This window comes from Amphiura filiformis, chromosome 5, assembly GCF_039555335.1.
Source record: "Amphiura filiformis chromosome 5, Afil_fr2py, whole genome shotgun sequence".
In the NCBI taxonomy this organism is placed as follows: Eukaryota; Metazoa; Echinodermata; class Ophiuroidea; order Amphilepidida; family Amphiuridae; genus Amphiura; species Amphiura filiformis.
The window spans coordinates 78865487-78926434 of NC_092632.1; the positions used below are offsets into that span (position 1 = coordinate 78865487).

The 60948-nt window shown below is 36.2% G+C and overlaps 3 protein-coding genes across 4 annotated transcripts; 2 read left to right on the plus strand and 1 right to left on the minus strand.

Moving 5' to 3' along the window:
- Positions 1–14746: 14746 nt before the first annotated feature.
- LOC140153785 (tubulinyl-Tyr carboxypeptidase 2-like) lies at positions 14747–23374 on the plus strand. 2 transcript variants are annotated; one of them, XM_072176639.1, is made up of 9 exons: positions 14748–15097; positions 16397–16485; positions 17015–17071; positions 18434–18508; positions 19940–20111; positions 21073–21118; positions 21491–21570; positions 22150–22233; positions 22889–23374. In XM_072176639.1, exons 1-9 carry the CDS (start codon positions 14843–14845, stop codon positions 23147–23149), a joined length of 1119 nt encoding a protein of 372 aa, XP_072032740.1. In that variant the 5' UTR covers positions 14748–14842; the 3' UTR covers positions 23150–23374. The 2 variants fall into 2 exon arrangements, with proteins under 2 accessions (XP_072032741.1, XP_072032740.1); XM_072176640.1 differs by lacking the exon at positions 18434–18508 and having other exon boundaries at positions 14747–15097.
- Positions 23375–44599: 21225 nt separating this feature from the next.
- LOC140153786 (large ribosomal subunit protein mL48-like) lies at positions 44600–52350 on the minus strand. The gene is made up of 6 exons (XM_072176641.1): positions 52192–52350; positions 48977–49082; positions 48123–48289; positions 46709–46817; positions 45693–45782; positions 44600–44863 (listed from the first exon to the last, which is right to left on the minus strand). The coding sequence occupies exons 1-6, from the start codon at positions 52257–52259 to the stop codon at positions 44798–44800; spliced, it is 606 nt and encodes a 201-aa protein (XP_072032742.1). The 5' UTR covers positions 52260–52350; the 3' UTR covers positions 44600–44797.
- Positions 52351–52563: 213 nt separating this feature from the next.
- Positions 52564–59834, plus strand: LOC140151979 (ergosterol biosynthetic protein 28 homolog). Its single transcript, XM_072174281.1, has 5 exons — positions 52564–52681; positions 56897–57056; positions 57408–57498; positions 58058–58176; positions 59302–59834. The coding sequence occupies exons 2-5, from the start codon at positions 56909–56911 to the stop codon at positions 59379–59381; spliced, it is 438 nt and encodes a 145-aa protein (XP_072030382.1). The 5' UTR covers positions 52564–52681; positions 56897–56908; the 3' UTR covers positions 59382–59834.
- Positions 59835–60948: the final 1114 nt, after the last annotated feature.

The window sequence follows — 60948 nt, forward strand, 5'->3', positions numbered from 1 at the left end:
TATCGCGTAGTGCGCGGAGTACCGACGGGCGCAGTGCGAGCATCGGAAAGCATTACAGTGACTAACAGGTGCATCTCATCGGACCAATAGGCCTATTTTAAAGACATGATTAACATAAAAATCATCAGTTATGGTAAGGCCTATGTAACCCGTTTGCGTTCACATTTCTCCCGATTGAATTGACGGCCTACATCCAGACACTATTCAGATTATAGGTTCCGAAGTAAGCGTCACAGCTACAAAACAGAGTTGATAGTTGTGTCTTAATCATTGAGAGACGTATATCGTATAGTAGTTTGAAAGGTCAGGACAAGTATTGCAGGTAACGGGTGTTGGGTAATTAGAGATAGGCCTATCACGAGAACCGCCCAACCCGAGAACCGCGAAATCTAGTGGAATAATAATATTAAAGCAACATTGTACATTATACAGAAAATTTAAAAAAAAATCCGAAGTAATTTCAAAATCTTTTTTCCATACAAAATAATGTGAAACGTAACAAATGAAAAATTTGCGAAGTGATGAAAAAATCCTCACTTTTGTCATCACAAAATGATAGAAAACATTAAAAATCAAAAATATAAAAGTAGTAAAAATCCTCACTTTTTTCACCAGAAAAATATAAGAAACATAATAAATAAAAAATTTGCAAAGTTATGACAAAATTCTCACTTTTTTCCTCACAAAATATTAAAAGACATAAAAATTCAAAATGTGCAAAGTGATGAAAAACTATCACTTTTCCTCACAAACTATAAATAAGAAACATAACAAATGAAAAATTACAAAGTGATGAAAAATCCTCCCTTTTGTCATTACAAAATAATAGAAAACATTAAAAATCAAAAATATAAAAGTAGTAAAAAATCCTCACTTTTTTTCACCAGAAAAAATATAACAAACATAATAAATAAAAAATTTGCAAAGTTATGACAAAATTCTCACTTTTTTCTTCACAAAATATTAAAAGACATAAAAAATTCAAAATGTGCAAAGTGATGAAAAACTATCACTTTTCCTCACAAACTATAAATAAGAAACATAACAAATGAAAAATTTACAAAGTGATAAAAAATCCTCACTTTTTTCCTCAAAAAATATTAATAAGAAACATACCAAATGAAAATATTACAAAGTGATAAAAATTTCGGGTTGGTACAATTTGTGACCCTAACTTCTCATACCCGACTTTTCAACCTAAAAATTTCAGCCAATATGGTACATATTTTCTAATGATTTAAGCAAAATATTTTTTTTAATTCTCAAAACCCAACTTAACTAAATAACAAAAACTGATGCTAAACTTAAAATGTGTATCCATTATTTAAATTCAATCAATCCCGGAAATTAAGCATGTTATTAAAACCCTAAGCCACGATGGGTAGATTTGTTTTTGATTACCCAGATCAGCTATAATGCGTATAATAAAGGCTACTGCATGGATGTGAGGTTTATGACCAAGAAATGTAAATATTGACTTTCCCTCTGTGTGTGTCATCACATGAACAATTACGTAATCGTATTGACTTTTGTTGAACCATGGTTGAACTTGTTAAAAGGTCAGTGAACTCATCATCACTCCTGCCAGAGACCATTTTCTCGGGGGGGTGCCCTGTGCAAGGCAACATGATTCAGCTTTGGCCCTTCAAATCTGTAACCTAACTTTTCCAAGCTGTCCCAAAAATCTCTTTTCCCGTGAAAATTTGCTATCAATGCTAAAATGCGAAGGGGGATACCGGAGCCAGGGGCCAAAATTTCCACATCGCATCGTTCAACTAAAAAACATTAATTACCAGGACAAATGCGCGCGAAAAAATTGCAATGAACAAAATAATCATGTGCCATAAAATCGTGCCAAAGCCCACCCCTATAGCCAAAGTCTACTAAAGGGTTCACAAAAATAACTCCCCCCTAAAATTACAAAACATTTCTTTGCCTAATTTAACATTCATTTCGTTGATTGGAAAAATTTAAAAACCTGCGAATAAAGGAATCGTTTTTCTACCCTCCCAACGTTCTTTCGTCTAAAAATATTTTTGTTTTGGCCAAAAAAAATCACATTTTCTAAAAATGATGCTTTCAAAAAAAGTTGCACTTTTCAACATCCTCATTTATGTCCAAATTAGGTTCAACAAATCGTTATTTTGCACTACGTGATGGTTGCATGGGTGACTAAGAGTTCAGAGACAAAAAGGTGAAGGAAAACAAAACAATTAAATCAATCGTAACATTAATACCGAAAAAGTTTTTTTACATTACATGTATGGGATGTTGAAAAGTGCAAAAATTTTTAAAGCATCATTTTTGAAAAATGTGATTATTTTTGACCAAAACAAAAAATTTTTAAGAAGGGATAACTTTGTTAGTGAAGCAAAAAGATGCCTCTATTCACAGGTTTTTAAATTTTTCAAATCAACAAAATGAATGTTAAGTTATGCAAAGAAATGTTTTGTAACTCCTAAATTGATTTTACCATTTTGAAACACCGGTGCAATAAAATCTTCTAGAAAGACCCACACATGTCAATGAATCATTGTTTTATACTGCAAGATGATTGCATGGGTGACAGGGTAATCGTATACATAAAAATTAAAGAAAACAAAAACACCATTAAATGAATCAAAACATTGATAACGAGAATGTTTTGTACATTAAATGTATAGGATGTGGAAAAGTGCAACTTTTTCTGAAAGCATCATTTTTGGAAAATGTGATTATTTTTGGCCAAAACAAAAAGATTTTTTAAAGAAAGAACTTAGGGACGGTAGGAAAATGATTCTTCTATTCACTGGTTTTAGATTTTTCAAATCAACGAAATGTATGTCAAGTTATGCAAAGAAATGCCTTGTAATTTTATGGGGGGAGTTATTTTTTGTGAACCCTTTACTACTACTACTATGCAAGCATTTATATAGCGCTCTTACAAAGAAAACCATGTATCACAGCGCTTTACAAGAGAAAATAAAGAAGAAAAAACATACAAGAACAAACAACAAATCAAATATCAAATAAATGAGTCTTTAGATTAGACCGGAAGCTTGCCAGCGTTGGAGAGTGGCGGATATGGCGAGGGAGTTTGTTCCAAAGAAAAGGTCCTGCAACAAAGAAGGCTTTATCGCCAGTTAGAGTGCGTGTATGTGGAACAATGAGAAGCCTGGTGTCCTGCGCAGAGCGTAAACCACTTCTACTGGGAATGTAAAGCTGAATTAGTTCAGTGATGTATGATGGAGATGTTGTTGAGTCCATGAAACATTTGTAGACAATGGTTAACAGTTTGAAATGGATGCGACTAGGTATTGGTAACCAGTGGAGTTCGCGAAGGAGAGGTGTGGCATGATCATACTTTTTTGCCTTGAAGATGAGCTTGGCAGCACGGTTCTGTAGACGTTGGAGTCTGTTTGAGTCTTTCGATGTAATACCATAAAGCAGGGAGTTGGCATAATCAAGCCTAGATGTTATAATGGCTCGAACTGCATCTTGACAGGCAGCTTGGTCTAGAAACATTCGGATACGCGCTAAGTTGCGAAGGTGGAAGCTTATTGAACTGCATATCGAAGAGACCTGGTTTGACATTGATAACGTTTTGTCAAACACAACACCAAGGTTCTTTATGGTAGTAGATGGAACAATAACATCAGGTCCAATATTCAGCCTCACCTCTGATATAGAGTGCTCGAATCGTGGGCTGGATATGACAAAGAACTCAGTTTTTGTTTCATTTAATTGAAGCATGTTGCGGTCCATCCAAAGTTTGATATCCATGATGCAATTAGTGAGAGTGCTCAGTGCATTGTCCAGTTCAGATTTATTGCGTGGACTGAATGGAATGTACAGTTGTATGTCGTCGGCATAGAAGTGGTATTTTACATCCTTATGAACGCTGATGATGTTGGCAATGGGATGAGTGTAGAACGAGAATGACTGTGGGCCGATTACAGAGCCTTGTGGCAGGCCGAAGTTCAAAGTTTGCGAATCAGATAGTACACCGGCAACCTTCACTCTGTTTGTGCGATTACTCAGGTATGACTTAAACCAGTCACAAACATTACCACAAATACCAAAAACACTAGTCAACCTGTTTAACAGAACATCATGATCAATGGTGTCAAAAGCCGCCGACAGGTCGAGCAACACCAGGAAGACAGCCTGTTGATTGTCAATATAACTCATGATGTCGCTCTTGACTCTCAGCAAGGCTGTCTCCGTGCTGTGGCCCGGCCTGTAGGCGGACTGATACATTTGGGCAAGGTTATTGTTACAAACATGATTATTGACACTACACAAAGCAGATTTTTCTATAAGTTTAGATAGAAAGGCTGTATTTGAGACAGGCCTAAAGTTCTTAAGATTGTTACAATCCATGCCTTGTTTCTTAAGGACAGGGGTGACAATAGCTTCTTTCAAAGAAGAAGGAAAAGATCCACTAGACAAAGATGTATTCACAATGGAAACCAACACAGGCAACATGATGTCATCCTTAAAGAACTAATATCACTTTCAAAACATACTGAATCTTCAATTATTAGGGGTGGGGGGGGGGGCTGAAAAATATGTAGGGGGGGTTATAAAATTTTGGAGTTCTGAATATAGGGGGGATTCAAAAGTTTTGGGTGTATGAAGAGGGAGGTTAAAAAGTTTTTGTGCACTTAGAGGGGGGGGGGGCTGTAAAAACTTTAGCAACATTAGTCCTGAAGCAAAAAATAAAGAATAGCCTGCAATATTTTCGTAAATGTTCCAGTATTAAAAACCAAAACAAAAGTTCATTCCAGATAAGGGTATTTATTTGATACAGTTAACATAATTTAACTACGTCCACGCCTAAACGCAAAACCTGCTATTTTTGAACTACGTCTGCGCCGACTGCGCCGACAAAAAACCAAGACCTACGGTCCAAACACTGCATGTAGCAGCAAAACACTCAAACACTTCTGGTATCAAACACAAAACAACATACCATCCCAATTCAACTTCAACGGGGACAAATCCCCTCCAACACTGCGTCCATGCCCCATTTATAAAATCACCCATTTTAATTACGACCACACCCAAAGCCCAAACATGCTAAATTTCGACTACGTCTGCGCCGACATTAAACCAGGACCTATACTTTGTCCAATTTACATGTACCAACAACAAATTCAAACACTATCAAACACAAAACAACATCTTGTAGGCCTACTCCTTCAACGCCATTGGGGGACAAATCCCCCCGCAATACTGCGTCCACGCTCCATTTTTAAAATCACCACTTTTAACTACGTCCACGCCCAAACGCAAAATCTGCCATTTTCAACTACGGCTGCGCCGACTGCGCCGACTTAAAAACCAAGACCTATGTCCAACATACTGTTCATGTAGGCTACTGCCAGTCTGCCACCACATTCACACACAATTTAACATATACTAATTCAACATCATGGGCACAAATCCCCCAAACACTATGTCCCATTCATAAAATCACCAATTTTATCCACGTCCAAGCCCAAAGCCCAAACCTGTTAATTTTCAGCTACGTCTGCGCCGACTACGCCGACATAAAAACTAGACATAGAATTTGTCCTAGTAGGCCTATACATGTACCAACAACTAATTCAAATACAATCACACAAAAAAATACCACATCTTGAACTCCTTCAACGGTATAACGGGGACAAATCCCCCCGCAATACTACGTCCACGCCCCATTTTTAAAAACCTGCCAATTTTCAACTACGTCTGCGCCTTGTTAAAAACCGACACCTAGGGCCTATAGGCCTACTCCCGAGTAGTACCAGCAAACATACTTCCTTTGTTTCATCTGCAACTTAAATAATGCATCTACGCTGCATTGATCAACCCGCCAATTTAAACTGCGTCCACGTCAAACGCCAACTCTGTCGGTTTTTCGACTACGTCTGCGCCAACTGCGCACACAAAAAAACCAAGACCTATACTTAGTCTCCAGAATAACACACTCACAACATTACCATACACAAATCATTAAAACAGAATACCCCACTCAAGCACAAAACACCCTATTCCAATACATACAAACATGTTACAACTTTATACAACTATACCCCCGAGAGGGGTATTCTGTAGTTACTCCATATAGCATCATCATATGGTCAGCAGAAGAAAATCTGACCATGGAGGTAGTCACCTATGATGTCATATCAGTGTCCTTGACCAGGGTCCTTACTCCTTGACCACTGAACAGCGTGATATCATGTTGATAACAGATCTATAGAATCAAAATCTTCATCATATCCTGGATCATATCACAGATTCTCAACAATCTGTGATCATATGGACCATATTGATGTGAAAGTAGTTATCTATCATATCCTGTGTCGTTTTATGGATAAAAATGACTCACAATGTTATTGATGAAATGGTTGCTATCATAAACATCAGTTTTGTCTTTTCAACGGGAAAAATCCGATGCAAAATAAAGTTTTTAGGGCCTAGCTATTATATGGGCATAATTTATGCATGTAGGCCTATAGTATTGAACAATGTACCCCATTTGACATGCACTTATAGATAAATAAATAGTCTTACTTTATTAATTTAATAACTTCTTTATTATAAATAAAATGACACATAACTATTTGATTCATAAAATTACATTCAACAAAATGATTGAAGAGAAAACACACAAGGCACTATAGGCAGACTGTTATAGAATGGAGTATGTAAGATGCCATGTCCATAGCTTCGCAGGAGTTTCCGACTAGCAATCAACATGATCAGCACATTCAGAAAAACACAGTTTAAGAGTGAAGATTGTAGTGAGTAACCAGTCCTTTATAAATGTGCTGGCCACTATCTATTATAATATAGTAGGCTTAAACTATACATTGCGAATTAATTAAGTTATTTTAAAATAAAATGTACATGTAAGTTAACTCAAACCGGCAGTGTATTTGTGAAGTGGTATATCGAAAGCAGTGAAATCGGACATTCCTAAGCGAAGATATTGAGTTCGTAAGTTCTGGTATTACTAAATTGGAAATTGAGATATCGTGGGTAAAAAGCTGAAAAGACAAAAAAACAACAACAACAACAACAACAACAACAACAACAACAAAAACAAACAGACCAGAACAATTTGGAGTAATGAATTAAAAGAGTTGACATGAGATTAGGAATTAATGTTTTCTGCTGTTTCAGTGTGCATGTTCTCATCGTTGATGGTTTGGTGGACTGTCATGTAGATGTAAGCGTGATCCTAAAAATGCCTTTCACATTGACCAAAACTAATTACAAGACCTCTTCTACATTGAGGCTGGCTTTCCTTTTAAAGGGAATTTTTATTACATACAAGTTAGTATTCCAATTAAGGTTGCTGATGAATATAAACTGCTTGGTGTTGTTTTCAATTCTTCCCTATCGTTCTCTTCACATGTTGATAAAATCTGTAAAAAGGTTTCTCGCCTAACTGGTTTTGTCATAAGAATTTCTCGCCATATGCACTTCAGTGCTCTTCTGCATCTATTCAAAGCATTGATACTCCCTCATCTTACATACTGTGCTGTTATTTGGAATCCTTGTCAGACTGGCCTGCTTTAGAAATATTTCTAAAGTTTTGATGTATAGAAAGAAGTGTCCTTCTGATCTTTCATACGAGTCCAGATTAGATGAATTTGGATTACTTAAGGGGTTGTTTGGAATGACAGGTGAGTCAGGGGTCAAAAACAAATTTTTTATCTTTTTGACCTCAGCACATGTGTATGTATGATCTGCCATACAAAAATTAAAAAAACAATACCTCACAGTATCATTTTTTAATGTTTTTTGTCATAATCACGCTTTTCTACAAATTTCATCTGTTTGTACCGGGGGCGTGTCTGTTGCCAGGTAGGCCTACATGACAGCATAGACACACGTTACAACCTTGAATAATAATACAGAATTGTGACGTTATATTCTTCTTAACCTATCTTAGAACTGCCTATTATTTCAATTGTTATTCTGTTCTGGTTGGTTTATTGCATATACTGTATAGAAATTATGCAATATGACGTCGAGCATGACAGAGTCATCTTCATTCAAATAAAATTCAGGTACCCGTAAGGTACCACGGAGCAATTCGCACGATAATACAATAAAACAGATGAAAGGTATGAATGGTTGTGGAATCGAATTGCAGACCTGTCCCTCTGTCACCTTAGAACTGCATCTCGTAGGCAATGGCCCGGGCAATGGTAGGTAATAAACCAACCGGAACGGTATAACAATTGAAATAACAGCATGTCTTGGTCTCAATTCAAGATGTGCAATTTGGACACACATGGGTGACCGGACAGCGTTAATCTGCATTTTTGGGAAATCATTTATTGGGGAGTTGTGAGTTAGTTTGCAGAGTTTTGCACGTTTTTAGACGTAACATGATGATGCATGTATGGGTGGGGGCTTGTGTTAGGATGTGGTTACCTCATCATTTCGGCTTAAAATGTTCGGAGTGATGTGTGCTTTGTGTGATAGCACCTGTGCGAAGTTGAGGACTTACATTTCATTTATTATTAATGTTCTAGCAGAAACAGTTTCACCTTAATTTACTGGTCTTCCACATGATAGTTATTTATAACAGGAATGTACAACATTTAACACCATAATGTGAAATTCTTGTCAAATTTTAATCTTGAAAGATGATGAAATAATATACGTAATAACATTTAAAGCCGAAATGATGAGGTAAATGAAATAAATAATTAATTAATTAATTAATTAATTAATTAATTAATTAATTGCTTAATTAATTAATTAATTAATTAATTAATTAATAAATAATAAATAAATAAATAAATAAATAGATAAATAAATAAATAAATAAATAAATAAATAAATAAACAAATAAATAAATAAAAATTCATCCGTTATCCTCTATAAAAACAGCAACTTTATTTGAGTCCAATAAGGTGCCATGGGGCACGTGTAAAATTCACAAATATGTAAAAAAAAAAAGGTTTGGGAAATATCAACGTTAAAATTTCACGTTCAAACGTCGTCACTTTATGCCTTCCAAATAATGTATATACATTTTCCTGATTTTTGCCCTTAACTGGTGGCATTATTTTCATCAAGTCATTGAGGTTAAATGTTTCAGTTAATTAAACATTCATGCAATATGAAGGTCTTTCTTTTTGTTCACACTTAGGATAAAACTTAATTAATATTCAAGACAGTGGTAAGTTATGGGTTACACGCCGATATTCTTGAGGTCATTAGTCCAAAACCCAGTAATTTTGTTCTATACCCTAAACTTCACTAACTTATAACCTAAGCTTTAATCCTAAACCTAAACCTAGCCCTATAACCCCAAACCTTAACCCATGACTCTCTGAATCCTAACTCTCACTTCTAACTCCTCACCACGCAACCCTTAATACACACACACACTCCCACCCCACCCACACCTCACACACCGCGTAGCACCCACATCCACACACCCACACGCCATCGACCATGTCGACTTCAAACATATCCCCATATCCCAAAGACCTCACTCTGCTCTAACTCATATTCTACCATATAATAACTCGTCATTAAAAAACTCAAAAAAAATTTACATGCTGCTGGAATATGATTTTTAGCTGTTGTTTTGTTGCTCCTCCTACTCGTTGGCTGATTTATACTTCAAGTGACAGAAGTCGTGAATTATGGAGGGTTTCATTGAACTTCTACCAGCAAAATATGGAATAATACTAACACAAGACACCAATCGAGATGATGATACCAGCCATAATGGAAGGCTTGTATTTGACCTTCTTATGAATCCAATTTCGTGGCGAGAAGTTTTTTTTTTTTTATCTTTCAATATTTATTGATTTTTATTCAGAAACAAGACGGAATTAAGACAATTAACAACAAATCACACACAAAAAAAACAGAAAAAAAAAAAAAAAAAAGTAGCAAAAATGGTTAGTAATTGGTTACACAAATTATGCAGTCACTTCTACCCAGTCACAATAAATATAACATGTACCATGCATGTACATACATGTATGCACAAGGTCACAAAGTAATCTAGAGACCTAGTCTACAAACTAGTTTTATAAATAAAACAAAAATACCACAATCTAGATGTCAAATCTCCATTTACGAAAATGGCAAGAGAGTTTGTTTTTCTTTTTAGCAATGAAGTATTCAGAATCTCTGTTTATTTTAATAAAAGCCTTAAGACCAATTGTGTTGGGAGTTTTATTTTGAAATTTACACACATAGATATAGTATTTGACACTCAAGAACAAGTATGTCAAAAACATATCATCAGGCACCCCAAAAATTTTATCAAAGGTTGAAATATCAAAATCAATATCATCTTTATTTTTAATAGTTTTAACAATATCTTCCCAAAGGGGTTTGATTTTCTCACACTCACAAAAAACATGGGAAATTGTTTCAGGCATTTAATTGCAAAATGCACAATCTGGAGAATCCCTCCTTTTAATTTTGAACAAAAAATCGTTAAATGCAATGGCTTTGTGGAAGATTTTGAAATAAAATGAGCGAAATCGAGAGTCAATTGAACATTTAAAATTACGAAGATGAATGTGATCCCATTCCAAGTCCTCAGGGTCATCCGCAAACTCATTCCAAAAACAAATACGTTTTTTCAGGAACACATTTCTCAATCATAATAGAATAGGCATGTCGAGGAATCTTTGGAGCTTGGATAAGGTTATCAACAAGTTTATCAAAAATCTCCGCACTAGAAATTTCAATGTTTGGACCATCGATCCATGAAGCAGGAACATTTTCATTAAAAAATTAAATTTCTTCCTGTCATGTTTCGAAATATCAAAATCAAGAATTAATTCTTCAAATAATTTACTACCTGGGAGGGGAGGGTTGAGTAAATCATCAACATACACAATACCTTTATCACACCAGTCTTCATAGTAAAAGTACTGTTTAGATTTTGAACGAATGTTTCTATTAAACCAAAGAGATTGGCAGGCACCAAGCTCAGAGAAGGGAGAGCCAAAGTTGAAATTAACCGCACTTTCACGGTAAATATACCAAGTTCTAAGGGAATCAGCTAATTGGGTACAATTAATCTTATTTAAAACACTTTCAGGAGCATATGATTTCCATAAAATATCACCATACATGCGATCTAATGCAGATAACTCAATTGCTTTCCACAGACTGTTAAAATTATTATCAAGCAGTAATTTAACCCAATACATTTTTTGAGCCAAGGCAAAAGTGTAAGGGTCTATCATACGAAGGCCACACAGAGAAAAATCATTGCACACACATTTTCTTCTGACTCTATCATTTCCACCATTCCAAATGAATTTAAAAAACAATTTGTTAAGGTCTTTAAAAAAGAATTGGGAATTTTAATACTCAGAACTGAAAAAGATAGAGCAGCTGAGGCAAAAAGAAGTGTTTTAATAACGCAAACTTTTCCTATCAAAGAAAGGTTTCTAGCGCGCCAGCAATTTAAGGTTCCTCGATCTGTTTAAGCTTAACCTTATAGTTGAGATCAAACATTGACTTAAAATTCAAGGAAAAATTAATACCCAAAGTTTTAAAATCTCTAGTTTTCCAAAGAAGACCTTGCCCAGAAAAGGGACGATTTAAAGAGCCTTTCATTGAGCCAATCCAAATAGCTTCAGATTTAGTGAGATTGATCTTACAGCCAGAACAAGTCGCGAATCTTTGTAAAGTTTCAAAAGGTTGTTAAAGGAACTAGGCGAGCCATCCAGAAAACAAGTTGAGTCATCTGCTAACAAAGACATTTTTAACTCTCTCTCTTTAACAGGAATACCTTTAATATTAACATTCTGGCGAATGGCAAGAGCCATTGTTTCAATAACCATCAAGAAAAAATAAGGAGAAATAGGACAGCCCTGAAAAATTCCTTTATCCATTGTGATGGGTTTTGTGAAAACCCATTATTGACCACATAACTTGTCCTTTGAGAATAGAGAGTTTTTATCCAGTGAATAAATTTTTCACCAAAATTAAAATGTTTTAAAACTTGAAGCAAAAATTCATGACTGACACTGTCAAATGCCTTTTCAATGTCTAAAAGAAGGATTGCCCCTGGAATTTCATTGACATCAGTATATTCAATTATGTCCATAATTAAGCGAATATTATTACCAATATTTCTTCCTTTAAGAAAGCCAGATTGATCAGGATTAATAAGCTGGCTCAAGTACTTTTTTAACCGATTTGCCAAAGTTTTCGCAAAGATTTTATAATCAACTGTCAACAGTGAAATGGGCCTATAGTTTTTAATATAAAGGGGGTCTTTTTCTTTCTTTGAAAGTAAGGTAATAATACCATTTCTTTGAGACTGAGACATGACACCATTCTCCATAGAGAAATTAAAAGAATTAAACAAGATATCAGAAATATCAGGCCAAAACACAATATAAAATTCAGTTGGTAAACCATCATAACCTGGAGTCTTGTTTTGATTCATTGAAACAAGCGTATTATACAATTCCTGCTTTGAAATTGGCTGATCAAGGAGTTGTTTATAATCATCATCTAATTTAGGAATATCAATATTTTCAAGGAACTCCTCAATGTTACCACTGACAGTTTGCCCATTGTTTTGATTGGAGTAAAGTGTCTGAAAAAAGCTGTGAATTTCATTCATAACTTCAGATGTGTTAGAAATTAAAGAATCACAATCATTCTTTATCCTCTGAATGTTTTTCCTCTCAGAAGATCTTTTCTCCAAGTTACAGAAATACTTTGAACTTTTCTCACCGTCTTTCGTGGCGAGAAGTTGAAAAGGTAATGTATATTTCAAGAAATTTGGGTTCAAAAATTCCGTATCAGCTCGTATCATCAATTCCGTAAATATGGCGTATAGAGGCACAACTTGACAATAAACTGAACTATTTAAACGTAAAGGACGCACTGGATACACATAAATTTGTGTTTCCTTGCTGGCGGAATAGTTGCAAAACTCTTTTTTGTCAATAAAGTTGGACAATTTATGACTTATGATTGGCAAAATAGCGAAAGGAAATAGACTTTTCCAACCATGTAAAACTACACTGGGTTGTTGACATGGTCGACATACATTAAGGCATATGCATGTTCCTAAAGTAGGAGGTAAGTACTATAATTAATTGTTTAAAGTACTCAACATACCAGCAAAAAGTCATAGGGTCATCAGAGTACAGGGACTTTGTGAAATACTGGGTACAAAAAAAGTGCGTGAGCCGATATGCAACATCAAATATAAAAGCCGATTTACATAATTTCCCATGACCTTACAGAAGTGATCATGCTCAAATATAAAACCATAGAGTTTGGTCCTTGATATGCACCATCAATTGTGTACTTATGATCAATATTGCTAGGCAAACAATCACAGCAAACATGCCAAAATCCTCCCATTTCTCCTCCATTTACAAACAAATAAGCCCATCCCTTAAAACATGTGACTTATTTGATTTGTTGAGGTTGATCTTCTGCTTTAAATTGGCTAATGGAATTGGTACTTCTTCTTCTTTTTGCCAATTTTTTAAACGTTCTAAGGTTAAGGAGTTTAGGTATCTCCATGTAGTTCTCATACCAATGCCTTTTTCAACTCTGTTTTTGTTTCCTTTCCACGTTTGTGGAATGAACTTCCCAATGATGTCCGCTCTGCGCCCTCCCTTGCCTTGTTTAAGGCCAGGTGTAAAGAACATTTGATGATGTAAATTATGTTTTCCATATTCATAGGCCCACTCTAAGGCAATAACTTTGTTCACATGTATTTTAAATTTTGTTGCTGTCTGCCTATCTTGTGCACTGTGACGCATCCTGTGTGCAAAAGTTATGTAATAGAGTGAGTCACTCATTTATATATATATTTTTTTTTTTCATTCAAATGTTTATCTTGTATTTATATTATTATTGTTATTTTATGTAGGCCTACTTTAATATATTAATCAGGAAAGAAGAACACATTGTGCTTGGACTGTTTAGTCTACTTCTTCTTTCCTGGATTGTCATTTAAATTGCTTTTAATGTTTTTTTTTTTCATGTTTGTAATTTATGGCAATTGAAATAAATATTATTATATTATTATTATTAACTATAACTCCAACTACAACTACAACTATAACGATAAACTCAACTCTAACTCTAACTACAACTATAAACTCAACTATAATTCCAACTATAACTACAACTGCAACTACAACTACAACTACAACTATAAACTACAACAATAACTATAAACTATAAAAAGTTTAAACTCTATACCAAGAGGTAGGCCCTAAATGGTGTTGACAATGAAGACACACCTGACTGGGATGCATTTCTGTAATGCCCCCTTCCAGTGGCGGCGCCAGGAAATTTTTTCGGGGGGCAAAATGAATTTCAGGGGGGGCAAAATCAACCAAGTTTTCGCAAAATTACCGCCAAAAGTGGAAATTTTCGTAATTTTGGGTTTTTCTGGGGAAACAGGGGGCAAGAGTTCTGACTGGGGCATTTGCCCCCCCCCGTGGCGCCGCCACTGCCCCCTCCACGTTTCACTCTACCCCGGCCCAATGAACCTGGGGCAAAGCGGAACGACCTTTTTCAAGTTCACACCAATAAAGCTGCATTTTTGATCAACTTCATTTTAAATGTCATTTGTTAGTAAGTTTTGCCTTGCCTTGCTTCGTAATCCTGTTTGGGCTGGACAAAAAAAATTTGGTCCACTTTGCCCCGGTCTCCCCTACACAGTAATGGTAGGATAAGTACTGTGCGGTCACAAATGTACGGTTGCAAGTGCTTCTGCAATTACTTTACATTTGCTTAGGCTATTTGCTTCCACGACAACCATAAACAATATGGCGGCGACCATTGAGTGAAGAAAACATGAAAAGTGCAGTGCAGGAAAACAACTCTCATGCGATTTCTGTATGAAATGTCAAAAATTACAAGTAAAGATGAGAAACATAGGAAGAATCGGCGTACAGAGAAGCAAGAGGAGGATAAGGAAGAGGAAGAACAAGAGGATAGTGGGGTTTTATTCTACGTGAATAAGGACGGATTCCCAATCACAAATCATGTTTGGGATAGAATGTGGAATCACGTTAAGAAAATACACCCTGATGGTGACAAGATGGTGCAAACCATACGGGAGGCTAAGGAATTACCTAAGGTAATTTAGGGCGGTCCGGACTTTTAGACCACCCGAGCTTTAAGGTTAAATTACTTAATTTATTTTATCAAATTAAATTTCTGCAACAACATGAACAGTCAACAACTTCAGTGAACAAGGAAAGTTTGTGGGCACACCTAGACTGCGGAACTCAATGATAGTCAGTCACTTATCTTTTGGTCGTTATATGACTATGCTTCAGTGCCAGTGGTCATGAAAGAATTCAAAAGATAACTTCTGCCCCAATAATCCCAAGCTATTGTCTGAAACGGAAGATGTATGGTAAGAACTCAGTCCTCAAATGATAGTCATATAACGACCAAAAGATAAGTGACTGACTATCATGTCAGAAATTAATATTTTGTTCTGGGTCTGATTATTCGGACTAAGTCATAGCATAGTCAAGCCTGTCAAGGACACTCAGCGTGAATTGAAAGACCATGTCACTCGCCACAAAAGAATGTCAAAGGTCATAAACACCAATTTGGTGTACTTCCGCGCCTCGGAAAATGATGTTTAAGGTTTAGGACTAGTCACACCTGGCGTTGAAATCACGTTGAAATCAGGTTGCAATCACGTTGTATTTGCAAATGGACTTCAAATAGTCCAGAACAAAATATTAATTTCTGACATGATCGTGTTCTGGGTCTGAACTGTTTCCATATGAAATCTTGATGGCAAATTGGACAAAAGAAGCACATGGTTCTACTTGACAGCTTTTTAATCCCGGCTATTCATGTTCCGTGAATCACACTATTGTGGACCATCCTTCTGATACTTCAGTGTTTGGACAAGCAGAACGGTCTTTTGTCTACCTCTCTGTTTGTAAACAGACGAGGAGGTCAAAATTGTCATCCTCGCCGAATAGGAAAGATAGCGTAATAGTACGGCACTAGACTTCAACCTGACTTCAACCTCCTTAATTTTTGCATTGAAAGTTGGTTGAAATCAGGTTGTATCAACGTTGAAATTTCAACCTGATTTCAACTAACCTCTAGGTTGAAATCAGGTTGAAATACATTTTGCAAAAAAAAAAAATTGAAATTGAACATTTAGTTCCAAAGGTATAAACAGTTGCAGTGTTTGGAAAACAAAATGCAACAAGAAATTATTGTCTTTGTTTGGCTATATCTGAAAATCAATATCCGACTTCCGACTGATATTGCTTGATCACATCACGTACCAGGTATGTAAAATTGTGTTTGGAAAAAAAAATTCTACCATGATAAATAAAAATCGACATATACCTTCCATTAAATTGGCTCACCATAATTTTGTGTTTCTTGTTTTTTTCATCAGGCCCCAGTTCATCCAGCACCAACATTTCAAGTGAATAGCTCTGTGCCATATAGACTGGAAGCTGTGCAGGACTACATGAATGATTTACAGTATCCTTTAGAAGTTGAGCTTCACAAATTGCCATTCAAGTTTCACATACGTAACTAGAGATTTTCAATACCCTGAACAGGATTTGCCCTTTCGAGCAAAATACACTCCTAAACAGGAATTAAGTGCGGTTTTGCAACAAATTTTACCTAAAAGATACCCCATAGCAGGATTTTATCTGAAAGGTACCCTTACAGATTTTTGATCAAATAAACCCTTATTAATAGACTTGCATGCTTTTGTTTATAATTTTCTAATATAATGTTTGGGTGATGTTCCTGATGCAAAACTTGACTGGAAAACATGATGTCAAAAAATGGCTTGTTCCCCCAATCAGGCCCGGTAGCGGGTACTCACACTATGCCACTGTGTGACAGTGATTGCACTTGTAAATAAAATTCTGAAATAGCTGATAACCACACTTTATTTGTACGTGTAAGCAAAACATGTACAAGAAATACAGCGAGTTTAAAAACTTGGTATTAATCTTTAAGTTTCAGGGCATTTTTAAATTTCCTTGATTTCTACCAGATATAATCACACTGGAACACAATTCTTTGAAATAAGAAAAAACAGACCTTTTACAGGGTAAGTCATTCACTCGGTTGTCTCTTTGCTGTTCTCTTGCCCCCTTCTCTTTTAAGAAATTCTTAACAATTCCATAACTTTTGTATAGTTTTATATTATATCTGCCTCCAGTTAGCCGCACTAGCTTTGAAGTTCAGTGTGTTCTATGTTAGCTTAGCTTTTACTTTTATGTGCGCGATAGTGGCGCATATACACGCAAGAAACAACGCTATTTAAGCCCAGACCTTTATTTTTGAGCTGCTCGATTGCACCAGAGCTCCTACAGCTCTCCTTAACAACATTCCAGGAGAATGATTTACTGAGCTCCTCACTACTTGAATCCCTATGTCTTAATACAGATATTATACATGTAAGATTGAGCTCCTTGTTGAGCACCTTAGTAAACTCAGGAGAGTGATTAACAGAGCTCCTGCAATTTTCAGAAATTTTCAGAAATAAGCCAACACAGCACATGCTGAACTTCAAAGCTAGTGATAGTGCCACTGACTGGAGGTAGATATATAGCCTTAATATAGACTACTAGATTTCGCGGTTCTCAGGTCGGGCGCTTCTCGTGATAGGCCTATTTCTAATTACCCAAACCCGTTACCCATATACCTGCCCTGACTTTTTAAACTACTATGAAATGCGTCTCTCAATGATCAAGACCAAACTTGACACAACTTAATCAACTCTGTTTGTTTTATAGGTGTGATGCTTACTTCGGTAGTTCGGTAGGCCTACCCATAATCTGGAAACCCATCATTCGCCTCTTCCAAGCCCTGCCCTGTTACTTTAGAGAAACCGAAATTAGTATCTGGACGTGGATATAGGCCGTTACTAAAGTAATGAAATCAATCATGAGAAAGCGTGAACGCATAAAAAACGGTTATAGGCCTTACCACAACGGATAATTTTTATGTTAACCATTCTGGAGGATTCCGGAAATAGTCATGTTCTGCTGAAATAGGCCTATATGCACGTGTTTGGTGTGTGCACATGTTCGGTAGTGAAATATGTGTTGAAAATAAGGCCTATAATTATTGGTCCGATGAGATGCACCTGTTAGTCACACTGTAATGCTTTTCCGATGCGCGCACTGTACTCCACGCACACTTCCGTTGATACTCCGTGATAGCGCACCGCAAGCACGCGATAGTGCACCGCGTGAACGTGATCCGTGCGGACGCGAACGCGATAGCGCGCGGACGGACGGACACGCCGTTATTAGTGTTAAGATGTTTTCAATTTGTTGTACTGTACATACATTACCATTTTTGTTGTATCTTTTGATATCACTTCAGTTCTGAATACATGTAGTCTACTGACATTGAATGCTTATAGATTTAATTGATGAGTTTGTCTTTCCTTGCACCCTTTCAGGTTGATGGATTGTGCCAAGGAGATGATCCGTGAATCTTTACCAATTAAGTGTCTTGAAGCTGTCATCTTGGCTCTGTATCCTTTCAATTAAGATACTTTGCACTCTGATTTAAAGATTGTTAAATTGCGACAGTTAGCTACTGTAACAGTAAAATCAACATTTCAACTTCTTAAAAATGTGACACAATCACATAATAATCAAAACATCCCATAATCATATACCAAAGGGTTGTGATGTATAACAACAGGCTGTTGCAATCTGTTGGCGGCATATCGGCAAGCAAAAACAAGTTCCCGACTCTGAAAGCCTATGTTGCTGAAAAATCATATTCTGTTCTTACAACTTGATACTTCTCATATCGTCAGAACGGCAATGCTCCAGACTTGACTGGAATTCAACTCCTAGCAATCTGCCACTTACGGCAAAGCCAAAGTGGAGTGATTGATACATTGGTCACTGCTGGTGTTGCTAGGCCGATTGCATGACGCAAAATCATTGTCAGATAGCAAAGTCAGCAGGCTTTGCTGTTTGAGGAGAGCTTGAGCGATTGCTCCCCATCACTCCCCTCAAATAAAGCTGAGGAGAGCTTTTTATTGCTCGCCTACCTTTGGTGTAACAATAATAACCATATATTATACAGTATAGTAAAAATGCTCTCCTGCAGCACTCAAGGAGAGCGTTTTAAAAAGCTCCCCTGCAAATTTCAAACTGCAAAGCCTAGAAGTGGCCTGACAGTGTGAAACCAACATTAGGGACGTGCCCCCTTTGCCCCTATATCACTAGTGGAAATTTAGAATAAGAATTCTTTCAAAAACTATGAGATGGAACATTTTCTCATTTCTATGAAACATTTCACCCTAATGGGCATTTTTCTTCATTCAAATGAATAAGAAATACTAATTACAGTGTAAACATCCTGTCTTATTGTTTTAAATGAGAACATTTTAACATGATAATTAGTATAGCGTGCCCCTACCAGTCCCACAGGGTGTAAAGTTTCATAGAAATGAGAACATTTTCAATTCTCATAGTTTTGTCCAATTCTCATCACTTTTCTCATTTTAAATTTCCACTAGTGCTATGATGCTATATCACTGTTCTGATAGTATACCCTAATCAGGGTCTTAGCTAGAAATTGATGGTTGCCCGTCATTTGAATAAAATTGCCTGTCCTAATTTGACCTTTAAAACATTTCCCAGACATCTATAGCCCATTTGGGGGTTCAAAGAGTTCAAATATGTGCTGATATGGCCTTGTACTACAAATTTGGTCTACTAAAAAGGTCAATTAGCTTCTCAAAACAAACAATTTATAATATAGCATCTGTCAAAGGCATTAATTTTGCCCGTCCCAGGGGCAAACTGGCCGTGGTGACGGCGCCCAGACGGGTGGCTAGCTAAGACCCTGACCCTAATGAATGTATGCACAAAATGTATATGGGAGTAAAAAAGAATATGAAAGTCATCGTCTGTGCTAAAAAGAACTCTTTAACTCATGTTAACAGTTATCTTACTAATGGTGCTCAAGGACTTGAAAGATTCCCCATCAGTTTTAAGACACAATTCAATGGCAACATACATCGTCATGTGGTACTGGGTGTATATTTTGCTGGGAGGTATGGTGCATTGGGATTAAGTAGAAGAGATGATCTTATGTATAAACCACTGCAATATAAGGTGAGGACAATTAAAGGAGTATTTCGTGATCCTAGCATCCTCTATTTATGTCATTTTTCATTAGATATCCACAAAAAAACCTATTCCCAAAATTTCAGTTGATTCCGATTTAGATTCATGAGTTATGCATGATTATGTGTATTACACTGCTCCATAGACAATGCGTTGTAATTTCGTTCTGGTGCACCAGAACGAAATTCAAATTTCACGATATCTTTGCTAAACGAATTAATCTGCAAGAAATATTTTGTACATAAACATTATGTAGCCAGAGGTTTCCAGTGATATAAAAATCTCAACTTTTTTTGAGAAAAGTGGGGGATGAGGCTGTGGATCACGAAATGCCCTTTTAAGTGTGATTAATTGACTCGTATATGTGCGCAATTATTTCCCACATGTGATTGAGCAGTTGAGTGGTACTTTAATTTTCGTTGTTAAATTCAAAGTAAATCAGTTGAAAATATTTTGATAATTGATTTTTATTGTCTAAATCAATATATTATTGCAAAATAACACTTTGATGGTTTGCAAAAGTTCATTCTACAAATCATATACTTTGGAAACTTGCTTAATTTATTGTTGTTAATGAGTTATGTACATTTTACAAAAGTGTTGTTGTTTTAGCCCTCTTTACAACATAACTCAAGAACCACAGGACCTATAAAAGCATTTCTGTGATATTTGAATTCTTCTACACCCTCGCAAGGAAATGAGCAATGCAATTTTTGCCGAAGCTCACTACCATTCGCAAGATGTTGTGAACTACCAAATCGCAACACTTTGAAATAGTGTATTACCTTAAAACATAAAAGTATAGCAAATTCAATTAACGGATGTTTTTAAAAGGAAAATGAGTAAATAACAGTTGATTAAATGTGCTAACAACTTCTGATGCATGTCTAAAACCATACATCATGTTATGTTTCAAAATCAAATAATCTGGTACAACTTCTTATTTCAGTCGCTGGCGGACATGGCATTTGACTTTGAAGATGCATACAAAAAATGTAAGTAAAATAACTTGTTTATAAGTTTGAGTAATGATATGTTATAAACAGTAACGTATTATTAAAACATGTGAAGTTTAATTCCACTTCTTTGTGCAAGCTTTTTTCCAAATGATTTTGCAAAATCATGTTAAAATGATTTGAAACTGTCAGCAAGTATTAAATATAAAGATAGCTATAAAAAATATTTCAGAACCATGTAAATTGTGATAAAATTTGCTTTCTTTGCAATTTCCATATTTCTGAACATTTTTGCCAAGCTCTTTATATTCTGCAGTATAAAACACATTGTAATTATTGCGACCATAGCTGTTACTATATTGTGTAATTTGTGTACAGTTTGTTAGAAGATTTTACTATATTTTCTTTCAGATTGGCATACAGTTCTTAAAATCAAATTTGGCCTTCCTGTATCTCATGATCCCCACAGCTTTGAGCAAGTCCAGTGGAAGGTAAGGATTGAGTATAGGGGTTCCCATACTATGGGTTGTGGCCTGACAGGGGCACAACATCACACTTGGGCTATTAATGTGAGACTACCAACAAATAAAATAGGACCCAGTAGGGTTGGGAGTGATCTGATTTTAAAGGAATGGGTTCACCTTCCAAAAGACTGGATTAAAGGACAGTTTGTTAAAATAGTCGCTCTGTGTGGAGCAGCCCCCGGGAGCAGCCTTAGTGTCCGGACGGGTCCATGTTCAAAATAAATATTACATGTACTCAAGCCAGACTAAAAAGCCTGTATAGGTGAGCATAATGTATGTCTCAAAATCTACTTGATTGCCCTTCATCAGATGATCAGATGTGACTCTTGCTTTACTTATATTTGTAGTGAAATATTGATTAGAGTTTGTTCACTATTTTGGAGCAATTTCAGAATTGTGGTCATCACTACCAATGGTAATTTTATGGGGTAACTTTGTTCAGATTTATTCAATAAACACAAGAGTCACAGATTGAACAACATGGTTATATAAGACCTTTGTCTTCTGAAAGACTGGTTTAACTTGACATTTTGATTTTATTTTCAGTCTGTTTCTTTAAGTATGTCAAAAATGTCCAGAGTAGATCTGCAAAAGCATATAGAAGACTTTACCAAGGACATGAAAAACAGGGTGAGTGTTTATTTTCAGCTATTAACAGTCAGCAGTTGCAGAGAATATTCAGGTACCATAGGGTGTGGATAATTTAAATAATACCAAAACAGATCATTTTCAATTATCATCTTAGTGCATTTTCTAACAAAACTTACTTCATCTTACAAAACCAACTTGTCACAAAATCATATACATTTGTAACAACCAACAACACCTAGATACACCTCAAAAGGAAACAATTTCATGGGTCATTTGTCCAAATGTAACTTAACTGAATCCCATGGGGGCACTCATGTGTAAAGATGGTACGGGTATGTGCGGTGGTCAAGGGTCCTTTTTTATGCCCTCCAGTTCCGAAAACCCACATTTGGGGATCATACTTCCAAAATTGTAGCATTTTAGCTCAAATTTGGAAAAACTATGGAACTTCTCCACAGCCTATATTTTGACCCAATTTTAGTTCACCAGACCCCCAAAAATGTGTTGAAATATCAGTTCAAAAGCCCCAATATAGTTTGCTCGAAAATCAGTAAGTTCAAATTAACTTTGAAATATGATTTGAGTAACTCAAAAAACTTATTTTTGTATCCTCTGCAAAGTTTCAATGTCAATTTATTCATAGGCGTATCTAAATATTTAAATTATTAACAATAATTTGTTTATCACACTACAGTTCAAGTGGTCAGCAATATCTGCATATCAGTACCAAAAAGAATCTAAACAAAGCCAACCAACATCTCCAAGAAAACAAAATCCATCAAGACTAAGCCGCAGGGAACCTTCAATAGCGCCCTCACCCAAAGAATCGACAGCAGCAGCTGTGAAGGAATCACAATCATCTACATCAACCACAGATGTTGCATCACCTGTGTCAAAGGTCACCAGCGATGAAACAAAGGAGAAAAATGTGACCGAGAAAAAAAGAGTAATCTAGCAAGTTATGCTATAAGAGTTTAAAAGTGCAATATTTTAATACTAATTTTGTTTAAATGACTTCTTTTTTGTATAACAAATGACTGAAATTACAATCATGTCAAGAGAGTGCTTTTTGAGGTTATTCTATTTGGCAATTAAAAAAAAAAACTTTCATCAAAGTACAGCTGCACGATTAGAAGTTGAACAAGGAGAGGTTCTCTAGATCTGTGCCAAGATGCCATTCTGGTAGACTTGCTTCAAGTCCTTTGGCGTCCATAGTTAGTGAATATAAAATTCATGGAAGCTTTGCCACATCTTCCAAAAATTTCTGTTTCAAATGTTATTCTTTCAAAATAATTATTTACCATCATAACTTTGTAAAAATTTGTTTGACCATGGTTTGACATTTGAATTGTTGATGCCAGATAGTGGACTTTCTTATCTTACTTTACTCCAGGCATACTGTGCACTGCAGGGGTAGTGTTTGAGCAAAATGCACACCACCCCCACCCCACAAGGCACACTTCCTCCCTAGCTCATCGTCCTACACAAAAAATCTGCCCTAACTAAAAATTTTAGGGAGTCCATTATATGATAGGCTACTTCTACCACTGATTATATATGGGTTCTATGAAGAGCATGAATAGAGAAAAAGTATGGAGGAAGCCTTGATCAAGACTAACCATTCTGGTAGCTCTGGGCAAAGATGTTGTACCAAAAGAGGTTAAATGCCAGGGGTATTTTGGATTAATTCTCTCCCACCTAGTGCAATACATTGGTCACACAGGAAAACAAGTTGATTGGTCTGTAGCATGAATATCATTTTGGTATCATTTATCATCATCATTCAGCTGCAGAACACACAACTAATTTTCTTTGTGTGCGCTACATATACAATTCATGGCCAATGTCATTCTGTCATGCCATTTGCCGCTCTGGCAATGATTTTTACGTCTTATGCAATCAACTAACAATGCCAGCGGTGACCAGCGGCAAGCTGATAAATCGAGTTACTCCACTGCTTTGCTCAAAACGGCAAAAATTCAGGTCAACTTGTGAGCGTTGCAGCTCTGACGTATGAGAACAGGATACAAGTGGTGACCTTTGCTTTCAGAGTCATGCCACTGCCGCTGAGCGGCATGCTGCTTGGTAACTGCCGCTTGCAGAAAAATGCAAGTGGTGTGATAAAGCGTCACACCGCTCAGCGGAAAGCGGCATGCAGTATGAAACCAGCGTAAGAACAGTATTTATAATTTGAGCCCTTAACGATGAAAGGTACCCTATGTCAGCTGCGACAATTCCAATATAGCTACTAGTACTATGTAGTGGGAAATTTTTTTTTTGACAGGTTTTTATTTGTGCACTTTTGTTGGTTAATTTCAAAATAGTAAATTTAAAAGCCCACAAAAATATATTTTTGACTCATAGCCTTAATGTGTAGCTGTTTGGAATCGCGAATAAAAGAAACCACAAAACTGTTCAAAATCACAAAAAGTTAATACTGTTAAAATTTCCTACTTTACAGTATTGTATCCTCAAATACCAAATAATTTATAGTGGGGAAGGAGAGCAAAGAACATTTGGCTTAAGGATACGATACATGATTTACCGACAAGTGACTCATTTCGGAATGCGATCATGAATTTTGAAGAAGAAAAAAGTTTCCACAGGCTTCGTTGGGATTCGAACCAGCGATTCGGAACTTCCTTTGATTACGCGTCTAGTGCTTTACCGCTCGGCCACGGTGGCAGTTGAGTGGAGGAGTGTAATGATAAATAATAAATCTCATAATGCCATCTTTAGCCTTTTGTTTACTAAAAAAAGACGCGTTTTGTAAAGATAGATTAGCCATTTTATGCATAAAGAGCACGAACGTTTGGGAAAGGTTTCAAACAAATAATAAAGACACTGATGTGATGATGAAATTGCGTAAGTCGGGAAATATCTGCGTCGCAATGTTTTGTTTTGGTTTTAGGAATTTGACCTTAAAATTTACGACTTTATGACATTATCATTCGAAATCAACAAAAGATATTTCAACAGTATGGCCTCATTCTTTCTCTAGTATGTTTTGTACATGTATGTGAAATAGCTTCAACAATGGTTCGCTGCATAATGGTAAAAACAGCCTTGACCTAAAAAAGGGCGAGAGGTACCATATTTACCGATTCAGGCTAAATTTAAAATTGATATAAAACGTTTGTTTTTTGATCGATTACAAAAATTAATTTTTGTCATATAAAGAATTGTGTCTGGCGTGAATTACACTACAGTTTTTTATTCTTGGGGCTCTTTAACTTCTTCAAATAATTTTTTAAATTATAGAGTGAATCCCCTGGCCCTCTATAATTACGCACAAAAGATCGAGTCTCCTTAAGTGGGGTTTGAACCTGTGACCTGGTTTGCAAGACCAGTGCTCTACCATCCGAGCTACACCACATTTCGCCATAATACATTCTAGAAACGCTTGCTGTTAGAATAAAAAAAAATTAATGCTAATTTATTGCACATTCTAGGGAAGCGTGGTTACCTTTTTAAAATAACCGAGTGAGAGGGTTTTCAAGAAAATATTTTTCCTGTCAAAACTGAAGCATCCTCTGTATAAAAGAAAATATGAATATTAACTGCACATCATATATAACGATTCGTGATACCCAATTGTGGCACATTTGATGTCGTTTATGAGGCAGAGAATTTTATTTCCATTTTATATACGCCAAAATATTTTTTTAATTGAGCAAGAATAAGGATAGAAAAAACGTTGAAAAATCTATGTATAAATAACATTAGACCCGGCAAAAGATTACTGTTTCGTTTTTATGGTAATCTGATCTTTTATTTCCTGAAAAAAAATTGTGGGTCTAATGTCGAATATTCACATACTTGATCAAAACATCGAACGTGTATACAAGAAAATGGTAGGTTTTTCTCTATAGTATTTTACTGACCATGGAAATGTACTGAGACACAAGCACGTGTCAAAATCGATATAATGTATTGTCCATATAGACGCCCAGTTATCATGCTTATCGTTGGATTTTTTTGTATAAAACACGCAGTTAGCAACAATTGAGCGCTAATAATACACATAAATGTTTTTATTTGAAATAAAATTCCAAAATATGGTACGTTTTCTGCCTTTGCTTGTCACGTGGTAGGCGATATCTTCAAATAAGTTTCAAATGAATTCCAACAAGACAAGTGGACGAGTGGTCTAAGGCGCTGGATTCATAGTGTGTCCAAAGCAGTCCCGCCGACGTGAGTTCGAACCCGCCTCCGCCAAACTTTAATGAAGTAAAATTAAAATTAAAATTTTACTTTAAAAAAATTTCATATTGGGGAAATGTGACTGGCAGAATTTATGTATGGCGTGGAGTGGTGTGCATCCGAGCTATCCAGCCCTATGATGAACAGCGATCTCAATTACCAATATCTTTTGCTCGGGTGCTGGTCAGAGCCATGAAACCGTGCTGTCGTATGGCTGGGGATAACGCCCACATTATGATACAACCTGCGAAGTGACAGTAGAGGGGATCTGTGAAGATGCAGCTTTGAAATTTTTTAGTAAACAATATATACAAAGAAACTGACCAGGTAATAATATTAAATATTTAATATTATTACCTAGTCAGTCTCTCAGTATAATTTACGGTGGATCAAAATAGTTTTTGCCTATCTATAGGATGTGTATGTTGCAGATATTAAAAAGGCACCTATAATCTTATTGTTAATTAATGCTGTACATGTATATTAAGGATAGCCACTTGGTTAAATGATGCAAGTGAAATTCCATAATAATTATGTCTTAATAAAAACATTCCAAAGAACATTTTGAAATACCTTTTTAAGTCGCAGAATGACAAATATCATGAATTTTACCTTCCAATTTGTCTTTCATAGTGTATATTTCTGTATCTCTAATTATTTGAGTCTGCATTTCAGCAGAAAGCAATAATTGTAAATAATCTAGATATAATATTTGTATTTTTAATTTGCAATTAACTGAATACCACAGCATTGTATTAGTATCCCATAACTGAGTGGAACAAACCGCTGCATAAATATCATTGTGCTAAGGGTTGTCAACTTTTTGGAATCGTATGGAGTGAAATATTGTCGAACAGGTGCGTAATGGGAAGGAAATATTGTTTGCCGACTTCGTTAATTGTTGACCCACAAAATTTCTTTTGCCATGGCACTCAAGAACGTAAACAGTGGGGGAGGGGGTAGTAGGGACAAAAATTTTTTTTTGATAATATGCAAGATTTTATTACCTTGGTGTGAGAAAGTGCCAAAATGCTTATGCTGAATGGGTGAGAGTTGACAGCCCTGTTGTGCTTTTCTCATAATGACAAACTACAGATGAACTATACCATTTTTCACCCTGATGTGACAGTGACGTCAATGCGTTGAGGCAGCTGTTTTGCACACAGTGTCTTTAAGCATGTATGCCAGCACCTTTGAGCGAATGCTGACGATTTGAATCTGCGCCTAATAATGTCACTGCTATACCAGGGTGAAAAATTGTATATACACCATCCCTTTGTGTTGTATCAAATGTTTTGCAGTGTCAGTTGTTTATGCTGTGGTCGCTACCCACTTTGCAAATCTCATAAGGTACTTGTGTTCACAGAATATATCTAGGGATGGTTTAATAGTTATCTGGTATATTATTGTCAGAAATAACAATGATATTAAAATAATTACTGTCTTTCATGAATATAAATTTGTCACTTGTTTATGTCAAAACTGAGACAAACATAGTCATGTGCTATATCATACAAACACATGTTGACATCAAGCAATTTGCACTCAATCAATGCAGTTACCTAAAATGCACAAAAATGACCACTTTTACAGATTCATATACTAGTAACATCAACATAGCAAACACAGATAATTCATTAGTGAACCAGGTTTATGAGTCTTTCAAATCTATTCAGTACATAAATTCATATTTAATGCAACAAAATGTTGTGTCTGTGTAATTCAGTTTGCCATTAATGTAACGAAAATGGATTTTCGCTCATTCTCTAAAATTGGTTATTTGAGCTCGTGTGAGGCTTATGGTCTTATTTTTGTATTGTTACACGTACCTATCTCTGTTGGACTAGTTATCATGATTTTTATAACCAAATTTGATCAATTTTGATGAGTCCTCAATTTCGATGTTTCTGGTCATGCATTTTTATAAGCTTACTGAATGAAGAGTATTGTATTACTCACCAGTCACTGATTTTGTCGCCAGATTTTCATGATCCAAATTATTTTATTGTGCAAATTAATAAAAGTTTATAGCAAAGCACAGGTGGAAATACTATCAAAATTACTTTTATTGAAATCTGAAATGAATTTCAGCTCAAATTAATTGATTTAAAATGATGTGTTTCGTGCATATTTTCGATCTGGGAAAGTTTTTTATTTGTTTACATGTTGCCAGTTCTTTGCCGATTTGGGCTTAATTCTCTGAATCTAGTAAAGATTCTGTCAAATTTGCGGCCCTGGCAACTCGCTTTTCATTCTGGAGATCGACCCCGTCTGGGGATGTCTATGGTCGGATTCTCGCTTGTCTTAAGGGTGCATGCCACTAAATCCGCGTGTGAAGCGGTTTCCGGTAAAAGTTTATCACGACTATAGTCCCAACTTTGCATAAAAAATGTGCAAAATCGGTACAATATTAACAATTTTAGTGTTGCAAATCGTGTTTTGCTAGAACTTGTGAATGTGATCTCTACTAATTTGAACAGAAAACGCGAAAATTTGAGTGATGTTTACGATGATGAGCGCATGAACACACGAGGTCAAAACGCGGTTAGCAGTCGGACGTAAACACGGGAAAATCGGGTCTTTTTATATAGCGCTATTTTTCTCAAAAAGTAGACCTAAAATATGGTGTCATTTTCAGATATGTTATGCAGAATTTTGTTCTGATTAAGATGATATCAAATATATATTTCAAAGTAAGACGTAACTCGACTTATAGCCTAAAACGTGACCCCTATTTTGCACGTAAAGTCTATGGAAAGCTATTTTGTGGCATGTACCCTTTAAGGAGCAATTCCATGCGTTTTCCGCGCGTCTTTATCTATTTAAAATGCACGCGAAGAAAAGAGGAGGGACATCAACAAGCGCGTTCATGGACGCCGCCAGGTTTTTCGCTGTATGTGCGTTTGCCGCGAATAGGCCTGCTTTTATTTCCAATTTAATAAAAGTTCCGATTTTGGTAGAAGTTTGAAACCTTTTGATATGAATAAAGAAGAGTTTCAAAATATTGAAAACATTTTTATTGGTGTTTAAATTACAAAGAAGTTTTTCAATTTCATTGTTATTTTTAACCAATTTTTTGTCATTTAAACTCAAGTTTTGGCCTTCAATTTTAATAAAATTACATAAAATATTAGATTTAAGATATTTAAGTTTCTAGTTTGCTTTATTTATACCACTGTCCAGTATTTTAAATTGTTATAACATTCAAAGTTTAATTTATATTAATATTTAATTTCCAAATAGCCATTCATTACATTTGCTTTTTGGACAAAACGGGTTAAAAGTGACGCTGAAGGGGGGGTAGGCCTACTTGATTGACATTTCTTGTCTTTTTAAATATTCTGCAGGTACTGAGAATGTTTTAATTTTGAAGTTATGCACTTGTAAAAGATGTTTAAAGAACGTTTACTCTTAACATCAATTAATATCTTCATGAAAATAGCAAATCAGCAACCATTGTGCATTCATGTGCATCAAAATGACGAAAAATGGCAATTGTCGGCTATCATGCTTGTGCTTGAAATCGACATCCTGTCTAAAGTATGAAAGAAAATAACCCAAAATTTCTTACAATTAATTCAAAATGTAGTGAAAAAGATAACAAAATCATTTTCAAGACCTAAAAACGATGTTTTAGCCTCTTCAAGGGTGCATGCCACTAAATCCGCGTGTGAAGCGGTTTCCGGTAAAAGTTTATCACGACTATAGTCCCAACTTTGCATAAAAATGTGCAAAATCGGTACAATATTAACAATTTTAGTGTTGCAAATCGTGTTTTGCTAGAACTTGTGAATGTGATCTCTACTAATTTGAACAGAAAACGCGAAAATTTGAGTGATGTTTACGATGATGAGCGCATGAACACACGAGGTCAAAACGCGGTTAGCAGTCGGACGTAAACACGGGAAAATCGGGTCTTTTTATATAGCGCTATTTTTCTCAAAAAGTAGACCTAAAATATGGTGTCATTTTCAGATATGTTATGCAGAATTTTGTTCTGATTAAGATGATATCAAATATATATTTCAAAGTAAGACGTAACTCGACTTATAGCCTAAAACGTGACCCCTATTTTGCACGTAAAGTCTATGGAAAGCTATTTTGTGGCATGTACCCTTTAAGGAGCAATTCCATGCGTTTTCCGCGCGTCTTTATCTATTTAAAATGCACGCGAAGAAAAGAGGAGGGACATCAACAAGCGCGTTCATGGACGCCGCCAGGTTTTTCGCTGTATGTGCGTTTGCCGCGAATAGGCCTGCTTTTATTTCCAATTTAATAAAAGTTCCGATTTTGGTAGAAGTTTGAAACCTTTTGATATGAATAAAGAAGAGTTTCAAAATATTGAAAACATTTTTTATTGGTGTTTAAATTACAAAGAAGTTTTTCAATTTCATTGTTATTTTTTAACCAATTTTTTTGTCATTTAAACTCAAGTTTTGGCCTTCAATTTTAATAAAATTACATAAAATATTAGATTTAAGATATTTAAGTTTCTAGTTTGCTTTATTTATACCACTGTCCAGTATTTTAAATTGTTATAACATTCAAAGTTTAATTTATATTAATATTTAATTTCCAAATAGCCATTCATTACATTTGCTTTTTGGACAAAACGGGTTAAAAGTGACGCTGAAGGGGGGGGAGGTAGGCCTACTTGATTGACATTTCTTGTCTTTTTAAATATTCTGCAGGTACTGAGAATGTTTTAATTTTGAAGTTATGCACTTGTAAAAGATGTTTAAAGAACGTTTACTCTTAACATCAATTAATATCTTCATGAAAATAGCAAATCAGCAACCATTGTGCATTCATGTGCATCAAAATGACGAAAAATGGCAATTGTCGGCTATCATGCTTGTGCTTGAAATCGACATCCTGTCTAAAGTATGAAAGAAAATAACCCAAAATTTCTTACAATTAATTCAAAATGTAGTGAAAAAGATAACAAAATCATTTTCAAGGCCTAAAAACGATGTTTTAGCCTCTTCAAGGGTGCATGCCACTAAATCCGCGTGTGAAGCGGTTTCCGGTAAAAGTTTATCACGACTATAGTCCCAACTTTGCATAAAAATGTGCAAAATCGGTACAATATTAACAATTTTAGTGTTGCAAATCGTGTTTTGCTAGAACTTGTGAATGTGATCTCTACTAATTTGAACAGAAAACGCGAAAATTTGAGTGATGTTTACGATGATGAGCGCATGAACACACGAGGTCAAAACGCGGTTAGCAGTCGGACGTAAACACGGGAAAATCGGGTCTTTTTATATAGCGCTATTTTTCTCAAAAAGTAGACCTAAAATATGGTGTCATTTTCAGATATGTTATGCTAGTCTTTGTCAAAGACCTCGCGATCCTAGGGGGGGGGCGAGCGGCGAAGCCGCGAGCTGAGCGCCGAAGGCGCGACAGAGCGGCGAAGCCGCGACAGCGAGCGGCGAAGCCGCGAGGTCTTTGCGCATATAGCATTTACTCTGTGCAAGCATTGAATGTCAATCAAACGATGTCGTCATGGAAAGCCAAAAATAGTACCGCCCTATTTTTGTTGAACACAAGTAGTTCCGTAGTCGGGTCCGTGGTAAAAAAAAGTTCCATTCCAGTCCAGAGAAGATCGTATTTATATAAATATTGCAAGGGCTAAAACACATTGAAAATAATATTTCGTCAGAAGCATGTCCAAAATATGGTTAAACAGGCAGGTTTTGACTTTGGGATTCAAAATCGAATAATAAAATACGAAAATACTGTATGATTTTCAAGCCGGTACAGCGCTCTGCTGCGTGTGTAAACCAGCTGTGGCGATCTTTTAATGAAAAATCACCGTATTTTTCCTTCGCAAATACAGTCTAAATAACGATGTTTCACTTTGCCCAACAACTTTATACTTCAGAATATCAAAGATTGATATGTTTTGTCCTGAAAAGTAGCATAGTTTTACTTCTTAAGATTTTCAAGACCACGGTTTATTTTACCGGACCGGGTCCCCTCCATCTCACCATTTTGCCATGACAAGTTATTTATGGTCGACCACAAGCAGGAGGTCGCGACCTTTCGACTCTGATTGGACTTTTCCCAAGGTCATCCAAGTGATGAATATTCAATACTTCATGTACTAAACGGGGGGGGGGGGTCGGAGTGGGGGGGGTCGGAGTGGGGGGGTTGTTATTGAAAAAAATAACAATATTTATTATAAAAGGGCAAATAGTATGAAACGTGTGCGACTAAAATCAGTGGTTCAAGATAAATTAAAAATACAACTTGTAATCACATCTGTCTTGCAATTCAACATTAATAATTGCAAGTAGGGCCTACGGTAATTACTTAACATTAAGGGTGGTGTAATTCAGAGCGGGGCCAATTTAAGGGGAAAGCAATTAGTGACTGACAGCCCATAGTTGGGGAGGGCAAGAGGGACCCCCTCCCATTTTGTATTACCCCAGTAAGCAATAAGCATTAAAAAATCCATTATTTTGGGTAAAAATCACTGAATTTTATTTTAAATTTTCGAATTTTTACACCTTCCTCAGAAAAAAAAGCTTGCTCCGCCACGGCAGAATTGTAAGAATTTGGCAATGCCGAGAGGGGCAAGCATTTTTTTTGATACCCCATTAAAAAAATTACACCAGGGGTAAATTGCACAGCCCATTAAGGAACACACCATTCGATACTCAGGGGGGCATGGGACTTGTGGATTTCTTTTTCGCTACCCAAAAAGCGGCAATTAAAAAAATATATATACCTTTATACAGAGTTGGGTGGGGAACTTTTTTTTAAATCAGTGAGGTAAATTGTTTTCTCACTAGAGGCGAAAATATTTTTTCGCCTCGCTAGCGAGCAAAGTTTTTTCGTCTTCAAAACTCCCGGAAATAAAATGGTGCACCCCGAAACTGCAAAATGTACTGCCTTCTGTCATATCTTGAATTCCATGGCATCTTGGTATTTTAAAAACATTATTTTTTGTATATTTCTTAAAACATTCAGTAATTCTATGCGTATACTACTTATGGATGAATGAAAAAAAATCAAACAACAAAAATGATACACATGACATGAATTTCCAAGTTTCTGTTACATTTTTTAAAAAGCTTTAATTGATTCGGAATGATTCCATTACCCTTTGGAGTGTTGGGAAAATGTTGTAGGTCATTGGACCATTGTCCGAAATAGGTAAAGAAATTAAGTACATGTATTATTGATCTCTTCCTAACTGCATAGTGAGTGAGCTTGTCAATAATAATTGCATTGCACAAAAATAAAGGTTACTCCAAACAGTTGTGGAACGTATAATAATAATTATGAACTTATTATCAAATTATTATTTAAAAATCAGTAATTATTATTGAATTATTATTATAAAAATTAAATAATTATTAAATAATTATTAGCTACAAATAACAGTCTTTCTCTGGCTTTTTGCTTTGCACACTTCCTTCTGCCTTGTCAAAGGCAGGCACATAACACCACCATGATTTCATCAACAACTTGTTCTGCAAATTATAGTACCCCTCAGATTATGTTCAGAAAAGTCTGGCTTTCAAAGTGTTTCAGAGTCTGCAAACATTTAGTAATAATTTGTGCCCAGGTCTGCACAAACTTTTCAACATCGAACGTTAAGTCAATTTCTGGCAATGTACAAGTCAGAACTGTCTGGGGGGTGACATTGTTAATGATAAGCTTTAATACATGTAGTATGCGGGTACATTCCCCTAATGCAAAAAAAATGTTTGCTTGTCCATACATATACAGATCACTTTAAGAAGCTGGGTCGGTTGGTCTGGAAAAGTATTTTTTATTTTTCTTTAATACCACAATTCCCTGAGTAGGCCTATAGTTCCACATTTGAGTAAAGTTTTTTGGTTTTTTTGATTTGGAGTGTCCCTGGACCTAGAGCTGAATGTTGGGATCATTCATGGTTGACTTTGCAAAAATAAATAAAGAAATAAACATGATTTCAAAATGCACTGGATTTGTATCCATTTTGAAATCATTAATAGACTTATGACATAAACACAAATTTTTAACTTTACATATTAAAGACACAATTCAACCAAGTCAACCATGACTGATTCTAGCATTTGGCTGTATTTCCATGGACATATCCAAAAATTAAATTTAAAAAAAATTTGTAAAAAGTTTTATGGTCCGGTCTGCCGAGGACAAGCAAACAACTTTGATTTGGACTAATTGCTGGACACAACTCTGTAAATTCCTCAACAGATCGGGAAATTAATTGGGAATTAATGTCATGTGTCAGCTGAACAGTTCCCATGGCCTTTTTAATATCCTGCAGTATTTTGACATCATAATATTCAATAGCCGTCTGCAATGTTCAAACAGTTGCCCATCTTGCAGTATGGAGTGCCATGTACGACCATTAACTCAGTCCAGCTGATAATGTCTTTGTATGTCAAAAAATGTCCTCATCTAAGTATAATGAGCGAATCCCCAAAGATATCAACTTCCAGAGGTCCAGACCATGGCGAATACCTGTCATTAAAAAAGAAAATATATTGTGATTAATTTATAAGTAATTACTAATTACCAGATAATAATGAGAATAAAAAATTTGAAAAAATTGATGTTGAGGCGACAAAAAAACTTTCTACGGTGGATGAACTTCTCAAGTAGGATCAATTGCCCGATCAGGAAGAAGCTCGACAACACTAATCATTAGCGCAGAAAGGTCGAAAAATAAAAATAGATTTAAAATTCCGCAAAAAAAGAAAAAACATGAAAATGTCACTATCCAAGCTATGTGCTTGCATTCATATGCTTTGTAAAAATATTGTCAAATTCAGATATAACAGAACAAAATTGCAACACAGTGGCCTATCATCGCCTATGGATCGGTAAAAATACACAGTGTGCCGAACTACACATAATTTGCTCAACCAATTATCGGATCGGATATCGAATCCATATTTACAATATCGGTATCGGATCGGATATCGGTAAAAAAAATTAAAATTAAATTTTGTATTTAATTTTTTGTGTAAAGTGGACTTTCTTCCCCAAATTTGGACCTTTTTAGACCAAAAAAGCGTAAAAAACCTGATTTTTTTGCTTGCTACGCTTGCAAATTCTGTAATTTTGAGACTTTTTGTATACATGGGGAGGTGCGGTCGTACCCCCCTGCGTACGGGCCTGGCGAAGAGCATACTCACACAAGGGCGGCCTGTCAGCACACATGCAGCACAAGTGCGAAAAAACATTGATGTCACTACTGAACTTGAAATATTAAAGTGAATCGATTTAGCCCGGGCAATTTAGGTAATTTCAAGAATGACGTTTTGAAAAGTGAAATGATCTGTTCTAGTTCTTGTTTTGGAATAAACTATTTTTTGTATTTTTAACGGATCATCAGGTCAGACTTGTAGACCACCCGAGGCTATGAGCTATAATATAAAAAGGTTAAAATTGCTAATGTGGTGATGCAAGTGGTGATGACACTGTGACTGTCACTGTGAACATGGTGAATCACGAAGTGTCCCTTACATTGTTTCCTGTACAAAATGTATTACTGTGTATGTGCATGGAAATAGTATGAATCTCAGTCAGATACTGACTTACCATTTACATGTTTACCAACATGGGCTTCGTCGACAAACACTCCACTGTCCACACACATGATCCCTCTGTGCAGACGTCTGTCATAAAAAGTGTTGTTTCCTGGTCGTCCAATATCATTTCAGGAATACTGTTACTGATTTTTGTTCGTCGTAGATTGAATGATTGAAAATCCCACTGAATTTCCTCTCACACTGCAACCCCGGACTGCAACTCGTAGTTCATACACATGTACGAGTATAGCTTCCCAGGCTTCGACCGTAGCGTATTGGCCCGAGTAGCAGCCTCTGAACAGGCTTCATCGTTGATCATGTTGAGGGAAAACTTGAACAGTAGAGACCATGTATTTATATTATGGCTGTATTTCACGAGCAAGTAGGCCAGTTCAGTAATCAGTAATAATAAATATGTAAACAAATTAACAAATTTACCGTCGCTGTAAAACTCAAATATGCCGGCGAAACAGATCTGACCTCTTGACACAGCGTGCACATTTCTACATGCGCACTATGTGATTCACCTTTGAAATCACTACGCAATTTATGAATGGGTTTTGGCGATCTATTTTAATGCAGAAAGTATGACATCATCGGCAGCCAATCAGCGGTCGTATTTTCTTCCGGGAGAAATCTCACGGAATTCAAAGGGTAACAAAACACACAAAATAAGTGCGAAAAGGCTTTGCCTACAGTGGAATATTATAGGTGGCGCTCCCACTACGGTGGTCCAGGCAAAGCCTTGTTGAAAGGCTAATGTTATGCAGAATTTTGTTCTGATTAAGATGATATCAAATATATATTTCAAAGTAAGACGTAACTCGACTTATAGCCTAAAACGTGACCCCTATTTTGCACGTAAAGTCTATGGAAAGCTATTTTGTGGCATGTACCCTTAACTAGTAACAACGCACGGCGCATGCGCGAGCCGGGAAATTCAGTTTTGGTTTTGAAACGTAAACAAAGCCGAATATCAAAACAACTCCATGCAGAAAATCACTTCTTTTTATAAAACTAAGCAAAATTACAACAATTACTTCAGAGAATATAAACACCAAAGTAATATCTACCACATATGTCAAAAAGAAGTTGAAAATTCATCAGATAAGCGAGAAAGGGTCGAATTTTCGGTCAAAAAAATTTCGAAAAAAATCATATTTTTTTGGCCTGAAACTTGGCCATAACAAAATTCCTGTACACCACCAATTTCATGATTTTGTCCTCAAAAATTAACTGAGTAACCCTCATAGTGTTTTCAAGTCAATTACCCGGGAGACGGAAAAACGGGCATATAGAAAAAAAGATATTTAATTTTATTTAATTTTATCCACAAATTGACACCTGAGTTCGGGCGTTGCAAACGTGCCATATATGTGTAGGGACCGAGTCTACAGCAAGCTTGAACTTCCCGGCTCGCGCATGCGCCGTGCGTTTGTTACTAGTTAACGCTTGTGAGAGCGCACCACCAATGATTGCGCCATTGGATAACACAGGAAAATACGCACGTTTGGATGGCGTTTTGTCACTGCAAAAACGTAATATAGATCAAACGTTTGGTATCAAATTAAAGCTTATCACGTGTAGAATAGTATTCTTTTAACAGAATATATTGGTGACCATCTACTTTTTTTTTTTTTTGGCCGCAAAGAAAAAAGGTGCAAATTTAACCCTAAAATATCACTCAATTTTTGAAACCGGACGTTGTTCAAATTCGCGCCAAAACTTCACCTCTGAAATAAAATATTGGGATTTTTTCTCATATTCTTTCATGCAGACACTTGTCGGAAGCAAATGAGCTGAAAACGAGCGAATTTTGACAATATCTATAGAAAATAAAGCCGCAACAAGCTGAAATAAGCGGTGGACTATTTTAACCGAATTCACTGGTACATAAATCGTGGAGTGATTTGGTGGTGCGCCCTCTTATAAACGTCATTAGTTATCAAAATCCAATTTTTACATTTTGAAGTAAACTAGAGACAGTTTCTAGTCATTTCCCAAGATTTCATCCCTCTGCGACATTCCGTTCGGAAGAAATGATGCTCTAAAATCAGCTCCGAATCACCAAAAGACCCAATTTTCAACGTGTTTATCAACATGCAGAAGTTTGCAGAGGTTGGACATAAAATTGAATGTTTTATGCAAAAAGATAGTCTTTAATTTTATTTTTTTTTTTTTTTTAAAGTACTTTATGTATGTACAAATATTTTGAATACCTTAAACATAGGCCTATTTACAAAATTGAGTCAAATTACCCCCCCCACCTCTCGTTCTCTATCTTCAAACTAGGCCTACTTTTAGTTTGGCATTTTAAGCAAAAATACAAGTTTTATACGTTATTCTGATTTGGTATAAATCTATAGCAAAAGCGCTCATATAAGTAGATTTTTGATGCTTTTCTTAACGTCAGAGACTTGTATTTTTGAATAAATAAAAAAAATTATTGCTAAAACTAATCACAAACGTTATTTCAAGCATTTGCGAATGAAATAAAATGATTTATTAAGATTTCCGCCCTTATTCTATGTTTTTTTGTAAAAATGCGCGTACATAGCAACACACTTTAAAAGCCGCTTATAAGAGAGCGCACCACCAATGATTGCGCCATTGGATAACACAGGAAAATACGCACGTTTGGATGGCGTTTTGTCACTGCAAAAACGTAATATAGATCAAACGTTTGGTATCAAATTAAAGCTTATCACGTGTAGAATAGTATTCTTTTAACAGAATATATTGGTGACCATCTACTTTTTTTGCTATTTGGCCGCAAAGAAAAAAGGTGCAAATTTAACCCTAAAATATCACTCAATTTTTGAAACCGGACGTTGTTCAAATTCGCGCCAAAACTTCACCTCTGAAATAAAATATTGGGATTTTTTCTCATATTCTTTCATGCAGACACTTGTCGGAAGCAAATGAGCTGAAAACGAGCGAATTTTGACAATATCTATAGAAAATAAAGCCGCAACAAGCTGAAATAAGCGGTGGACTATTTTAACCGAATTTCACTGGTACATAAATCGTGGAGTGATTTGGTGGTGCGCCCTCTTATAAACGTCATTAGTTATCAAAATCCAATTTTTACATTTTGAAGTAAACTAGAGACAGTTTCTAGTCATTTCCCAAGATTTCATCCCTCTGCGACATTCCGTTCGGAAGAAATGATGCTCTAAAATCAGCTCCGAATCACCAAAAGACCCAATTTTCAACGTGTTTATCAACATGCAGAAGTTTGCAGAGGTTGGACATAAAATTGAATGTTTTATGCAAAAAGATAGTCTTTAATTTTAATTTTTTTAATTGTGAAAAGTACTTTATGTATGTACAAATATTTTGAATACCTTAAACATAGGCCTATTTACAAAATTGAGTCAAATTACCCCCCCCCCCCCACCTCTCGTTCTCTATCTTCAAACTAGGCCTACTTTTAGTTTGGCATTTTAAGCAAAAATACAAGTTTTATACGTTATTCTGATTTGGTATAAATCTATAGCAAAAGCGCTCATATAAGTAGATTTTGATGCTTTTCTTAACGTCAGAGACTTGTATTTTTGGATAAATAAAAAAATTATTGCTAAAACTAATCACAAACGTTATTTCAAGCATTTGCGAATGAAATAAAATGATTTATTAAGATTTCCGCCCTTATTCTATGTTTTTTTGTAAAAATGCGCGTACATAGCAACACACTTTAAAAGCCGCTTATAAGAGAGCGCACCACCAATGATTGCGCCATTGGATAACACAGGAAAATACGCACGTTTGGATGGCGTTTTGTCACTGCAAAAACGTAATATAGATCAAACGTTTGGTATCAAATTAAAGCTTATCACGTGTAGAATAGTATTCTTTTAACAGAATATATTGGTGACCATCTACTTTTTTTGCTATTTGGCCGCAAAGAAAAAAGGTGCAAATTTAACCCTAAAATATCACTCAATTTTTGAAACCGGACGTTGTTCAAATTCGCGCCAAAACTTCACCTCTGAAATAAAATATTGGGATTTTTTCTCATATTCTTTCATGCAGACACTTGTCGGAAGCAAATGAGCTGAAAACGAGCGAATTTTGACAATATCTATAGAAAATAAAGCCGCAACAAGCTGAAATAAGCGGTGGACTATTTTAACCGAATTTCACTGGTACATAAATCGTGGAGTGATTTGGTGGTGCGCCCTCTTGTCTGGGTTTGCGCCGCGTTTGTTTTTCATGTTTTTCAGTCAATCAGAAACCTTTTCGGTGAGTGAGTTCTCGTGAGCAGAATGTGCTGTCAGGCCGTTGCAACTTCTATACTAGCGCAATACAAAAAGATGGCGACAGCGTCGGCTTCCCCTGTGTATTACACTGTTGATAGCCTGCAGAAACTGCAGAAAAATGCTGCTGCCATCTACGATAGACTGCGTAGTGCTGTGGAGACTTATGTTAGCATGACGTCACGAATATGCTAATTACAGAAAAATGCTGCTGCCATCAACGACAGCTAGCGACATAGGCTACGTAAATCGCGTATTTATATAAGGACTTATTTTTTGCCACTGGCCTCACGTCGGTGAACGGAGTTGCAAGTCCATCGCACTACGTGCTCTATAATTAGTCCATGGTGCTGTTTTCTTGCTCACGAGAAAGGACGATAAATTGCTCGCGAGCAAGGAAACTGATTTTTCTGCTCACTCAACTCTCGTTTTGTGCGTGTTTTCGCGATAAATTGCTCACTATAAAAGCGGCTGCTCGCCAAAATTGCTCACTTTTTGGTTTGACGCTGCCAGGGGCCATGGGGGCAGTCACGCCCCTGGTCAGCTCTGTTACAGCAGATTTGAAATGAGACTCATCGGGCATTGGAAGTGATTGCCACTCACTGCCGTAGCCTCGCTTTCCTTGACATTGGTTCAGTAAACTTCAGCTTCGATGTGGAAGACGTTTAATGCAATTTATGGGAACTTTCAGCCAAAAATGATGGTCAAAATGTAGCAGACGACATTCAGCCATGTCAGCAATGTAAAGTGGGTTGTCATCATCGAGCCTTTTTCAAGGCTAGCCTAGCTTTCTCCGCTTCGTAGTAAATTTTTGGTTCCCATGAATGCTTAATTGTCTCCCTCGAAGGTAGGCCTATAGAACTGCACCATTTTCAGCATCTTTACAGTCACAAATCGTCATAAATCGGTAAGCTTAGGTGGCCTAGGCTGCTGCCTTGCGACTTTTAGCGCCTGTAGGTGGCCTGGAAAGTTTAAGCTTACTTAGGCTCTTGGGCCTTCTGCTTCTCTTGGACATCTTGGTTCATCGTGACTGATAAAACAATGGTTTAATCATTAATTTAATTACGATAGAATAATAAAGGGGAAGTTCCTAGTCTTCAAGAAAGGCTAAGCTTAGCCTTGCATTATGATGTGCATGCATGCCATGCAGATGGTGGCTCTGAATTTAGGTGTTATGGATTACAGGCACACTCGTCGTTTTATGAATTAAAAAAGGAACTTCCTCTTTATTCTATCATTTGTGCAGTTCTATACTTCAGAGTCAAGGAAAGTACGTGGAAAATCTGCCAGTGACTTCAAAATTAATCAAATAGGCTGAACTTGCCTATCATTTTTGGATTTATTTATTGATTTTTATATCACAAAGAAATTTGACTTCTGATTGGCCTAAATTGCTCAATTGCCAAACTGATAGACAAGCTGGCATCAGTCGAAAGCTCCCGCCATGAGTAATATTTTTAAGAACCAGTGAAATTCGAGCAATAACAGTAGGTCACCATTTTAGATGGCATTTCGCACAGTTTGTCTTTTTGTCCAGTCGCTCCAGGTTCCGGATTCTCAGTATTCACCCCCGCGGCCCAGCCGCGTTACATTAATTAAATTTGACTTCTAAATATGGTGGACCCCTTTGGCCAAATACTTGTCCTGCAAGTCTATGATATTCTGACAGTGAAGGCAGCAACTACCTGTTCTTAATCTGAAGAAGGGCACTAAGAGGCTAAAGAAGCTATTTCCCTATTTGACTGCTTCCAAGCACTGATATCAAAATTGCAATCAAGCAAAATGAGTCCGATGTCGATCAAAATCAAAATTAAGTTTTCAATCTCATTATATGAGCCATTCTCACAGCTTTATTTTGCTGAAAACCCCATCATAATTAAACTTACGGTTATAGAGATATGGCCATTTTAGTGTTGCTCAGAACAATAAAATACAAAGGAAGTTATATACTATTTTTTATTATTGATGATTATTATTATTGATTATTCTCAAAATCAATATTCCCGACATCCAACTCATTTTGCTTGATTGCATCACAATTTATCATGCAAGCCTAGCCCTAATGACAAAATTAATTAATTTTAACATGCATGAAATAGGCTATTCAAGTTGAAATCCATTATGATACACTCCCTATGGAAGACATGACCTTAATCTTCCACACAATAAGTGTGAATTTCAAATGGGGTTCCCAGAATGGGTGACTCCATTTGAAAGCTACACCCCCTGTGTGGGAGATTAAGGTCATGTCTTCCACAGGGGTATATGAATTTCAACTGAAAACCCCATTGAAAAAGGACAAATTCTTCAGCTGAATTTACATTCTGTTGCTAAGCAATGAGCAATTGATAATTCCAACAAAGAAGCAGGTTTTCACTGTTTTTGAAAGTATTGAGTCACTCTTGATTTGGCGACAGAGTGTAAATTTAGCTTCACACTACTCAGAGTTGTCCTCAGGATGGGCTAACAACTAAATGGGGGTGACGGAGTCTAAGGCAGATTGATCACCCTCAATTGATGACAATGCTATTCCACATTTCAAGGGTTGAGAGCCAGAAAGCCTCAACTCACAATCACCTGCTCCCACAAAATGAGCATAAAGTCGACAGGGCACTATAATAGACGATAGAGTCCATTAATCATGACAAAATTCAATAGAAAACAAAAGTCATTGTGGAGGAGATATTGGTTCTTGACCAAAGCAAGGAGCCAACTTCATGCTCATTTTGTGAGAGCTGGTCATATTAAGTTTCTGGTTCTGAACCCTCAATTTGCATTTTTTCTGTAACTCTCACAGAAAGCCAATAAATAATGAAAACATGGCACTATAGTTTCAAGTGTTTGTTCATTTACAGTGTTCTTTTGAAAGTGGTCTTAACCCTGGAATTATGGAAACTTTTGGGCCTCATTATTGCTAAATTGTTGGTCTAAAGAATATTAGAATGGCAAAGGCTTGATGAATCCATCTTGTGGTCAAATTTGGGTAAAATGCTCAGTTTTGGAGAAAATCCCCCAAACTTTCCATAATTCCAGGGTTAAGACAACCTTCAATATTAACTATTGGCCAGTATATGGTTTGATGTTTGAAGCGAGTTTTGCCGCTGGCAGATGTAAATTATACATTCTACTGGTCTCTACAATGTAGAATACATTCATGTAATATACTTGCACAAGCAGGGAAACCTATAAACTATATACTTACTGGCCCTATGCCTCCAAAATGACATTATGGCTAAAGCTTTTACTCCATCGCTGAGCAACGAGTGATTGGTTTCTATAGCCAATGAAGCAGAGCGCTGTTGGTTGCGTTAGGAAAAGCGTGCTACCTTATTGGCCAAATACCAATCGCTCTGCGATGAAGCAGAAATTCAGCTTTACAGTAATTGGACTTCCAGTTTGTCCATCAAGCAGTCTTCTTTGTGGATGTAAATTCAAAATAATGTTTCAGTTGGAAGTGATCCTGTATTTGTTCCATTAACTGCCCAGGGTGCTAAAATAAAGTCATTTTGGGTGGGCGCTTTTTTAAAATTGGTATGTTTACATACCGTAACCACCCGGGTATAAGCTCACCTTCAGGTATAAGCCCACCACTATTTTTCAAAACATTCTGGGAATAAGGGTGCACTCGGCTATAAGCCCAGTACTAAATTTTGGCAAAGTTCTTCAATCAAATCAACGCTTTCTCTCACATTTAAGAACAAATATAAAAAAATATCAGTTGATAATTAACATTCCACACTTAGAATTTTAAGAAATTGACATAGATGATACAAATTACTGGTAAATTGGGCATATATACAAATGGGGATGATTTTTCTTATTTCTAAATTCAAGTACTAGCCCCTCCCCGGTTATAAGCCCACCCCCATTTTTGAAGTGAAATCTGCCATCTAGGGGGTGGGCTTATACCAGAGTGGTTGGTAATTGCATATGAAAACATCTTCAATCTGCCATATGTTTCAGACCATGATCCAGATTTGTACGGGCAGTTAATAATATCAGTTTCTTTGTTGTAAATTCACTGGGTGGGCAATTATTGGGTTAAGGGCAGTTAATGGAACAAATACAGTACATGCTTTGTTGACATCAAACAAGAATTTTGACTACTGTACAGCGGGAAATTTTTGCGGGGTTTAATTTCGGCCCTTTTCGCGGTCAAACAGATAGCAGCAAAGTTTTAACCCGCCAAAATATTGATTATACATAGTACTTCATGTGAATATATTTGGAAGCATAAATTAAACGCCCACTAAACTTTCCAGAATTGATAGAATCTCGAAAAAGTAACCCAGCGAAAACATCCCTCTATACAGTATTTGGAGCGATTACCGAATAGGGTGCAACTCTAGTAGTCTTATTACAAGACTGCCCTACCCCAACCCCAACCCTAAGTCCCTAACCCTAAACTCCGTAAACGAGGACTGGACTCAAGTTTAGCAAGTTGCACCCTATTCGGTAATTGTACCCAGTATTTGATTCAAAAACACCTGTTGCCGAAGTCAAAAGGTACTATCTCTTTTTTAATTAGTTCAGAGATTCTAGGAAGGGCATCACTGCATGCAGAAATGTCTTGAGATATCTTCCTTATTTCCAAAAATTGTCTGGTATTTCCTTTCTGACAAAGCGTTCCTTGTAGTGATCTTGAGTATGCTGTGAGAAAATGCACAAATAAAAACTATTAGACATGCATTATTGTCCTGAAATATTTAATTTTTCCAAATACTCCTGTCCAGAGTCAAGATGCAAAATATAAACACTATTTTCAATCGTTTTGAGTTAAGGCCACCAACCTCTGCTATAATAATAATTTAGTTAATTCCTTAGCCAAGCTCATTTTACAACAAAAAAAATTGCCAGATTCTATTTTCCCATGGGGGAACCAACCTATTTACCAGGTTTTGAAAATGAGAGTTTCTTACAAGAAATCCAGATTGATAGTTGACTTTAAACCATGAAAAGGTACATTAAAAAGTACAATACAAGATTGTAGTGTATGTGAGGGGATAAAGAATTTAGGGGAAGACAACCAAACAAACAGCAGGAAAATGGACATAGATAAAACACTTGCATGGTGAGAATTAAGTATTATTCATCCAATTGGTGTGAATAGAAGTGACAATTTGCTTCCTTTCCTTGTGGGCTTCTCTGTCAACTCCATCCCTTTTCTTTGCAAAAATTTCAAACCAGGCCAATCTTTCTATAGTGTGTCTCGACAGTCTCGTCTCAAGTTGAATGTTGGATTTTCGCACGGTTTGAAACAGTGTGTTTACGCGGTTGCCTCGCCAGCGTACATGCGTGGACAAATCACCCTTCAATGCTTGTGTATATGTCCAGAGCGATTAGGTTAGCACACAATTTGAATTGCAAAATCCAACATGGTGTTACTCACAACTTGAGACGAGACAGATTATCTACTAACTCAGATTATCTATTACCAGATTATCTATTACCAGATTATCTATTAACTCAGGCTCCTTACCGGTTCTATTCTTAAGGTGACACCCTCAGGCATATTGGTCTGGATCATTTCTAGAAATATTGGAGCTGAAAGTGTTGATAAATCCTGCAGCTGAAAATACAAGTAGAGACAAACCAAAATAAATGTTCAATATTGTACTTACATATATCAAAATGTTTCTAGTTTTTTATCACAGAGTATTGTGCATTTCTTGAAAATACTATAAAAAGATATGCTTGTTTTCATGTTCATAGGGTTGGTTAATTATTACCATAAAAGATGGATTTGATTAAGTTCTACCAGTTCAAATGGTGATCCAACTATAATTTACCCCGTACATAATATTTGTCTCTTACACAGACTGATTATCCACACTGAATACACTCGATAATTGCTGGATTTAGATGTTGGAATTCCATGTAGATTTTGTGGGCAATCATTTGTTTCAATGCCCTGGGCATAGTTCACTATGATGAAATTCTTCAGATTGCTCAAACAAAGCCCCCCCTCCACCCCCCCCCACTTTTAACCAATAAGAGAGCAGGAATCTATTATAAAATAATAGAAACCAACATTATGACAACTAACATTCCACAGTATGAATATAGTCGACTTTAGGCAAACTTTCCATGAGTGGCAAACTTGCAAAATCATCATCCCGCTGACTCGCTACCAAAAATGTCCTGTTTTGGCTGGGTTTGTCCGGTTTTTTATGTGCCCCGACAGTACAAAACGGGTTTATTCTGGTTTTTTTATTCCAGGGAAAAAAACCCTGATGTACCCAGAATTTCCACAGGGTTTTTCCATTGACGATCATCACAATCTCATGGTAGCCCGCACGTTTCAGAGAAACCTTGTGCATCAGTGTTGATTTGTGGTGCTTTATTGTTCTTTTGTAAAGTCTTGAAAGTAATACAAACTTTGAATTTGATCAATTCAAACTTGAAAGTGCAGCTTCCATGCATTTCCAAATCATGTAAGGAGTGTGTCGATGGAGGTGGCGTTTGCTACCAATAATATGGTGATTATAAACTTACCTGTACAGTTCTCTCATGTGTTTTAAGCATAAAATCTTTGGGTTTGTTACGTACTTCTCCAGGCACTGATAGCGTACTGACTAAAGTTTCTTTTGTTTGCACAGCATAACTGAGGAGAGAAACAAACCAAGCAGATAGTAATGGTAACACTCCAAGAATGTAAACATTTATAAATGTTGAAATAATCAAAATGAGAAGTGTCTCAAAAAGTTTTTCAAACATCCTAGGATCCAAAAAAAGGTTGCTTTGACAACCGCTATTTGAACATAGATCTTACTATGATCATCGCTAGCTCTCAATGCATCACAGAATTACGGTAATGTTTTGATTTTGTAAACATGTATTGTTTTAAGACCAATACATTGTTATGTTTTTGTGGATGGTGTGTGCCTTTCATAAAAAACACTCATTTCGTGGCATGCTTGTAGATGGAATTTGATGGTAGTTGTATAAGCAATATTTATTTCCTGTTGCTTCATTATTAAAGTCCCTAGGGCAATTGAGGAGTTAGGATTAGGTTAGGGAGAAGAGATTAGATTAAAGTTGGTTGGGTGACAATCCATGTTCTGAAGTTGCTCTTAACCAAGCATCTTTTTGAGACAGACATGTAAATGGCCTGGCAACCTCTGGTTCCTACATGAGTTTGGATTAAGAAGTTTCCTTTCTCTTGACCCAGAGGTTGGCAGTAAATGTTTACTTGATTGTTGGGAGCCTTCTTTTCATTGATCTTTATATTCAAATTTTTCTCTCTCTTTAATTCATTCCATATAAACCAGCATGCTTATGTAGGCTTTTTAGCCTGGCTTGAACATTTTTTTTTGAGCCTGGTCCCATCAGGACCCAAGTGTGTCTCCGCACAGAATGTATCCTAATTGGATACGGGTTTGTTTTACAATCAGGGTACACAGGTTGTCTCACTGGGGGTTAAAAATGAAGTGTATAGTTTTTCCTCAAATTTATTTGTTTTTGTGTTGTACATGGGTCAAATAGGAAATGTGTAAAACTCTTAGGCGTCAAGTGTTCAGATTTTAAAATTATACCAGAAACATGTTCATGATGTACATGTTTCTGTATGTCTAATTTTTCGGAGAGGACACATTTTGACGGAACCCTGACTTCCAACTTTCAAACATGTGATGCATGGAAACTAAGTGTAAGTGGACTAAGTGTTTATTATGAGTTTGTAGGATATATAATAGTGTTTTTCAAGAAAATATAATTTTAGTCTTGGGTCAATTTGAACTATGGATTACGCGTATGAATTCGGAGAGGACAGTTTCGAAAAGAGAATAGGGTGTTTACCCCTGACTGTTCCCATCCCGTCCGGGTGTTCAAATGGACCCCCATGGAAATAAGCTTCAATAGAGGCTTTCTTGGGTTATCCAAAGTTGTAAAAAACCCAAAATACACCTACCTATCTGGAGCATTGATATTTAATCTCATGGCAAGTCTGTGTATATATTGAGCAAAGTGTTCTACTGAGTTACAGTCATGACCATACACTCTAATATTAAGCATCTCGTATGACTGCTCATCTTTAGCATCAGGTATATCTTGGTCTGGTATCTGTTGAATTTTAAGCTGCAAGATAAAATTAATAATAGGGAATGATCTGAAAAGTGAAATATTATTTTATAGATATTGTGGAGACTGTGAACACATAGTACAATGCCAGGAATTGCTTTATATTTCCACAACATTTTACAATTCATTTATATTTTCATGTATTTATATTTAAAATTCATTTAAAGAAATTTGAAGAATGACACAAATTATTTGGAGTACACATAATATTATAGTACCGTATTTCCTCGAATAGTCACCCCCCTCAAATAAATGCCCCCGCCACTTTTTTCAACCAAGATGTTTCAAAAATGCCGATAGTTCCATGCTATCTTGTGTAGTAAGCTTACATTTGTACCAAGTTGCACACATGGTTGATAATAGCGTCGATAATCGGTGAAAATCTGGTCGCAAACCCTTAAGTAAATCAGAAGTCAGTGTTTCTAGTCCATAATTCGTCATTTCAACAAGTTTTAAACTTACCTAATGATTATAATGGGAATTATCGTTCTAAAAATGACCTCTAATAAAAGCCCCCCATTTGGAAAATGCAACGACCCCGGGGCGTTTATTTGAGAAAATACGGTATTTGGACATTTTAAGGATTTTCTCTTTTTTTTCTTCCAGTTCACTACTTCAAAAGATTTACTGTCATCAAAATAGTACTAGGAATGAAAATGGTAGGTGATAATATCTACAACTTACTTTTGCTATTTCATCATCTAGATTGATCGCATAGTTTCTTATTGGTTGACCTACATGTGGTACTTGTTGTGACTTGATGCAGCACAGTTGCTTATGCCTGGAACAACTGCAGAAAAACAAAATTCAGTATTACTATTAATCAGTATAATAGGATAGATTAAACATTGAACTAAGTGTATGATGCAGATGAGAGTCATCACACACACTGACTTAAAGTAATATGATGTAAATCATTAGTATCAATACATACACAGATACACAAGCCATGTATAATTTTAGGCTAAGTTAATGCCCTAAATTAATATCATAATTTTTGTCTTACTATGTGTTCACTGGGGGATATGCGAGTCCATAATTTTCCTTCCTAATATGCGATGGTTAACACAGCTGAAAAGGAGCCTGATGTGTTTTAATGATATTCGTTACCGGGATTTTCCCATGGTTTAAAGTGTTTCTTGTTATTATAACTGCTTTGCTTTTTTATGTGTACTTAAGAATTTTGGGTGCAGGTCACTCTTTTATTGTACTTTTTAAGATTTATCTTTGTAAATTTTCCTTGCGTATCGATTTTATTTTGTATTTTTGTAAAGCGCCTAGAGGCCTTTATGGCATTGGGCGCTATATGAAACGCCTTATTATTATTACTATTATTATTAGAGTGGGATACGAGGATTAAGCTAGTTTCAATCATACTTTCTGCCACTTGCTGCTGAGCGGCATGCTTCTCTTGTACTTTTCTACAAGCTGAGCAGCAAAAAAAAATGGCGCTGAGTGGCAGCAGCATGACTTACGATGAAAGCCAATGTTGTCGCTCTGTACCACCAAAAATCATTTCCTGTTCTCATACCCAGCGGTGCAGTGATCGAATTAATTGGCTTGCTGCTGGGCACTGCGACTACTAGCGTTTCAGTAGTCCGAATAATCAGACCCAGAACAAAATATTAATTTCTGACATGATCGTGTACTGGGTCTGAACTGTTTCCATATGAAATCTTGATGGCAAATTGGACAATAGAAGCACATGGTTCTACGTGACAGCTTTTTAATCCCTATTCAGGTTACGTGAATCACGCTATTGTGGACCATCCTTCTGATACTTGAGTGTTTGGACAAGCGGAACGTTTTTTTGTCTACCTCTCTGTTTGTAAACAAACCAGGAGGTCGAAATCGTCCTCCTCGCCGAATACGAAAGTCAGCGTAATAGTACGGCACTGGCGTTTCAGGTGCGACTACACAGTAAAGAAAAATTGTCGCCAGAGTGGCAAAGCAGCAAGGGACAGGGAAGTATGAAGCCAGCATTTGGCTAAAACGGTACTCTGTTCACGCAAACTAGTTTCGTACCAGGTGCACAGAACGTGACATATTTCATAGACAGTGCACGATTTGAGGTTGTGTTTTAAGCTTTTTTTTTTAAATCGTCAATTGAAAAAAGGAAAGATTTTTTTAAAAACACACACACAAAAAACCAAACAAAATTAATTTAAAAAAAAAAGAAATCGGCTGGCAACTTTTGTAAATTTGTTCATCCTATTAACCCAGAGAACTAAGACTAAGACTAAGTATAATAATTTTCATACTTAAGTGAACACCATTCGAACCTAATACCTATAGATTTATATCTTCCGCTCTTCTCCAACGTGCCTCTTTAGCTCAGTTGTCATGCTAGTAATACGAAGGTCGCCGGTTCGAATCCGGCCGGATGCACTGGTTATTTTTCAACGTTTATGTACAGGCCCAGGTTTTTCGTCAAAAAGTAATAGTTGTAGGGTAGCAATCGGTGAATTAAATATTTTATTGCAAAGCTCTCAAAACAATGTTGTATATAGTTACTTTGCAGGTTTGTAACCCACATTAATTTCAGTCCACTTTTCACAAAACTGCCCCCCCCTTGGGAAAAAGGTCCACTTTTTCAAAATCAGCACCCCCCCAAACAAAATCCTGCGTACGGGCCTGTTTATACCCGGTCTAACTCTTTTGTGCATACGGACCTAATACTATTTAGTAATAGTTTAAGTTTTAAGCCTCCAGCATACTTTCCTGCCGCTTGCCGCTGCGGCAAGCTGCAGGGCGTTTCAACCAATGACAAGCCTTGATTGTGTCCGTTTGTCTGCAATTCGCGTGCGCCACGCCGCTCAGCGGCAAGCGGCAGGGTAGTATGAAACCAGCAAAGATGTTTTACTTTAGTAAAACCTAGATACGCTTAATATGCGTATACTGATGCATGGCCCTGAACGTAACCGTCCTGGCTGAAATCCAGAAATGACGTCATTTGTTCTGGTGCTGTCACTTCCGGGTAACGCAGGAGGAAGAACATGCCTTTTGCAAACAAAATGGCCGACAAGTCCCGGCCCCTTTCCAGCATGCAAAAATACAGCTTATTTAGCCAATGTGAACATTATTATATTTTCCTATCATATTGGACTAACATGTCAGGTATATGGTATTTCACAATATAACAGTAAGGCCAAATAAAAAAAATAAACATGTTTCACGTCCCCTCCCGCTTCCTTTTTTGAGGTTTTCTAAAATAAATTTTTATTTTTTGAAATTCAGTTATAACTTTTCAAAAAAAGGAAGTTGGGATGCTTGCTATAGCCTTGTTAAGATACAAGAAACATTTTAGGCAGGTTTTGTGATCATTAGAGGGGGTGTAACTCTCAGAACAACAAATAAAAAAGGGCCTCCTCCTTTTTCCAGGCATTATTGTATGTACGGATTGTACGCTAAAACAGCTCTAAGTATGGGTATTTACACCAATTTTGCAATAAAAAATAGAAAATAAAAAGCTCCCTCTTCCTCCTTTTTTTCGAAAACCCGGACGTGAAACATGTTTTATTTTTTACTTAGCCTAATAGAAAGAAAGTGTTTGTTTGACGGATCTTTGATGAAACGACCAGTTCTATAAATGACGTCACTAACTATGTAAACAACGTAGCGGTCCCCCGCGGTATACGGTATTAATAATTAATTAGGTAATACCAATATGGAAACCTCCAAAAGTATGCTAATTTGAAGTTCAACGAATCAGAATACGATGCGCTACCTCCAAAACTATGCAAATGAGTTGAAGGAGGTTACGTGAACATGTAGAGTATTTCTTCTCTTGTTTATAGTGGACCTCTGAGGCTCTGTGGAAACCAGCATTCATGCATTAATTTAAGCTTACTAAAAATCTTCTACTAGACTAGATGCTTTAGTACGTTTTAAAGACTTACCTTGATTTGAAATAAATGAATCGTGTTTGTAGAGGCACATAAGACCTTGCTATCGTTCTTTGGAACATATTGCACCTTTATATTGAGTAAAAAAGTAAGAAAAAGTTGTTATAAATGTTCAGAAACTTCGGATTTCATTTTGGCAGACGAGCTTTTCGTACAGACAAATGCAGATATTGTTTCTATATTTTGTATTTTGAGGTATCAAAACAGCTTTGACAAAGCCAATTTATTACAAAAAGACATTTATTTTGTTATTAAAATTAAAATCAAATTATTTTTTGTTAAAAAAAATACATACATTTTATCATAAATTAAAAAAATTCTAAAAATAATTTTCCTATTTTCAAACAACACTCTGTAACACGAGCTCAAAATAGTTAATTAAATCCGCCCCTCAAAATATCAAAAGGCACTGTCACACAAGTTTTAATGTTTACGGTCTTTGCTTTTTACCATTTCTACAGGAGAGTATAAAAACAAATAACAGGTAAATTTTTGATTAAAAAGTTTAACTTCAACACTACACTATTTTTACTACTAGGTAAATTTTTAGTTAATAATATAAGCTTATTATACATCATGTACATGCATGACATGTTGTCCTATACAAAAAGGTTCCTTTTATCATGTTTACGGTTAAATACAATTGATTTTCAAGGCTTGATTCCAGAGGGGCGTAAGTCAATAATGGAAACAGCCATGCAGAAAAGAATGAACTCATGCAAACAATAGTGTATCAATCTGAACTTGGGCCACGGACAAACCGCGGCTCGTGACGTGAGTCATCCTATATAGGCCCTATGTTGCAGGGATAGGGAGGGGCGACCATGATAGGACCATATGGGCTGATGGGGGGTTGATTGTATGCAGCCGTTTTCGGCAATTTTCCTTTGGATTTTCTAAATTTTCAATTTTCAAAATTATCCTGGATGGTAGGCCTATCTGTCATGAAATAAATCAATGCTTCTATAGGCTATAATAGGCCTATTTATGCGTTTTGGGTCAAGCTGGGAGAAAAAAATCCCAGGTCGACCAAAAATAGCGTATCGCACACGATAGACCACCTATTAAGTTATCGTAAATCGGTTTCTCCCAGGTTGACCGTAAATTTTGGGTTGCCACATTCGGCCCGCAAACGCCAGGATTTTTAGCCAGGTCGACCCATGACAAGCATGCAAATAGCCCTACATGTACGTGCCCCGACCATGGCGATATACATGTGATGAGTATAAACCATTGTACGACTACGGCATGATTCATTCATAACTTTGTGCAAGCGCCGCGGTGTGACTTTTACGATATCAGTTTCAGTGTCTTGGCATCTAAATTAATTCAGTCATCCCCCATTGGCCTAACTCTCATGTACGTATGTATTAAATAGAGTAGGCCCTATTCTTGTTTTAGTTTGCAAAATACAGAGGCAGATATAGTCCGGGGATATAGTCATACTTCCAAGTTTTCTACTTTCTTGAATTTGCGTCAACATGTAGGCCTAAGCGCTTAAGCTTACATCCAAGCCGGACATCCAAGTTCGCATGGACGGTACGTTACTGCGTCTACGACTCGATGTTTCAGACTTTACTTGTGAGAAAAGGAAAGTAATAAATTATGAGAAGAGGTCACAACCGGGGGTCACAAATAGGATCAAATAAAATAATCCAACAAAGAATCACCCTGCCTAAGTGCCGGACATAGGCCTACATGTTTATTATTATCCACTACAAATGGAGTGCCAATTTCTACTAGCCTAGGCTGTCTTTCTATCAACAAACGTGGAATCTCCCAGCTTGACCAATTTGGCCCTATTTATACCCTGAGTTAGTGATTATGCAATATATAGTCCTATAACTACACCAACAATAACTACACCAACAACTAATATTTTGTTATAAACTAATTTGTAAAAATATATTCATAGGCCGCGCGCCGCGCCTATTAGACTAGTATAGCCTAAAAATTCCTGAATTATATAATGAGAAAAAAAACGGGCAAAAACAATCAATCGCTGCAGTCAGAAAGAAAGAAACGAACAAGAAAAAAGGAAAAAAGTGAGAGAAAAATAAAATAAAATAAATGGAATGGACCACATAGGGACTCGAACACGTACCAAAGTTTTCCAGCTCAAAACTATAGTATTATATAGTCGAACGTGAGCCCGGCGCGCCAACCGATTGAGCCAATGGGGGATACATGAAATTGATCGATCTCAAACTGACTATTATGGAATAGTGCATAACAGGCTCTTATGATAAACAAGCTCATTACCGCTGTAAATGTCGGAGGTACCGATGGCGAAAAACCTTGTTTTTTGCAAAAGTAGCTTAAATTTGGAGTGAAATTCAAATGGTAAAGTAAGCGGCAGACATTTGAGAAATAATGTAGGCAGTTAGAAATCAAAATTAACATTCCACAATCCAGATATCGATAATGTAACATAACAGTGTTTTGTGGTACAAGATTCTCGAAAATTGTTCCCAAAAACGGGCTAATAAAATTTAATCGGTACTGTATTTGGTTCTTCCCCATGGCAACATTATTTCTTTGATCGATTTGTAGTACAATACAAAAAAGGAGAAAACAATCACTCGGTGTGGTTTTATACGGAGCGAACATTTGAAAAAAACTGCATGGAACGCGTTTTTGATCTTGTGAACATGGTGTGTAAAAATGATTTAAACGAAGGATTTTCAAACGGATTCTAAAAATTTGTATAAACACACAAAAATAATGTAACGATACATCCATGCACCAACATTTGACTCACTGCGATATTTGATTGCTGAGAAAATGCGGTTTTAGAGAACAACTTTATGCGTCTTTTATACGTTTCTTCGTGTAACCTTAATGCAAAAACTATCGCGTAGGTATACGTATGATACGTAAATTTCGGTAACATAAAAATTCACAAAGAATTGTTTTAATACGTTTCAAAATTGGCGACAATTGAGTACCGGTATAAACTGAAGTACGGTAGTTATAGTTCCACACTTACTGAGTTACTCCCAACACACTAACTATCGTGTCGTTGTGGATAGTAGATATAGATTTCTCAATCAAATAGGACCTTGCGGTCAAATAATACGTGCTGGACTGATAGCAGTACGCTATAAATTTGTAAAAGGAAATCTGAAAAAAAATAATAAAGCTGAATTTATATGCCATCGCTATTACGAGCGATTGGCTTGTCAATTATTCATGCAATGCGTTTTATAGAAGGGGAATGAATGCTTTGTATGGAGTTTCTTCAAAACCTGAAGAATCTCGTCAGTAGATTGTCTCCACTTTCTACTACGTTTTTATAGAGGGTGGTGGAGTTTCTTCAAAACCTGAAGAATCTCGTCAGTAGATTGTCTCCACTTTCTACTGCGTTTTATGGTATTGATTGGTTTTATTGGGCTATTGAATGCTTTGTATGGAGTTTCTTCAAAACCTGAAGAATCTCGTCAGTAGATTGTCTCCACTTTCTACTGCGTTTTATATATAGAGAGTGGTGGAGTTTCTTCAAAACCTGAAGAATCTCGTCAGTAGATTGTCTCCACTTTCTACTGCGTTTTTATAGAGGGTGGTGGAGTTTCTTCAAAACCTGAAAAATCTCGTCAGTAGATTGTCTCCACTTTCTACTGTGTTTTATGGTATTGGTTGGTTTTATTGGGCTATTGATTGCTTTGTATGGAGTTTTTTCAAAACCTGAAGAATCTCGTCAGTAAATTGTCTCCACTTTCTACTGCGTTTTATGGTATTGGTTGGTTTTATTGGGCTATTGATTACTTTGTATGGAGTTTCTTCAAAACCTGAAGAATCTCGTCAGTAGATTGTCTCCACTTTCTACTGCGTTTTATGGTATTGAATGGGTTTATTGGGCTTTCTTTGTATGGAGTTTCTTCAAAACCTGAAGAATCTCGTCAGTAGATTGTCTCCACTTTCTACTGCGTTTTTATTGAGGGTAGTGGAGTTTCTTCAAAACCTGAAGAATCTTGTCAGTAGATTGTCTCCACTTTCTACTGCGTTTTATGGTGGGCTATTGGTTGCCTTCATGCTTTCCTCCCTTTCTACTGCGTTTTTATACCAGGGTTATAAATGCTTTGTTGCTTATTTGGAGTATCTTTATTTACTTGGTTGTAAATACCGGTGGTTTTAATAATATATTATATATCAGTAAATGGTTTAAGCATTGATGCCGGATCTTGCTGAATACAAAATGTTCGTTTGCTAGTGTTGGCATTGTTTATTCTTTTGGAGATTTCTAATTATTTAATTGCGGTTCAAAATGCTGTTTTCCAATCCAATCCTCTGTTTGATCCAAAGATGTATCTGTTTAAGATTTGCTTAAGATGAAATTTGGTTAAATGTGATTCAGAAGTCAACTTTTGTTTGTCCAGCCTGTATGGTTGGCTTGTACACATTTTTCCAATAATTTGTGTATTTATTGATTTATTTGAAGATAATAAATAATTCCAAATGCTTGCTGCAATTAATTATCTCAATGTATATAATTTGTTTAATTGATATGAAATCTGTTATTATCTCAATATAGTCTTAATTTCTATGAGATTGTGAAATTATTATAAATAAGCTTATGTGTATTAAATGGTCCTCATGATCGTGGGGGCAATGCGGAGTCTATTACACGTGCTCTTTGTTTATAGACAAACTATTAAATAAAGATGGCCTAATATTAAATTGTATTTATTATCAACTGCAGGTACTGGACATCATGGCAGTGTCCAAAGATTCCCTTTTTGTCAAGGTTCTTCGAGTATGGGTGGGACTGATTGGAATTACGGCACTGGGCAATACTATAAGCAGCTACCTCAATGGAGAACTTCTATCGGAGACTATATTTACACAGAAACCAGAGTTGGGTGAGTATAAAAAAATTATATTGTTGAATACAGTGTACCAGTTATTCGGTTTTGAAATAAAATGTAATCTATGTTTTGAAGAAAATTTCAAAACCTTTTACTTTCAAATGTCATCGGTAATTTATGTTTTTACATTATTTTTTTTGTATGAAGTATTGGAATGTTAACAGTTTAGCAAGGCCATAAATTGTAGCATAGTGCTTTTGAAATTAAACAGCTTTTAATTTTTGTTTCCCAAGATAATTGTATTTTTTGCCATGAATATAAACAAATTTATCTTTTGGTGCCAAAGATTGCTTGTAAGTATTTTGTTTTTCACACAAATGCCCATGTCTTTTATAATGCCTACAGTTAATGCCCTTGTGGGACGCCTTTTTGGAACCTGGACTCTTCTTTCTGCTTTTGTGCGAGTTTTGTGTGCTGTTCACATTGATAGCAAACCGTAAGTTTAAAAGAAAGTGAATTGTTTATTACATTATTTTTAAGCAAAATAGCTCAATTATTGAGAAGAAAATAATTGTTCTTGTTTATTATAATGCATGGTGTAATGTTTAGGAAGCAATTCTTCTTGTATTAATGCTTTCCATTCCTTAGAAAACTTTAAAAAATTGTTTGTGTGTCGTAACCCTACTGAGCCCTAAAAAGCATGCAGACTCAAATATTTGTTTGTTTTCTAATTTCAGAAATTTTACAAAGAGCTGTTTTATTTATTCTTATAACTGGATTTTTTTTTGTTGCATCATGACAATTAATATTCATATTTCAAAAACTGTATGTCCAATTTAAATGGGATTTTCATCATTGTAATTAGAAAAGGATATTGTAAAATAGGGAATTTGATTTGCTTGACAAGTTAGGGATGATCATAAAATTTACTGTGGTCGCAACTTTTGATGTGAAGGAGGCCCTCTATGATAAGCAATGTGGATATGCTGAGACAAGTGTTCCAGTGTGCTTGCTGTAAACTAGCTGTGACTGGTATTGAACAAATTATTTTGCAGGTTATATGAGGTGAGCATGTTCTCATTCCTACTGGCATTTGCTTACTTTGCATCAGAGCTGTACATCTTCAAGACAATTCATGTAACATTTGGTCCTTTATCAGCTCTTGTCATCTCAAGTAAGTATTTGGAATAGTCATTAGGTAATATTGTTGTAAGTGGCCACTCGGTCAAGCAGTTTGGGGGTAGGGGTGGTGCCTGGAGATGGATAAATTACCATTTGTTGACCAAATTACTCAAGGTTTACTTGTATGTTTGGAACAAATACCTGACTGTAGTGTGGTATCTTGAGAACTAAATTGGATATATAAGGCTCTGGTTTTTTAACATGTAACTTTATAAATCCAAAATTTATATATTTATTATTTATTTATCAAAAGGCTAAATGACACTTTGGGAGACCCCAGCAGATACACATGACATATTTCAGGATAACTTTTTATATTTCTATGTAATGTAGACCTAGGCTAATCTCCCATAGCTTAACAAAATTTGTCCCAGTTTTCAGTTACTTGAGACAAGACCAAATGTCCCATTATTAACGGAAATTTGTCAACCTAACAATTTGTTTTGTTTGCAAAATAAAACCAGATCAGCTCTGAGTATTCTGTTCAATATTTGTTGAACACATGTTAGTACAAGATGGGTGGTGCTTATAGGGGCATGTGAAGGTAATGAAATGAATATAGTATTCTGTCGGTCCAACATCCGGGCTATCTCTAGTCTCGGGCCCAAACTGCATGTGGCTCACGGTTTGTTATGAACAACAGAAACCGGCTGTGAAGGAGGCTACATAGCGATGTTGTTGGAGTGACATTCAATTTCGGAAACAACGACACTCGACCATGGAATTTAATTTTAAGTTTGTCAGTATATAAATGGTAAATCAAGTAAGTTTCTTCCATTCTGAAGACTTAGAAACGGTTGTTTGATTCCACTGACTATTTGCGATCGAAATTTACATAACACCAATGACAGAAATCATCAACAAAAATCGAATCAGGGACTTGTTTTCACTTGACCGTGAGTCGCATCATCAACCGGAAGTGACGTGGCACGGACCGACAGAATATTTAGGTTAACACTTAAGTTTTAACTTAAGTTGATTAAAATCTGCTTGAAATTGAGATGCAGATGATCAGTAACCAATTTAAATCTTAATGAAAAAAAAACCCAACATAATTATTTTTCCAATATACATGTAAATGCTAATTTTGTTGTTGTTAATGTTTATTTATTTGCAGCCATTTCATTTGTACTGATGTTGGTAGGCTACCCTAGACTTTTCCAGAGACAGTCCACAGGAAGAGCCAAAAGAAGATAGTGGTTTTAATATAGGTAGATGTAGTTAACCCCATGAGAACTACCTGCCAATTGGCCAAAAAGAAGTTTTATTATAAATTGGACCAATCAGCAATATTGTTAGAATAATTTCACCACGCAAAAAAAAATTGGGGTGAATTATTTGCAAAGCTCCATTCTGATTGGTGATTAAAGTGAAGATATCATGTAATTGACCAATCAGAGGCAATGTTAGATCGGCAGGTAGTGCTCGGGGGTTAAATTGGGAGTCAATTTTGCAAGCAGGGTTCCCATGGTCTTTGAGAGTCCTTGAATTTGAAAACACCTTTTCAAGGCCTTGAAAGTCCTGGAAATTTCCACAAGGTCCTTGAGCCCCCTTGAAAATTGGAATTTTACCTAAAGTATAATTTTGACAAAATTTGGGGAGTGGAGAGGAGCTGTCACTTTTGTTAATATGTGCTGCATGGATTTTTTTTTTTTGTTTTGTCTTTGTAAATCATGCTTTTGGACCTTGAATTTGAAAGACTTCTAGGTGCAGGAACCCTGTGCAAGATGAGATTCAAAAGTTACATTAAATTGCAATGTCCAGTTATTCTGACAAAATCTTGTAACTTTCTGAAACTTTCCAAAATTGAGGCCTGATTAGTTTTTTGTTTGCACTCTGACGATCTCTACACAGCAGCTGGAAAAAGAAAATATCAGTATTAAAATATTCTACTTATTATGAAGTAGTGAACATTGCAATTGCCTGGTTTCCTAGGTGCAATTACTTTAGTAGCTATAAATGCACTCTTCTTTGCAGCACTGTCGTTCGGTATCATACTCAGGCCAGATGCAGTTTGATGTTTTGCTTGCGTTTTTCAGTCATTGCATGTACATGTATAAAGAACTCTTATAGTTAAGACCCCCTATGGAAGACATGACCTTAATCTTCCACACAATCATTCAGGTAATCCCTATGTGGAAGAACAGGATCACATCTTGCATACTAGGGTGTATGGGTTTCACCTGGAATAGCCCAATGACTCCACATACTATGGAGTCACAATGGCCTCATCCCACTGGCATAGTTCAATAACCTCAATCAAACAATCATAGTGCAAAACTTGACCTCAAGTTGTAGGGCATGAGTTTTTGTACCCAAATTTTCAGAGGTCATTCAATGAATATATACAAATGTATTGGAACTGTGCCCTGAATAGATGAGCATGTTGTGGATCCTAGTGACATTTGAATTGAATGTAGAATGGTGAATTTAGGACTTAGAAGGTATTATCATGCATAGCTGGAAAACACACACAAAGTATTGAGCTGTGTACTGGACTTTCCGAAGATTTGATGTGATCTTGTAAATTATGAATATTCAATAAAAACACATGATTACAAAAACAATGGATATTTTATATTATGTAAGAAGGTTGAGCAACAAATGGGAAGAAATGTACAAAATTAACATTGTTTTATGCTTCGCTTGTTTCTTATCTTTACCTACTTTCATGTAGTCAGTGGCATAGCCAGGAATTCTTCAGAGGGAGGAGGGGCAAAGTGGGGTAAGGGAGGCAAGGCAACTTTTAAGTGGGAAAATTTGG

What these genes read in the sequence shown, in the direction of transcription:
- LOC140153785 (XM_072176639.1), top strand. Translation starts at nt 14,843, where the DNA reads ATGCGATTTCTGTATGAAATGTCAAAAATTACAAGTAAAGATGAGAAA. An exon ending in ATAAACCACTGCAATATAAG is followed by an intron (nt 20,112 to 21,072) that starts GTGAGGACAATT and finishes TTCTTATTTCAG; the next exon opens with TCGCTGGCGGACATGGCATT. An exon ending in TTGAGCAAGTCCAGTGGAAG is followed by an intron (nt 21,571 to 22,149) that starts GTAAGGATTGAG and finishes TTTTATTTTCAG; the next exon opens with TCTGTTTCTTTAAGTATGTC.
- LOC140153786 (XM_072176641.1), bottom strand. Translation starts at nt 52,259, where the DNA reads ATGTTCCAAAGAACGATAGCAAGGTCTTATGTGCCTCTACAAACACGA. An exon ending in AATATCAATGCTCCAGATAG is followed by an intron (nt 46,818 to 48,122) that starts GTAGGTGTATTT and finishes TTCTCTCCTCAG; the next exon opens with TTATGCTGTGCAAACAAAAG. An exon ending in TCACCTTAAGAATAGAACCG is followed by an intron (nt 44,864 to 45,692) that starts GTAAGGAGCCTG and finishes ATTTTCTCACAG; the next exon opens with CATACTCAAGATCACTACAA.
- LOC140151979 (XM_072174281.1), top strand. Translation starts at nt 56,909, where the DNA reads ATGGCAGTGTCCAAAGATTCCCTTTTTGTCAAGGTTCTTCGAGTATGG. An exon ending in GTTCACATTGATAGCAAACC is followed by an intron (nt 57,499 to 58,057) that starts GTAAGTTTAAAA and finishes ATTATTTTGCAG; the next exon opens with GTTATATGAGGTGAGCATGT. An exon ending in ATCAGCTCTTGTCATCTCAA is followed by an intron (nt 58,177 to 59,301) that starts GTAAGTATTTGG and finishes ATTTATTTGCAG; the next exon opens with CCATTTCATTTGTACTGATG.